Genomic DNA, 72,089 nt, shown 5'->3' on the forward strand with positions numbered 1-72,089 from the left:
GGGAGGGGGTGATGAGGGCACTGACTCCACGTGAGTGCCTGGTAGGAGAGAGGAGGAGGAGGCACATCTCCAATGGGGCAGGATGCCCTCCGGGGGCCGGCTTAGGGGCAGCACACCGACTGAATCACACCGCAGAGCTCCGCCTGTGCAGGGCGCTGCCTCTGCGTGTTATTCTAAAAGGTCTTTGGTGTGGGCCTTTTTTAAAATGAGTGCATCAGATCGCACCGCTGCAGCTCATTGGCAAGCTTACTTCAAAGACCCAGAACAAAGAACAAAGGGGGCCTCTCCTTGCTCCTCATCAGCTGGGATCTCCAACCCCACTAGACCTTCAGTCCTCTCTGAAACCTGCACTGAGAGGAATGAAGGTGTAGAATTAGGTGTGTCGCAGCCAAGTACTTGCGGGCACTCTGCTAGCAGTACACAAACGCCCGATTGTCCGATTGTAGCAGACAAATTTCCCTGCCCCAGCTGCTGGACCGTCAAAAGAAGTTCACTCCCAGCCATCCACATGCTCAGCCGTTGAATGCTAGCTTGGCTATATTGCTAGCACTTCAACTGCTCCCTTTTCAGTTGGTAGACTCGGCCCCCTTCCGTGAGTTTGTGCAATGTGCGGTTCCTCAGTGGCAGGTCCCCAAACGCCACTTTTTCTCACGGAAGGCGATTCTGGCTCTCTACCGGCATGTGGAAGGCAATGTCCTTGCCTCGCTGGACGGGGAGGTCAGCAGTAAGGTGCATATTACCGCTGACTCATGGTCCAGCAGGCATGGACAGGGACGTTACCTGTCTTTCACGGCCCATTGGATCACTCTTCTGTCAGCTGGGAAGGATGCAGGACAAGGTGCAGTAGTGTTGGAGGTTGTTCCGCCACCACACCTCCAAAATGCTACTACAGGTTGTGGCACACCACTCTCCTCCACCCCCTCCTCTTCTTCTTCCTCCATGGCCTCGGAGTGCTCTGTCCTCGGAATGAGCGGTGCTCCATAGGCGTTCAAGGGGCTAGGCAAGTACGCAATGATGCCATGCCATGCTTGTGCTGGTTTGTTTGGGGGACAGGAGCCATACTGGGGCAGATATTTTGTCAGCTCTGCAGGGGCAGGCTGAGAGGTGGTTGATGCCACGTCAGCTTAAGCCAGGATTGGTGGTTTGCGACAATGGCACCAACCTCCTCTCCGCCCTCCGACAGGGACAACTGACCCATGTGCCCTGTGTGGCTCACGTCGTTAACCTGGTGGTGCAGCGGTTCTTGGGCAGTAGGGATGAGCTTCGTGTTCGAGTCGAACGCACGTTCGACTCGAACATTGGCTGTTCGTCCGTTCGGCGAAATCCGAACACTTGGTCCGTTCGCGTCAAAATTCGTGTGCCGCTCACGGCCCACAATGCACTGCGATGGCGCAGTGCATTGCTGGCTCATGATTGGCCAAGCATGCACTGTGACCCCGCATGCTTGGCCAATCGCAGCGCCAGCAGCGAGAAGAGCCATGATTGGCCACAGGCAGGATGCCTGTGGCCAATCATAGCTCTGGCTGTGTAGTGCACGCCCCACACTATATAAGGCCGCCATTGAGGCGGCCTCGTGTAGTGTGTTGGCATCTGAAGCAGTGGGTGTTCTGTGTACCTTCAACACAGTTACACACCGATCGTTTTTGGCTGATTTCCTATCTTGCTCTTGTGTAGTGGTTATTGTATGTGCCCTGACCGCAGTATACACCACTATATTCACCTCACCTATATAGCTAGTGATCTATCTTTAATAATAGAGCTTGCAGTCAGTAGTGTTAGGAGATAGTGCGTGCTGTCTGTGTGCTCTGTACCAGTACATACCGCTATAATCCACCTACATAGCTGTTCTCTATTTGAGCCCAATTGCCATCTGCAGGAGTTATTGGAAGTTGTGTGTGCCTCCAGCACAGCACAGTATACATCTGTATATACCCCTTTATCTCTGCTGTTTTCTGGTTATTGTCTGCGTGCCCTGACCGCAGTATACACCGCGATATTCACCTCACCTATATAGCTAGTGATCTATCTTTAATAATAGAGCTTGCAGTCAGTAGTGTTAGGAGATAGTGCGTGCTGTCTGCGTGCTCTGTACCCAGTACATACCGCTATAATCCACCTACATAGCTGTTCTCTATTTGAGCCCAATTGCCATCTGCAGGAGTTATTGGAAGTTGTGTGTGCCTCCAGCACAGCACAGTATACATCTGTATATACCCCTTTATCTCTGGTGTTCTATAAAAAAGGCATCTGCAGGAGTTAGTGGGTGTTGTGTGCCTCCAGCACAATATAAACTACCCAACTGCTGTTTTACCCAACTCCCTTCAGGCCATTACCATGTCTGGAAGGCCAGCAAGGAGAGGCAGACAGGCGCGAGCCGATAAAAGAGGGCAAGCAGGCTCTGTGTCTAGAGACAACAGTGCTGGTCGTGGATGCGGTGCATTGTCATCAGCACGTGGCCATGGGATGCTTGTCCTTCTTTTCGGCAGCTGGACATGTTGAACCGCAACATGCCAACGACTTGGTAGAGTGGATGACCAAGCCCTCTTCATCCTCCTCATCCTCTCTCACCCAGTCTCAGGGTAGTAGCAAAGCAGCTGCCAACGCATCGTCTTCCCTCCTCTCAATGTCATCATCAGTGACTCCTTCCCTAGACCCACCACGTCCTCCTGAGGAGTCTCCTGAACTCTTTGAGCACAGTGTTGGGTACATGCTCCAGGAGGATGCCCAGTGTTTGGTGGGCTCTGATGATGACACTCAGCTAGAGAAGGGCAGTAGCGTGAGCGCAGAGAGAGGGGATGCTCAAGAAGGACAGCAATCTGGCAGTCATGTTCCACAAGCTGCAGCATACTGCCAGGTTTGCTACAGCGATGAAGAGGGAGGGGATGATGAGGGCACTGACTCCACGTGGGTGCCTGGAAGGAGGGAGGAGGAGGAGGCACATGTCCAACGAGGCAGGATGCCCTCCGGGGGCCAGCTTAGGGGCAGCACACCGACTGAATCACACCGCAGAGCTCCGCCTGTGCAGAGCGCTGCCTCTGCGCGTTATTCTAAAAGTTCTTTGGTGTGGGCCTTTTTTGAGACGAGTGCATCAGATCGCACCGCTGCTATTTGCAACATATGTCTCAAGCGTATCTCACGTGGCCAAAACATCAGCCGCTTGGGCACCACATGCTTGACCAGACATATGTTGACCTACCATGCAGCTCGTTGGCAAGCGTACCTCAAAGACCCACACCAAAGAACAAAGCGGACCTCTCCTTGCTCCTCATCAGCTGGCATCTCCAACCCCACTAGACCTTCAGTCCTCTCTGAAACCTGCTCTGAGAGGAATGAAGGTGTAGAATTAGGTGTGTCACAGCCAAGTGCTTCCGGGAACTCTGCTAGTGGTACACCCACGTCCGATTATAGCAGGCAAATGTCCCTGCCCCAGCTGCTGGACCGGCGGAAGAAGTTTACTCCCAGCCATCCACATGCCCAGCGGTTGAATGCTAGCTTGGCTAAATTGCTAGCACTTCAACTGCTGCCTTTTCAGTTGGTAGACTCGGCCCCCTTCCGTGAGTTTGTACAATGTGCGGTTCCTCAGTGGCAGGTCCCCAAACGCCACTTTTTCTCACGGAAGGCGATTCCGGCTCTCTACCGGCATGTGGAAGGCAATGTCCTTGCCTCGCTGGACAGGGCAGTCAGCGGTAAGGTGCATATTACTGCTGACTCATGGTCCAGCAGGCATGGACAGGGACGTTACCTGTCTTTCACGGCCCATTGGGTCACTCTTCTGGCTGCTGGGAAGGATGCAGGACAAGGTGCAGTAGTGTTGGAGGTTGTTCCGCCACCACGCCTCCAAAATGCTACTATTGGTTGTGACACACCTCTCTCCACCACCCCCTCCTCTTCTTCTTCCTCCATGGCCTCTTCCAGTGCTCTGTCCTCAGAACCAGCGGTGCTCCGTAGGCGTTCCAGGGGCTACAGAAGTACGCAGGCAAAACGATGCCATGCAGTGCTTGCGCTGGTTTGTTTGGGGGAAAGGAGCCACACTGGGGCGGATGTTTTGTCAGCTCTGCAGGGGCAGGCCGAGAGGTGGTTGACGCCACGCCAGCTTAAGCCAGGAATGGTGGTTTGTGACAATGGCACCAACCTCCTCTCCGCCCTCCGACAGGGACAACTGACCCATGTGCCCTGTGTAGCTCACGTCCTTAACCTGGTGGTGCAGCGGTTCTTGGGCAGGTACCCCGGCTTACAGGATGTCCTGAAGCAGGCCAGGAAAGTCTGTGTGCATTTCCGCCGATCATTTAATGCCTGTGCTCGGCTGGCTGAGCTCCAAAAGGAGTTGAACCTGCCCAAGAACCGCCTTATATGTGACATGCCCACCAGATGGAACTCAACATTGGCCATGCTGCAGCGGCTCCACACGCAGCAGAGGGCCATCAATGAGTACCTGTGCGACTACGGCACCAGGACAGGGTCAGGGGAGCTTGGTTTTTTCTCACCACGCCAGTGGGGCATGATCAGGGATGCATGCACTGTCCTGTCACCGTTTGAGGAGGCCACAAGGATGGTGAGCAGTGACAGTGCATGCATCAGTGACACTGTACCTCTTGTCCACCTCTTGGAGCATACGCTGCGTGGAATAATGGACAGGGCACTTGAGGCAGAACAGAGGCAGGAAGAGGAGGACTTCCTTGCCTCTCAAGGCCCCCTTTATCCAGACAGTGTTCCTGCTGTGCCACCCATCACACAGGAAGAGGATGAGGAGGAGGAAGAGGAGGAGGAGGATGATTGTGTCAGCATGGAGGTGGAGGCTGGCACTCAGCATCAGCATCAGCATCAGCAGCAGCAGTCTTGTAGGGATGATTTACAGTCCCAAGAAACACGTGGACTTGTACGTGGCTGGGAGGAGGTAGCTGCGGATCATGTTGTCCTTAGTGACCCAGAGGACTCCGGACCGAATGCCTCAGCTAACCTACGCTGCATGGCCTCCCTGATCCTGCAAAGCCTGCGGAAGGATCCTCGTATTCTTCGGATCAAGGAGAGGGACCATTACTGGCTGGCCACTCTCCTTGATCCACGGTACAAGGGTAAGGTTGCCGACCTTATCTTGCCATCGCAGAGGGAGCAGAGGATGAGACATCTCCGGGAGGCCTTGCAGAAAGGTCTGTGCAACGCGTTCCCAGAGACTGGGAGGTTACAAACTCCTGGTCCTGGACAACGTGTTGCTGAGGCATCGGTCAGAAGGAGCGGTGGAGAAGGTGGCCTTCTGACTGATGCTTTCAGAAAATTTTTTAGTCCGCAGCCCCAAGGTATGATTGGTTCCAGCACCCATCGCCAGCGTCTGATTTACATGGTGCAGGAATACCTAGGGGCAAGGTCAGACTTGGACACCTTTCCCACCGAAAATCCTCTGGCTTACTGGGTCTTGAGGATGGATCACTGGCCAGAGCTTGCACAGTATGCAATTGAGCTACTGGACTGTTCTGCATCCAGCGTTCTTTCGGAACGCACCTTCAGTGCTGCTGGTGGCTTTGTTACCGATCACAGGGTGCGCCTGTCCACCGAATCAGTTGATCGACTGACCTTCATCAAGATGAATCAGTCTTGGATCACCCACAGCTACCAAGCACCTGAAGCTGATGTAACCAAATATTTTTTTTGGAAATACCACATCCCTTCAAGACTGCCTATGCTGATGCTGAGTGACTGTCCTGTTATGTTGATTGTCTATCCTCTTCCTCCTCCGCTGATATGTTGGAAGAACATTTTTGGTTCTGGGTGATGCCAGCAGCCCAATTTTTCTGCCCCTGTTTAACAGGGGCGTTTAATTACAATTTTTGATGCAATGATTTGCAGCAGGGCTAATTCCTGCAATAAAACTAGAGTATATGGCAGAGGTTGCAGTGTGGTGGCACCAGCACCAGTGCCTAAGGCCCAATTTTTCTGCCCCTGCTTAACAGAGGCGTTTAATTACAATTTTTGATGCAATGCTTTGCAGCAGGGCTAATTCCAGCAAAAAAACTAGAGTATATGGAAGAGGTTGCAGTGTGGTGGCATCAGCAGCAGTGCCTAAGGCCAAATTTTTCTGCCCCTGTTTAACAGGGACATGTAATTACAATTCTTGATATAATATTTCACAGGAGGGCCCCTTCCTGTGCCCACCCAGAGTAACGGTGAGGACTTATAGTGTTGTGGCACCAGCACCACAACCACCAAAGGTCAATTTTTCTACCACTGTTCAACAATGGCATGTAATTACAATTCTTGATATAATCGTTCACAGCAGGGCGCTCCAGCGCCCACCAAGAGTCACTTTCAGGGCTTACAATGTTGTGGCAAAACCAACACCTTGTTCCGCCATTTCTGCAGAGCATTTAGGGCAGGCCCCTACTTTCAAACATCCAACTTACAAACATCTCCTACTTGCAAACGCAAGGAGACAGCAGCAAGTGAGATGAAAAAAGATGGACGACAAAACAAATTATACAGGGGTGATAACCCTTCCCTATGTTTTCCAAAAAGCTTAAAAATAGTTTTTTTGACTGGAGCTACACTTTAAAAATGTACCAGTTGAAAATTACAAACAGATTCAACTTAACACAACAAACCTACACAGTCCCTGTCTTGTTTGCACCGCCTGTATACTGCTGTTCTGAGTATATAGGGCCTGGGGGCCACACGCATTTCCTTTTTTTAATATGGGTACAGGGTTCCCCTTAATATGCGTACAAGACCAAATAGGCTGGTAATGGGCAGGGAGGGCTACCCATGCCATTTTTCTGAATGATTTTCAACCATATTGCAGGAACCAGATATAACATTAAAACCGCAAGCAGTTTTAAATGGTGTTATTTCCGTTTAATGTCATTTTGTGCAGGGACTGTTCTAAACACGGGAAACACGTGGCACTTCACAGGCATACTACAGACACCCCCCCAGGCACCATATTTAAAGGAATATTTCACTTTTTTTTCCACTTTAATTGTCAGTAAAATCAGTGCTCCCGCCAAAACGGCCATTTTAAAAAACATTTTAGGCATTGATACATGTCCCCTGGGGCAGGAGCCAGGTCCCCAAACCCTTTTTAGGACAGTATCTTGCATATTAGCCGTTAAAATTAGCACTTTCCATTTCGAACGTTCGAGTCCCATAGACTTCAATGGGGTTCTAACGTTCGTAAGGAACGTGGGGTCCGTTCGAAAGTTCTGTTACGAACCGAACCGGGGGGTGTTCGGCTCATCCCTATTGGGCAGGTACCCGGGCTTACAGGATGTCCTGAAGCAGGCCAGGAAAGTCTGTGTGCATTTCCGCTGATCATTTAATGCCAATGCTCGGCTGGCTGAGCTCCAAAAGGAGTTGAACCTGCCTAAGAACCGCCTTATATGTGACATGCCCACCAGGTGGAACTCAACGTTGGCCATAATGCAGTGGCTGCACACGCAGCAGAGGGCCATCCATGAGTACCTGTGTGACTATGGCACCTGAACAGGGTCAGGGGAGCTCAGTTTTTTCTCATCACGCCAGTGGGGCATGATCAGGGATGCATGCAGTATCCTGTCACCGTTTGAGGATGCCATGAGGATGGTGAGCAGTGACAGTGCATGTACCTCTTGTCCACCTGTTGGAGCATACGCTGCGTGGAATAATGGACAGGGCACTTGAGGCAGAACAGAGGCAGGAAGAGGAGGACTTCCTTGCCTCTCAAGGCCCCCTTTATCCAGACAGTGTTTCTGCTGTCCCACCCATCACACAGGAAGAGGACGAGGAGGAGGAGGATTGTGTCAGCATGGAGGTGGAGCCTGGCACTCAGCAGCAGCAGTCTTGTAGGGATGATTTACAGTTCCAAGAAACCCGTGGACTTGTACGTGGCTGGGAGGAGGTAGCTGCGGATCATGTTGTCCTTAGTGACCCAGAGGACTCTGGACCGAATGCTTCAGCTAACCTATTCTGCATGGCCTCCCTGATCCTGCAAAGCCTGCGGAAGGATCCTTGTATTCTTCGGATCAAGGAGAGGGACCATTACTGGCTGGCCACTCTCCTTGATCCAGGGTACAAGTGTAAGGTTGCTGACCTTATCTTGCCATCGCAGAGGGAGCAGAGGATGAGACATCTCCGGGAGGCCTTGCAGAAAGGTCTGTGCAACGCATTCCCAGAGACTGGGAGGTTACAAACTCCTGGTCCTGGACAACGTGTTACTGAGGCTTCGGTCAGAAGGAGCGGTGGAGAAGGTGGCGGTCTGATCGATGTGTTCAGACAATTTTTTAGTCCGCAGCCCCAAGGTATGATCAGTTCCAGCAACCATCGCAAGCGTCTGATTTACATGGTGCAGGAATACCTAGGGACAAGGTCAGACTTGGACACCTTTCCCACTGAAAATCCTCTGGCTTACTGGGTCTTGAGGATGGATCACTGCCAGAGCTTGCACATTATGCAATTGAGCTACTGGCCTGTCCTGCATCCAGCATTCTTTCGGAACGCACCTTCAGTGCTGCTGGTGGCTTTGTAACCGATCACAGGGTGCGCCTGTCCACCGACATAAAGATGAATCAGTTTTGGATCACCACCAACTACCAAGCACCTGAAGCTGATCTAACCGAATATTTTTTTTAAATAGCACATCCCTTCAAGACTGCCTATGCTGAGTAACTGTCCTGTTATGTTGACTGTCTATCCTCTTCCTCCTCTGCTGATTTCTTGGAAGAACATTTTTGGTTCTGGGTGATGCCACCAGCCCCTGTTTAACAGGGGCTTGTAATTACAATTTTTGACGCAATGCTTTGCAGCAGGGCTCATTGCTGAACTACAAATAGAGTATATGGGAGAGGTTGCAGTGTCGTGGCACCAGCACCTGTGCCTAAGGCCCAATTTTTCAGCCCCTGTTTAACAGGGGCGTGTAATTACAATTTTTGATGCAATGCTTTGCAGCTGGGCTCATTCCTGCACTACAAATAGAGTATATGGGAGAGGTTGCAGTGTCGTGGCACCAGCACCAGTGCCTAAGGCCCAATTTTTCAGCCCCTGTTTAACAGGGGCGTGTAATTACAATTTTTGATGCAATGCTTTGCAGCAGGGCTCATTCCTGCACTACAAATAGAGTATATGGGAGAGGTTGCAGTGTCGTGGCACCAGCACCAGTGCCTAAGGCCCAATTTTTCAGCCCCTGTTTAACAGGGGCGTGTAATTACAATTTTTGATGCAATGCTTTGCAGCAGGGCTCATTCCTGCACTACAAATAGAGTATATGGGAGAGGTTGCAGTGTCGTGGCACCAGAACCAGTGCCTATGGCCCAATTTTTCTACCACTGTTCAACAATGGCATGTAATTACAATTCTTGATATAATATTTCACAGCAGGGCTCGTTCCTATGCCCACCAAGAGTAACTGTGAGGACTTATAGTGTTGTGGCACCAGCACCACCACCACAACCACCAAAGGCCCAATTTTTCTACCACTGTTCAACAATGGCATGTAATTACAATTCTTGATATAATCGTTCACAGCAGGGCGCTCCAGCGCCCACCAAGAGTCACTTTGAGGTCTTACAGTGTTGTGGCAACACCAAAACCTTGTTCCGCCATTTCAGCAGAGCATATAGGGCAGGCCCCTACTTTCAAACATCCAACTTACAAACGTCTCCTACTTGCAAACGGAAAGAGACAACAAGAAGTGAGATGAAAAAAAGACAGATGGCAAAACAAATTATACAGGGGTGATAACCCTTCCCTATGTTTTCCAAAAAGCTTAAAAATAGATTTTTTGATTGGAGCTACACTTTAAAAATGTACCAGTTCAAATTTACAAACAGATTCTACTTAACACAACAAACCTACACAGTCCCTGTCTTGTTTGCACCGCCTGTATACTCCTGTTCTGAGTATATAGGGCCTGGGGGCCCCACGCCTTTCCTTTTTTTAATATGGGTATGGGGTTCCCCTTAATATCCGTACAAGACCAAAAGGGGCTGGTAATGGACAAGGGGGCTACATATGCCATTTTTCTCAATGATTTTCATCCATATTGCCAAAACCAGGTATTACATTAAAACCGCAAGCAGTTTTAAATGACTTTTTTTTCCGTTAAATGTCATTTTGTGCAGGGACTGTTCTAAACACAGGAAACACGTGGCACTTCACAGGCATACTATAGACACCCCCCAGGCATGATATTTAAAGGAATATTTAACTTTTTTTTTCAATTTAATCGTCATTAAAATCAGTGCTCCCGAAAAAACGTCAGTTTTTAAAAACATTTTAGGCATCGACCCATGTCCCCTGGGGCAGGAGCCAGGTCCCCAAACCCTTTTTAGGACAATATCTTGCATATTAGCCTTTAAAATTAGCACTTTTTATTTCGAAAGTTCGAGTTCCATGGACTTCAATGGGGTACTAACGTTCGCACAAATTTTTGGTCCGTTCGAAAGTTCTGGTGCGAACCGAACCGGGGGGTGTTCGGCTCATCCCTATTCCTAGATAAGAATGTAAAAAAATATCCTAATACTTACAGGAGTTCATTGTATAAAGTGTCATGAAGGTATAAAATACACGCTCCTTCTATGTTTTATACAAAGTGTCTGGTATACCTGTAACTGATAAGGGTACTTAGCTTAAAAATGGACCAACCCGCAATTGTCTCTCATGTTTAAAAAAAAATTCACCAGAAATGACATGTTCTAAAAAACATCATATAAAAACGGAAAAGGTCATCAAGTGATGGCTCACCCACAGAGAAGCCTACATTCTTGTGGATATCCAGCAACCCAGGTACAACTTCATGCCCCTGCATACACCCTTGCAGAACTTATGTTCGTCCCTATTGTCCATCTACTTTAACATTTTCCCATTTATTGCCTGTAGGTAATGTTTTATGTTTCCCATGTAGATAATGATTTCCCATTTGTTGCCTGCATATTGTATCAAATGGCCAGTTGTCATCTATGTATTACAACTGCCTGTTTGTTGCCCCCATACTGCAACATTTGAGTATTGTCCAAATATTGCATATGATTGCCAGTTTGTTGTGCATATATTGTCAGGATTGGTGGTGTCTGGTCACTTAAAACCTACACAAAACCTTTCCCACACTTCCTTCCACATTTTGAAGATGTAAAGAAGAGGAGGGTACATTTTTTCAAGATGTTTTTGGGAAAGTTCAATCTTATGCTTATCCTGAGACAAAGTCTTAGAACTAATCCTAAGATTCACAGACATCAACCTAGTATTAGATCCAGCAAAGTATCTCCTACAACATCAGAGCTTTCCAAAACATTGTCACAACAGAAAGCTACCTATAAACCTGCTTAATGGGACTACATTGCCTCATTGTCACTGTGGCTGGCTAAAATTGATGAAATGAAATAAATGCAGGACCTTGCCCTCTTCCTCCAGTACAGATAAGATCAATTTAGGAAAACATGGCACTGCAGATACATATCCCTAGCCAGACCAGAATATGGATCTCTCACGACAAAACAAAAGCACTTCACCTGACTGCTCTGTGCAACCCACTGCCTATTGGGGTATGTGAATGGGTGGTTCTTTCCTACGCCCCCTTCCCTAACAACTACCCACCCTACAGCTCCCCCTCTCCCCTTTTTTTTCTGTCTTTCTTTTCATCTTTCTTTTTGTATACCCCTAGGCAGCCTACACTGACATAAGATTACAATCTTTCAAACCGCCCCATTTTAGTTAAGACTCGTACAGTTATATAGATCATCCTGATTTAGTTTATTGATTTTTAAATATTTTCATTATAAAATTTACCATTTTCTAACATGACATAACTTAGTAACTTTAGCATCTCCTTGTTACTGCTTACTCAGATCTACTTTAAAGTGTATCACTGAATGATGCTTGTTTTCCCTGACCTTTTGGAATGTAATTATTTAAATGGAAAAACATCAGAGTTTAAAAAGAAAAAAAATAATTGGTGTCCCCAACTAGATACTAGCTTAGGACGGCGACATGTTGACTGGTGTAACTGTGGCACAGGGGCAGCAAGCGTGCAGCAACATTCATTTAATACTTGCCCATATTGGACCGTGCTTTGTGAAGGATCTATTACCAAAGCACTGGGCCTAGTTTTAGTAAACTTGGGCTCTTCAGGACCACCGTTGCTCCAAAAAAAGGAGTATGCTGGCATTTGTGGTGTGCTTGTGTGCCATGTCCACCCCAATTGGGTAAAATTAGATAGCTGCTCCATCTGTAATGTATTAATGTAAGAGATCATTTAGCCAGAAGAAGGTCCATAACCAGTTCACCATGTGTGCATGTTGTTGGACATCTCTTCTGTAGAATTAATTATCGGAGTTGAATTTTAAGCAGCTGTGAAACAGGAATCTTTTATTTTTCTTAATGTGTTCTGTGAATTTTTTCTTTTCTTCAGGAAAAAGTCATATCATCTTCACATGGCCAACCTGTAAAGCAGATATTTAGTGAGTTACTCTTTAGAAGACCCTGTGTGAGTATTCAATAGTATCAAGTATCAAGTTTTGTTAGTTGGGATTTCCATATATCATTCATTCAGAATGCTTGCTTTTTATTTTTTCTTCCCTTTTTTCTTTTCTTTTTCATTTTCTCTCCTCTTTCAAACTGTAAAAAAAAAGTGATATAAACATCTCTGAAAAAAAAAAAACAGTTCTCAAATTCCTAACAAACACTACAATCCTAAAGTGTATATGATTTTTGACATAAAAACACCCCGCAGGGACCATTACGTCTATATAATATAAATTAATTCTAATACTAGTGTGTAGAGTAAAGGCCAAGACCTAAGCATGTCTTTTAACAATAAAACTATTGTTTTAAACAGTTCTCGTTACTTGTCTTGAAAAATTAGTTGGACACATCCCAACATCTTAATACCAGGAAGAGTTATAGTATCTTGGTCCTTAACATCTATCATCAATACTAAGGTAGTGGGAATAACAAAATACAAAAAAGAGAGAAGGAGGAAAAAAAGTAAGAAAAAAAGAAAGAAAATAAAAAAGTCCATGCACAGAATCTATACTTTCCTGACACAAGCATGGCAGCATATACACATGGGCAGGCTCTGCCCCCATGCCCATTGTATAATTCCAGGGCCGTGTATTTATTATAAAATAAGTCGCCTCCCACCAGGCAGCATTCTCTTTTTTCCCCCTCAATGCTCAGCCATGTGCTACTGTTTCAAGCAAGATTTTTACTTTTTCCCTCACCTTGCCGGATGTATCTGGCTAAGCTGCACAGGTTCAAGCCTCTCCTGTGTCGATGCTTCCCGCTGTACAGGCTGTAAAACTCATATATGAGGGAGGCCTCCCTCCAGATTCCAAGTATTGGAGTTGCAGGTGGCTGGTATCTAAGGTATTGCTCCTTCATCATGACATCATGGATGAACATTCATTGGACTTCCTGTGGCCATGAGGTGTGATGTGGTAAGGCACCACATGACACACAAGTCTACAGTGTTCAGTTAGATGGGTTTAGAAGTTCTCTGCAGGTATATGCTGTTACCTTGCACCACTAAAAGCAGATATCACACATGTGAAACTTACTGGATTTCCTATTGTTTCAGTCTGTCTTCTTAAAATATCAATTATGTCTGCAGTAGTACTATGCTTAGACTGACAGAGGTGTTCTGTGTTGAGCTAAAGCATTTCCTATTTAAATCAGCAAGGCCTGGCTCTGCAGGCTTGTCTTACTGTGTATTAATGTCTTAATGCTTGGTTTGGGGGAAAAAGGGAGAAAGACCCCCTACCTTTAGGACTTTTACGGCACGTACACAATTCCAAATTCCAAATTTAAAATAGAGCAATATTTATTACACAAAATATATATGCATATTGAACAAAAAAAGGACATATATATTAATCAAGGCAAAATTAAAATACATGCAATAGTATCCGTAATAATGGTTACAGTCGTGAATAGAGAGTCACCCATATTACGAAAGGTAGGCCACGATGCTCAAAGAGCCTACGCGTTTCAGAGCAGTGTTGGTCTCCTTCATCAGGGGTGTACAGAGCACAAAGGGCACATTTCTAATGGGGGGCACAAATAACAAGATATTAGTAAGGTAGACACAGCTATAGGGGAAATCGGGATACATGTAAATACTGTTTCAAATTACTTACATGGATAATTACAGAGAAAGGTGCATGTACTGAAGGTAATTAAAATAAACATAAGACAAGCAAATGTCATGCTAGGAATTCCAGTGCTCCAGCGTATATAGTGTGTAGCTAGGGGAACCCAATGAGAGGACCCCAGTCCCCTGTCCGTTGGTATGGGATAGTCTGTAGGGTGCACTGAGGTATAAATGGCAAAGGACCCTGAAGAGAAGAAAAGGAGAAATGAAGAGATGAGAAAAAAAAAAACCCAGAGCATCAGTGGTAAAGCAGAGAGCTCGAAGAGAAAAAAACCCCAAAGAAAACCAAGGAGCCACTGTGGTAAGACAGGGCTCATAGAGCATACAAAGGTAATGAAAGGGTGGGAAACAAGAATAGAGCTGAAGAGTACCTGAAGATCCAGACACATACAGAGCAGCAGGACCTTTTGCCCAGCAACACCCAGCGATAACCGCGGAATGCTGACAGGCGGACGGCCAAGCTATATAAAGACCAAGCCCTCCAATCAGCTGGTACAAGGGAATTGACACAGCTGGTGGAGGGAAAGGAGAGGCTGGATCCCATGCCGGAACGCCACCTGAGCGGTGAGAGCGGAGTCCCGCCATAACGTGCATGCGCAAGCGCCAACATCAGGGCTGGGCTCCGCCCCCTCCACCCACCAACACGCCAAGCTTCCCCAGCCGGACAGCGCATGTCCGCTGGGGTTACAGGATGGAGGGTGGCTGCTGTACAAGCCGAGGGCCACATATCCTCCTAAGCCACCATCGGCAAAACACCCGGTGGCTTTGCTTGCCAGGTGATCCCTGTTCGGAGCACCCAGCCAGAAGGGGGAAGAATATAAAAGTACACATACCCTGTTCAGGATGTCTATAATTGGATTACCGTGCTACACCATATAATAGTATATGGGAGCAACATTAATCAAAGAAACAGGATTTTTTTATTAAAAATAAATTGATATGAATCACAATGAATTCTAAGGGAAACTTAGGTAAATTATTAATAATTCAATTTCCGTGAACTAGAAAAATCGCAAAAAAAAAAAGAGGAATTATTTCATTAATTACCATTCATTAATAATCTAATACAGTACAATTATCTTTCCCTGTGTCCTGTGGAAAACCCTTCAAGGAATGGTTTAAACCAAATGCACTCGTTGAGTTCCCCTAGCTACACACTATATATGCTGGAGCACTGGAATTCCTAGCATGACATTTGCTTGTCTTACGTTTAATTTAATTACCTTCAGTACATGCACCTTTCTCTGTAATAATCCATGTAAGTAATTTGAAACAGTATTTACATGTATCCCGATTTCCCCTATAGCTGTGTCTACCTTACTAATATCTTGTTATTTGTGCCCCCCATTAGAAATGTGCCCTTTGTGCTCTGTACACCCCTGATGAAGGAGACCAACACTGCTCCGAAACGCGTAGGCTCTTGGAGCATCGTGGCCTACCTTTCGTTATATGGGTGACTCTCTATTCACGACTGTAACCATTATTACGGATACTATTGCATGTATTTTAATTGTGCCTTAATTATTATATATGTCCTTTTTTTGTTCAATATGCATATATATTTTGTGTAATAAATATTGCTCTATTTTAAATTTGGAATTGTGTACATGCTGTAAAAGTCCTAAAGGTAAGGGGGTCTTTCTCCCTTTTTCTCTGTTTATACAGGATGTGGCATAACACTACTGCACACCAATGCTGAATTATTAATTAATTTTAATGCTTGCTTTGTGGTATTCAAGTGGTTGTAAACCCTGGTAAAAAAAAAAAAAACCCTGCAAGACAAAGGTATAATGAGCTAGTATGCATAGCATACTAGCTCATTATGAATTACTTACCTTAGATTGAGTGGTCCCGCAGCCATCCCCGTCTCCCCTCCGGCTGGCGACATCTCTCCCGAGGGTTACTTCTGGGTATCGCGACTCTGGCCTTGTGATTGGCTGGAGCCGTGATGACGTCACATACGTGCCGTTGCTTCAGTTTGCCCCAGTGCACATGTGCCGATGAGATCGGCACATGCAGGAGACAGGGGATATCTCCTAAACCGTGCAGGTTTAGGAGATATCCAGGGTAGCTACAGGTAAGCCTTATTATAGGCTTACCTGTAGCATAAAGTTGTTGTAAAGGGTTTACAACCACATTAACCTTTGCAGTACAGTTGTCTAAGGTAGGTTAACATGCTAGTGCTAATTGTCTGGTGTCTATTAACCCCTATCTTCTTGCCTGTGATTATGTTGACACTTCAGTATTAATGACTGCTATGTGTTTATTAACTGCTAAGCATTTTCAGGTGAGTCTGTGGCATGAGTGAAGTTCAGTGACCTGCTTAGTGGCATTGCAAAGTCCTTACCTGTTTGTTATCAATCTGTAATTGCTTCTGCCTTAAATGGCTCAGACCTCACTCACACATGCAGGGGGGTCCGTTTGCTGCTAGTCGTCCGGGACTCATTGGGCACTGCGACACGTCGTCTCCATTCATCTGGAGATTACTTCCTCAATAAGGCTGTTAACACTGAAGCAGTATTTCGTATACCTAATAGGTCTAGATGAAGAATCTTAGATATCAAAGCATCAAGCTATAAACTACCTTGTTGCTACCATTACCAGGCAGACCAGCTCTAGTCTCTCTTTCAGCAGTATATTTAGGGGTCTACATCTTTGCACCTGGGTTAGAACATCATGCTCCAGCATGCCCAAACTGGAATGTCTAAATTATCACAAGCATTGGAATTAGACTTGATGTTGAAAAATACATGGAAGTGGCTCTTCTTCAAAGGTCAAAGGATGGGCTCTCTAGGCCTAGTGACATCAGAGGGGAACGCTTACTGTCTATTAAGACAGTTGCACTGTTGCTGGTCAAGGTAGTTCAAAGGGCTTAGATGGATAGGACAAAACCATCACTTGAGTGCAGAGATCGCTTTACCAGATGGATTGTGCATCCAATGACAGAACTCAACAGTATCTCCAGAATTAAGATGGAAACTGTGACCTGGTCTTCATTCAACACAATACACTTTGATCGTTTGGTATTGGATAGACCTAATCCTCGATTTAAACACTTCAGCATTATCAACGCTTGTTTCTTTTGGTGCTTGCTACATGCCACACATATATGCTGTCATGCTTGTGTCAGGAAAATTGAAAATGTATATAATTACCTGATGGTAATTTTCCTTTCCTGAAACTAAAGCATGACAGCATATAGGTCCCTCCCTAAAGCCTTCGCATTGATGATAAGTGATGAAAATGCTGCTTGGTGGGAGGCGACTGCTTTTATAATATGCACGGTCCTGGAATTGGGCGTGGGGGCAGAGCCTGCCCACACGTATATGTTGTCGTGCTTTAGTGTCAGGAAAGGAAAATTAACGTCAGGTAAGTATATACATTTTTTGTCAATGGGGTTGATGTACTAAAACTGGAGCGTGCAAAATCTTGTGCAGCATGGTAGCCAATAAGCTTTTAACTTCAGCTTGTTCAATTAAGCTTTGACAAAACAATTGGAAGCCGATTGGTTTTCTATGCAGAGCTGCACCAGATTTTGCACTCTCCAGTTTTAGTAAATCAACCCCAATATTAAGAGCAATAGGGATCTGAAAGTGCCCCTAGAAGCCAACCATCAGTTCAGAGCAGCCAGGGCAATGAAAGCTGGTTGCCGTACATTACTGCACTGTGCACAATGCTCTGAAGCTGGTCTTACACTATACAATCTGATTGGACAATTGCTGTAAAATCCCATTTAGATTTACATAAAACTATGTAAATAAATGTAAACAATACATTTAGTTTGTGTCAAATCAGGCAGGTCCTTGCACTACATACAGTAGTTAGTGGTAGATCTAAAGGTGATTTCACAATTAGATTGTACAGGGTATGGTTAGCCTTAGCCCACGTACACACGGTCAGAGATTTTGCCAACCAAATCCGTCGGATTTTGCCCGTCGGATTTAGTCCGACGGATTGTGTCCGAAACTGTTGCATACACACGGTCGGGCCAAGTTGGTGAAAAATCCGATCTTTCAGAACGTGATGACGTAATTTCGTTACGATGGGACTACGTTCAGGCTAGTAGCCAATAGCTTTGATGTAGGAATTTGATCTGAGCATGCGTGGCACTTGGTCCGATGAAAATGCTCTACACATGATCAGATTAGGTCCGTCTGGCTCAGTTGGTCGGGAAATATTTCCAACATGTTTGAAAATTGGGTCGGACGGAGATTTGGACGGAATCAGTCCGATGCATACCACACACAGTCTGATTATCTGACGACACGGTCCGATAAGACTCATTCCGACAGATTCTCTGACCGTGTGTACAAGGGCTAAGTCTTAATGAATAAACCCAGCTATGTTTAGTAAAATAATGTTAAGATTTTATTTAAGTTTGTTTATCTACTATTAGGTGTTAAAAACTATTTTATAAGTACTTACTTTATTCTGGTTTCCTCTTGTTCAGTAAACACAGAAGGGGCAGAGACAATGATAAAATAGTCAGAATGGGGAGGTAGATGTACAATTGTATCCAACAGGTTAGACCTGTAATAACACAAAAAGATTCTCTGAAGGATGAGACTTGTTATATACTTAACCAAGAACACTGATATATACTTGCTTGCAAAGGGAAAAAAAAAAAAAAACAAACAAAAAATACCAAACATGTCATACTTACCCACCCTGTGCTAATATTTTGCACAAAGCAGATCCAAATCTCCTATTTTTAGGTCACCCGCTGATGCTCTGGGCCCCACCCCTTGGCTAAGTGCGATAAGACACAGAGGGTGTGGCCCAGCCCTGCTCCCGATCCCTTTTCATTGGCTGTGATTGACATTGGGAGGCAATGACTCCTGCTGCTGCATGTCAGCCAATGAGGAGGGAGAGACCTGGGAGAGCTGCTGCTCTTGTGCACATTGCTGGATCCAGATTGGGCTTAGGTAAGTATTAGTGGGCTGAGGCTGGATCTGCACACTGAAGGTTTTTTTTACCTTTATGCGTGCAGTGTATAACGCATGAAGGAAAAAAACCTTCAGCCTTCAGACATCATAGCCTAGAAGAAGTCCTGTTAGCGACAAAGCCAGTCGAGTAAATAAGCTGTTTCCTGTGTACAGTATTTGGATGTTTTTTTATGGTAGCTGCCTATGTTATATGCAATGCTGGTTTTCATCTGAACAAATGTAAGTGAAATACTTTTTTATTAAATTAGTCTTTTGGGATTTTACCCTTTCTAGCGTCTCCATTTGCATGGTTAAATTTGGTCGTGGGTTGAATGGAGCCTGGTCTGATTATCCAGTGAAAGTTCTTAGTTTGTTCTGAGGACACATCTCCAGCTGATGACCCCTGCAAAGATTACTACATCAAGCCTGTTTGACCCTCTGTGATAAAGGGTCCAGGCTCTCTGATAAGAGTCTATATTGCTTGAGGTGGTGGTATATTCACGAAGTGGAGGGTCTTCTGGATTCATCTACAATTTCATGGATTTGTGTTATTTGAGGTTTTTTTTTTTACAATTGGACTATTTTTTATTAACGCTTTATAAGTAAAATTTATGTTTTGTGCAACACTGTTTTTAGTTATAAAAACCTGACAGGTGTTGAAATCCTTCTCCACTCTAAGCAAAAGTAAAAAAAGTTTTGCCTTTAGTCAATCGCTTGCCGACCAGCCGCAGTAGGACTCAATCCTTGCCGTTGACCTACGATTGCCTTGTACACAGACAGAACAGAGAACTAAGGCATTTCCCCATTCTGCATAGTGACATGTCAGAAATCTACCAGTGATCGGGAACAGTGATTTCTGCCATGTCACTGGTAGCCCATCCCTCCTACAGTTAGAACAAGCTGAGGGAACACAGTTAACCCCTTGATCACCCCTAGTGTTAACCCATTCCCCACCAGTGAAATTTTTACATTGATCAGTGCATTTTTTTAGCACTGATTAATGTAATAATGTCACTGGTCCCCAAAAAGTGTAATTTGGGCTCAGATTTGTCCGCTGCAATGTCGCGGCCCCACTAAAAATCGCAGATCTGTGACATTAGCAGTAAAACCAATAAAAAAATAAAAGTCCCTAAATCTATCCCCTATTTTGCAGACACCATACCTTTTGCGCAAACTAATCAATATACGCCTTTTGCGATTTTTTTATTACCAAAAATATGTAGAAGAATATATATTATGTATTTTTTGGATATGTATTATAGAAAAAAGTAAAAAAAGTTTTTTTTCAAAATTGTCGCTCTTTGTTTCTAGCACAAAAAATAAAAACTGCAGAGGTGATCAAATGCAACCAAAAGAAAGCTCAATTTGTGGGGAAAAAAGGACATGAATTTTGTTTGGGTACAATGTCCCACGACTGCACAATTGTCTGTTAAAGCAACGCAAAAAACGGCTTGGTCATTAAGGGGGCAAATCCTTCCGGGGCTGAAGTAGTTAAAGCAGACCTTCACTCCCCTGAGTTACCAAGATTTAAGGGAGACAAACATTAAATAAATGAATGAAAAAAATGAATAATTTACTGGTAGTATGTATGGCCACCATTGACTGTCGTTGAATGTACTGTATGCAGCTGTACAGACATCACTGGGCCTCATTTTTCATTCTTAAACTATAATGGTTTGGGTCAGTTTAGCTGATATCTGATTAAAGTGTTTAAGCATTTCAAAGATTAAAACATTTTTACTACTTATATAAAATATTTATTTTACAGATAAAAGTTTAGAAATAGAGTGCCACTATGTCAGCAAAAGTTTCCTTTCAGACAACACTGAAGAAATTACACTTTGTTACAATGTAAAGTAGTGAGTGTACAGCTTGTATAAATAACTCAACACACAGTCATTAATGTCTAAACATAACTGGCAACAAAAGTGAGTACACCCTGAAGGGAAAATGTCAAAATTGGGCCCAAAATGTCAATATTTTCTGTGGCCACTATTATTTTCCAGGACTTCTTTAACCTTCTTGGGCATGGAGGTCACCAGAGCTTCACAGGTTGTCACTGGAACCCTCTTCCCCTCCTCCATGACGACATCATGGAGCTGGTGGATGTTAGAGACCTTGCGCTCCTCCACCTTCTGCTTGAGGATGCCCCACAGATGGCTAATAGGATTTAGGTCTGGAGACATGCTTGGCCAGTCAATTACCTTTACCCTCAGCTTCTTTAGCATGGCTTTGGTTGTCTTGGAGGTGTGTTTGGGGTCATCATCATGTTGGACTACTGTCCTGCCGCAGTGTCTCCGAAGGGAGGGGATCTGCTTCAGTATGTCACAGTACATGTTGGCATTCATGGTTCCCTCAATGGACTGTAGCTCCCCAGTGCAGGCAGCACTCATGCAGCCCCAGACTACGATACTCCCACCACCATGTTTGACTGTAGGCAAGATGCACTTGTCTTTGTACTCCTCACCTGGTTGCCATCATATCTTGGTCTCATCAGACCACAGGACATGGTTCCAGTAATCCATGTCCTCAGTCTGCTTGTCTTCAGCAAACTGTGGGCTTTCTTGTGCATCATCTTTAGAAGAGGCTTCCTTCTGGGACGACAGCCATGCAGACCAATTTGATGCAGTGTGCGGCGTATGGTCTGATTACTGACAGGCTAACCCCCCCACCCCTTCAACCTCTGCAGCAATGCTGGCAGCACTCATACGTCTATTTCCAAAAGACAACCTCTGGATATGACGCTGAGCACATGCATTCAACTTCTTTGGTCGACCATGGTGACTGAGGCCTGTTCTAAGTGGAACCTGTCCTGTTAAACCATTGTATGGTTTTGGCCACCGTGTTGCAACTCAGTTTCAGGGTCTATCAGGCTATCTTTTTGTAGAACAACAATTCTTTTTTTTTAGATTCTTAAGAGAGTTCTTTGTCATGAGGTGCCATGTTGAACTTCCAGTGACCAGTATGAGAGAGTGAGAGCGATAACACCAAATTTAACACACCTGCTCCTCATTCACACCTGAGACCTTGTAACACTAACGTGTCACATGACACCGGGGAGGGAAAATGGCTGATTGGGCCCAATTTGGACATTTTCACTTTGGGGTGCACTCACTTTTGATGCCAGCGGTTTAGACATTAATGGCTGTGTGTTGAGTTATTTTGAGGGGACAGCAAATTGACACTGTTATACAAGCTGTACACTCACTACTTTACATTGTAGCAAAGTGTAATTTCTTAAGTGTTGTCACATGAAAAGATATAATAAAATATTTACAAACATGTGAGGGTGTACTCACTTTTGTGAGATACTGTATATAGATGTATATAAAATGCAAGTTTTAGCTTTCAAAAAGTGTTTCCCAGTGCTAAACCTTTCATCCAAATTCTAAATGGCTGCATTTGTCAATTTTAAAAGTCAACATAAACGAATAGTAGTGGTAAAAAAACCCTTGTGGATTTAATTAACCTTTTTTTTGTTGGTAAATTCTCCTTTAAGGGGGTGTGACAGCGGGTGTCTTCTATGCCTACATACATTTGCTAGTAGGTATACCTCATCCCTTTCATGTTGGGAGACATGCTAATTTACCTCCAGTACTTTTGACGTTCACACTATAATCCGGACAGAATTTATGTAGAGAAACATTTTTTTGGTCAGCCTGGTTGTGTATTATACACAGGACCTCCATGTCCCAGGACTCCGGCTGCAGTGACATCTGGATTGTGTCTCCAAAATTATTATATAGCCGATAATCAGAGCCTCCATGTCTGTATTTCCAGGTATAGGATGATGATGATTTGTTTGTTGGGACCGAACAACGAAGAGTCACATTGCACCAATCGTTGCTGTTCTTCCTCTCTTTAGCTACTATGGACGGGGTAGGAACAGGTTCTGTAGAAAAGAACACACATTTATCTTAAATGCTTTTTATATCTTATTAAAGAAAATCTGTGATGGAAGAAACATGTGAGAGCCTTTCACAAATGCTTGCTGCCTGGCTGTGTGTCACTTACATATCTTGAGTCACCTACCTTGTAAGAATACAAAGATAAGATTTCGTAAAGGCACTCTCACTTCACTGGTCTTCTAATAAAAACTTAATTTTGCCAAGGCCAAGCGTTTTAAAGAGGGACTACAGGTATGGATAATTTTTACATAGTTTCATACTCTGAATTTCACCCATGCCAAGTGGCCGACCTCTTGTGTTTACAATGAAGCAGGGCAGCTTCTTGGCACAGAACCCAGAAGATGGTGGAGATCACTAGAATAGTGGTGTCCACTACAGCGATTTCCAGCTTCTGGAGGCTTCCCAAAGGTATGGTATATACTGTATATAGATATATTTCTTCAAGCTGTATCACCATTAAGATGTAATAATCTCCCTACCTGGAATTGTTTGTAGGGTTGAAAGTGTTGTAAAGTCACATTGTGACTTTACTGGTATCCCCTCTGGATAATGCAGGAATTAACTATAGTGTGTGTGTTGCCTTTTCTCACACCGCTTGATCCCCCTCTGAACTTCTTCCTCAGTATATGCATAGTAGCAGGAGGGGCTGAGATTTCCCTATGACATTAGCAGCAGAGAAAAGTCACGTGACCACACGCCAGCGGTATGGGAAAAGGTATTTAGCCTTTTCATAAAAAAATAAAAACACACACACACTATAGTTAATGCCTGCATAATCCAGAAGTATTTTTGCTGCATATTGCACCTGAATAGCAGCGGGATGGGCAGGGAGGAGAGCTGCTCTCACGTTGAGAGGCAAAGAGGGAGGGGGAGAGGTTAGAGACCCACATCAGGGAGCGGGATGACAGAGGCACGTAAATTGACCGACGTATGCATAGCAGCAGGAGTGGCTGATATTCCCCTGTGACGTCAGCTGGCCAGCAGAGAGAATTCACGTGACTGCACACCAGTGGTATGGGAAAACATATTTAGCCTTTTCATAAAAAAAACAAACAAACAAAAAAAACCCTAGTTAGACTTACCGGTAACGGTATTTCTACGAGTCTTTCAGGACAGCACCTGGAGAGAGCGCAGCTCCACCCACTTTCCCAGGAAACACTGCAGATCACTTTAAAAGACCGGACACTTCCACCATGGCCTCAGTTGTTCATAGAGTACCTCCGCCATGCTGAAATTAAATAAGCAGAAAACATAGCAATAACACCACATTTATCAAACACAATATAGGGTGGGTCATCGGCGCTGTCCTGAAAGACTCGTAGAAATACCGTTACCGGTAAGTCTAACTAGGGTTTTTCTCCCTTCGTCTTTCAGGACAGCACCTGGAGATGATAAGAGAGTACTTACTCTAGGGAGGGACCACCGCCTGCAGAACCTTTCTGCCAAACGCCTGGTCTGAAGCTGAGAGCAGGTCCAACCTGTAGTGGCGTGTGAAGGTGGTGAAGCTTGTCCACGTAGCCGCTTTACAGATTCGATTCGGAGAGGCTCCTGCTCTTTCCGCCCAGGAAGTTGCTACTGCCCGAGTAGAATGAGCGACAACCCCTGCGGGGGGTTCAACCCCGGATGCACTATAGGTCTCCATAATAGCCATTCGTAGCCACCTAGCTATAGTATTCTTGGACGCACTATAGCCCTTCCGTGGTCCTGAGAACGCTATGAAAAGGGAGTTTGACTTCCTAAACTCACTTGTGATCTCTAGATAGTGTAATAGACACCTTCTAACATCTAGGGTATGGAAAGATTTCTCTGTAGCGTTTGCAGGTGAAGGACAAAAGGTGGGTAGAACTATTTCTTGCGTCCTATGGAAAGCTGTTGAGACCTTTGGAAGGAAGCCCGGGTCAGTTTTAAGAACAACCCGGTCCGGGAATATGCAACAGAAAGGCTCCACTATTGATAAGGCCTGTAGTTCGCTTACTCTTCTAGCAGATGTAATGGCCACTAAAAGGACCAACTTAAGCGACCACAACCTGAGAGTCGCTGTTGCTGGGGGTTCAAAAGGTTCCTTTGTCAATGCCCGTAGAACCAAGGACAGGTCCCACTTAGGGAAGAACTTAAATGGCACAGGCCTAGCTCTGGCCAGAGCTTTAAAAAATCTAATAATAAGCTGTTCCTGAGATAATCGTCTCTCAAGGAAAACCGATAAAGCAGCCACCTGTGTCTTTAGGGTACTGGCTGCCAACCCTAGTTCCATGCCCTCATGGAGAAATTCAAGAACTGAAAAAATCTCCTGGGGAGGAAATTCCTTTGATAGGCACCAGGAGTTAAACCGTTTCCATATTTTAAAATAAATTGCCCTAGTAGTATCTTTTCTACTTCCTAGGAGGGTTGTGACTAACTTATCAGATAACCCTTTTCTCTTCAAAATTTGCTCCTCAGTAACCACCCGGTCAAATTGAGTTGCCCGATGTTCGGATGCTGAAGAGGTCCCTGGGTTAGGAGATCCTTTCGAAGCGGAAGAACCCAGTGGGGTCCCACCGCCATCCTCTGTATGGTAGCAAACCATGACCTTTTGGGCCAGAAGGGGGCCACTAGGATTAGACTCGTGGATTCCCCCTGCAATTTCTTTAGAACCAGAGGGATCAATTGAAAGGGGGGAAAAGCGTAGCACAGGTGGAAATCCCACGGGTGTGCTAGGGCATCGAATCCGCTTGCCTGATCTTGTCTGTTTAAAGAGAAGAAGGCCCTCACCTTGTTGTTGCTTCGTGACGCAAATAGGTCTATCTGAGGTAGGCCCCATCTCACAGTCAGCTCTTGAAAAACTTAGTGGTTCAGACTCCATTCTGATTCCCGAACTTTTTCCCTGTTCAGAAAATCTGCTACCACATTCAGGTCCCCTTTGAGGTGCACTGCTGATATGGACCTCAGGTTGCCCTCTGCCCATGACAGAATCTGGCTGGCCAAGGATAGCAGCACCTTGCTCCTTGTGCCCCCCTGCCTTGTTATATATGATACAGCTGTGGCGTTGTCGGAAAGGATCTGGACATGAGTCCCTGAACCACTCTCTTGAAGGCCCATAGCCCGAGCAGAATGGCCCTGAGTTCCCTCCAGTTGGAGGACCTCCTGGACTCCCTGACTGTCCAGTTCCCCTGGGCCATCTGCCCTTCTAGGTGGGCACCCCACCCCCAGGAGCTTGCATCTGTAGTCAGCCTCAGGTCTACCGGAAAACACCAAAGTAGACCTTTGTCCAGATTTGAGTGATCCCTCCACCACCAGAGCTTTCTCTGGACCTGAGGGGGCATCTTGAATTGTTTCTCCAGGGAGTCCCCGTAGGACCAATTTGTCAGAATTGCCTGTTGGAGCTCCCTTGCATGCAAGCGTGCCCACTGTACCGCGGGAATGGATGATGTGAGGAGGCCAATACAGACATGGCTGCCCTGACAGAGATAGGCAGGTTTGTCTGGGTCCTCTTCACAGCACTCTTGACCTTTTCTATCTTCTCTACTGGTAGAAAAATCCTTTCCTGCCTGGAGTCGATGGTGTACCCCAGGAATTTTAGCGACTGGGATGCAATCATGCTTGATTTTTCCCTGTTTATTAGCCATCCGAGGCCCTCTAAGTGTCTTACTGTTTTCCCCAGGTCCCTCTCCAATAGCTGTTTTGTATTGGCAAAGATTAGAAGGTCGTCCAAGTATGGAACGATTGATATACCTTCTACCCTGAGGGGGGCTAGAGCCTCTGCTACGATCTTGGTAAATATCCTTGGGGATGAGGACAGACCGAACGGGAGAGCTCTGAACTGGAGATGTATCACCGAGTCTCCCGTCCTGAGTGCAAACCTCAGATACTTCTGTGAAGCTATGGCCATGGGCACATGGAGATATGCATCTCTTAAGTCTATGGACGCCATAAAACAGTTTGGCATCAAAAGACTCTTTACCGAGAAGATTGTGTCCGTCCTGAATCTTTTGTATTTGATTGATTTGTTTAAAACCTTCAGATTCAGGATCAGTCTGAATTTGCCCGATGGTTTTTTTTACAAGAAAAATGTGTGAGTAACAGCCCAATCCCCTCTCCTCGGGGGGAACATCCATGATCACTTTTTGCTGCATCAGTTCCCCCAGAATAGAGATCATGGCTACTGACTTCTCTGGGTCCTGAGGAGCCTGGGTTACGTAAAACCGTGCGGGAGGGGAGTGATCGAATTCCAGTCTGTAACCCCTTTCTATTATACTGAGGATAAACAGACTGTCCGTCACTGACTCCCACTGTGGAAGGAAGGCCTGTAACCTCCCTCCCACAGCTGGAAGACTGTCACTGTTTTTTTGGGTTCGGGGTAGGGGGACGGAATAACACTCCCGACTTGCCCCTTCCCCTCTGAGGCTTCCAGGGCCTCCTATATCCTGTCTCTTTGGTCTCAGAGGTTTTTCGAAAAGCACGAAAATTCTTTGTGCTCTGGGGAATCACCTTCTTTTTAGAAGGAAAACCCTTCTTTTTGTCAGCCGTTCTATCCAGAATGGCTTCGAGGTCAGGGCCGAATACCAAGTCTCCCTCGAACGGAAGACCACATAACTTGGCTTTTGAAGCAGTATCTCCTGCCCATGTCTTAACCCATAAGGCCCTACGGGCTGAGATTATAAGGGCTGAGGACCTGGCTGACATTTTAATTGACTCTGCCGAGGCATCCGCCATATACCCTACTGCCTTTAAGAGAACAGGCAAAGTATCTAGCAGGTCCTTTCTAGGTGTTCCTGCCTCAATATGATCTTTTAGCTGTTCTAGCCAGTGCTCTAAATTTCTGGCTACTACAGTTGAAGCCATTGCTGGCTTGAGGTTTGCTAATGTTGAGTCCCAGGCCTTCCTTAGCAGGGAATCAGCTCTTTTGTCCATGGGATCCTTGAGGATACCCATGTCCTCGAACGCAAGATCCGTATTCCTTGAGACCTGGGAAAAGGCTGCGTCGAGCTTAGGTTTCTTGTTCCACACCTGTGAGCTATCCTCCTCAAAGGGGAACCTGCGTTTGAGAGACCTAGAAAAGAAAGGAGGCCTCTCAGGGTCTCTCCATTCCTTCTTGACAGTTTCGGATAGAAACTTATGCACAGGGAAAACTCTGCGTTTCACCTCGCCCAAACCCTGAAACATCTTGTCATGTAATGACAGTTGGGCCTTATCCTCTGTGATATTTAGAGTCGTGTGGATATTTTTCAGTAAGTCATCCACCTCCTCCAAGGATAACTTATACCGGGATGAAGAAGCGGAAGCCTCCTTTGCTTCCTCTGCCTCCTCCTCTGAAACAGAGGACATAGCTTGTTCCTCCTCCTCCTCCTCCGAATCACTGCCCCCCCTGGGTGCAGGTGCTGATGAGTGAGAACGGGGCGCTGAGCTACCGCCCGCAGCTGGGCGTCTGTCTAAATAAGACCGGAAAGATTCAAAAGTGTCTGATAATTCTTTCCTGAAAGAACTTAGTAGCTCTCCCTGCTGAGACGCAGGGGTACTGGAGGCTGCTTCTTCGTTGACTAAGTCGCTTATGCAGGACCTGCATAGCACCTTAGTCCAAGAATCTTTTAGAACATTTCTACATGATGGGCACCTCCTCTTGCTAGGAGGGGACACATGCTTGGTCTTTTCTTTTGCTTTCTGAAATATACCAAGAAAAAAGATGCCAAACCTGAGTTACAAAACACAAAGTAGACACAGGAAGATATGCTGCCAAATAGAACAGATTTTAACTGATTTCACATTCTATTTGCTCTTCAGCCAGTGAATCCCCCCACAGACTCACTAAACAAACATTGAAAGCATTATTCCTACATAACATTTCTAGGAAAACAATGCTGCAGGCTTCCCCAAGTCAGGAAGGGAGAAAAAACAAACAAGCTCTAACAGTAATGACAGAGACCGCTGCCTCTGCTTACCTGAGCCTGGCTGACAATTGTGGCTCCTGCTCCTGCCACCGCCGATTGATCCTCCTCCATCTTCAGTGAGGATCGAATGGCGTCTGGGCGCTTTATCTGTTTGAATTCCGCACCTCCCGGAAGTGATGTCAGCCGAGGAGACCGGCCCCCTCTCCCTGCGTTCCAGCGGCCGGAACCGGAAGCCGCGTCGCGCCGTCGAAAGTTCCGCCCCCGGCCGGAAATGACGCACTCGCCATCCGGACCCGGAAAGGCATGAGCCTGACGAACGGCGCGAGATATGAATCTCGGCCGCGTACCAAACCCAGCCGCCGGTCTAAGGAAGGAGGAACCTCCACAGCCTGACCCCCCTGGGTATGAAGGAGAGCGGGCACCGAAGCGACCCCCGCGCGTGAAGGGAGGAAGCTTGGCCAGGTCTGTACCAACCGCGCAATAGTGGCATGCCTCAAACCCTCCCCACCTGGAGAGAGCGCAGCACCCCTTGGTTCCCTGCAGCGCTTCCACCATGGCCGGAGGAAACACTACAACTGAGGCCATGGTGGAAGTGTCCGGTCTTTTAAAGTGATCTGCAGTGTTTCCTGGGAAAGTGGGTGGAGCTGCGCTCTCTCCAGGTGCTGTCCTGAAAGACGAAGGGAGAAAAAAACACACGCTATAGTTAATGCCTGCATAATTCATAATCCAGAAGTATTTTTGCTACATACTACAGCTGAATAGCAGTGGGAGGGGCAGAGAGGAGAGCCGCTCTTAAGTTGAGAGGCAGGGAGGGAGGGGGAGAGAGGAGAGACTCACAGCGGAGAGCGGGATGACAGAGGCACGTAAACTGACTATGGTATCATGGCTCAGCCGCCATGACACATTGGTCAGCACATACAGGAACAGGCAGGAACAGGCAGGATCAACTGGGTGTATTACAACATAGGAAGGGACAAATTACACAGCACAAGTACTGTGCTATATAGATCATGCCTTAAAGGAACAGTTTTTTTTTCTTAGGGTTACAACCACTTTAAGCCTTTTAACTGCATAGTACATATGGCAGATGCACCATATCTTAGATAGCTAATGACATATGTAATACAGTATGTCATAGCAATGAAATGGTTAAAATGGCTTATGTGCCTGGAAGTGGAAGAGGTCAGACCCTGACCCCTAATGCCAGCACTGAGAGAAGGCATCAAGGTCATATACACAAAATATACACAACATTCTCATAACATTAGTACACAGAGACATAATACCCCCACAGGACTACTGATAAATCTCTAAATATAAAAACAGTACCATCATTTCATTCCATTGGTCATATGCTTGGTGTGAGGAAGATCCTTCACAATATTTCTAAACCAGAACATGCTTTCGAAAAATAGCAATTTGTTTTGACCACCAGAGTGGAAATTGAGAACCAGTGCCTGCAGATAGAGGTCCAAAGCAGGCAAGTCCAGGACATTTTAGTATGTAATATAACCTTCCTAACCTCTGACTCCTTGTATTGCCTGCTGGTCAGCACCTTGTAGCATCAGGTCTATTTGTTTCTCATGCATTGGCCTAGTTGTAGTACCTACCAACATTCATTTTTAATGACTTTAAACTTTTCATTTCTAAATAGCTTTTTAAATATTGTACATTTTTAAATAGTAACTCCACTTTTATTGAGACAAAAACCCATTCCTCACTGGAATGTACATTGCAGTGATTTTAGCAAATTTTGTTGCAGATTCCTTCCTTTTGTTATTCTGAAGAAATAGCTGTTTGTTTCTCTGTACAGAGTGAATCTTTATGGGATTGTTTTTATGATTACGTATCAATCAGCTGCTGCACTTGCAGTGTTCTGATGAGGAAAGTGGCAGGGTGTACATCCATTTAGATGTGATTTCCCTTTGGGAGTATCTCACCAAAAATGACATTTTTGTTGCAGGGGATGCCAAAAATCTGACTTGTATCTTAGTACAGATTTCTGGGAAAATCAGTGAGCCAATAACACAAGCAGGAAATTATATTTTGGGCGTTCTGTACGAATTCTGTGTAGACGCCTAAAAGTAGCTATATTGCACTGGATTTTACAAAAAATGAAAGGGCTACAGATTGAAAAGGAAAGGTACATTTTTAATAACATTTAACCACTTGCCGCCCGCCCTATTACAAATTGACGGCGGCAAAGTGGTTTCATTATCCTAACCGGACGTCATATGACGTGATTAGGATAATGAGCCGCTGCGCGCCCCCGGGGGCGCGCATCGCGGCGATCGTTGTTGCGGGGTGTCAGTCTGACACCCGGCAACTACGATCTCGGTAAAGAGTCTCCGACGGAGACTCTTTACCATGTGATCAGCCGTGTCCAATCACGGCTGATCACAGTGTAAATGGGAAGAGCCGGTGATCGGCTTTCCCTCACTCGCGTCTGTCAGACGCGAGTAGAGGAGAGCCGATCGGCTGCTCCTCTGACAGGGGGGGTCTGTGCTGATCGATTATCAGCACAGCCCCCCCGAGGATGCCCACACTGGACCACCAGGGACACCACTAGACCACCAGGGAAAAGGTAATAAAAATCCATAATCCTCCCTAAACCACCAGGGTGCCAGTCAGCACAATGGGTGCCAATCAGTGCCCATAATGGATGCCAATCAGTGGCCACAATGGGCATCACTTATTGGCATGCATTATTGTTTGGCACTGATTGGCATCCATTACTATAACACCGATGCCGCCTATGAGTGCCCACCTGTGCCGCCTATGAGTGCCCACCTGTGCCGCCTGAGTGCCCACCTGTGCCGCCTGAGTGCCCACCTGTGCCGCCTATGAGTGCCCACCTGTGCCGCCTATCCATGCCCACCTGTGCCGCCTATCTATGCCCACCTGTGCCGCCTATCTATGCCCACCTGTGCCGCCTATCCATGCCCACCTGTGCCGCCTATCCATGCCCATCCGTGCCGCCCATCCGTGCCAGCTATCAGTGCCAATTTGTGCCACCTATCAGTGTCCGTCCGTGTCGCCCGTCCGTGTCGCCCATCCGTGTCGCCCATCCGTGTCGCTCATCAGTGCCGCTTATCAGTGCCACTTCATTGGTGCCCATCAGTGCCACCTTATCAGTGCCCATCAGTGTAGCCCCATCAGTGCCCATCAATGAAGGAGAAAACATACTTATTTACAAAGTTTTGAAACTGAAACAAAAAAAAATTTTTTTTTTTTCAAAATTTTCGGTATTTTTTTATTTGTAGCGCAAAAAATAAAAAACGTAGAGGTGATCAAATACCACCAAAAGAAAGCTCTATTTGTGGGAAAAAAATGATAAAAATTTCATTTGGGTACAGTGTAGCATGACCGCGCAATTGTCATTCAAAGTGCGACAGCGCTGAAAGCTCAAAATTGGTCTGGGCAGGAAGGTGTTTAAGTGCCCTGTATTGAAGTGGTTAAAGCAGAGTTCCAGGCTTTTTATGTTTATTAAAAGTCAGCAGCTACAAAAAGTGTAGTTGCTGACTTTTAATAAACAAACACTTACCTGTTCCATGGTCCAGTGATGCGGCAGAATGGGGTGCCGCTCCTCTCCCCCTCCTCTCCACCATTGCCACTCTGGGCACCTGGCCGTGACAGCTTTCGGCTTCAGGGCCGGGCACGCACGGCGCATGCGCGAGTTGCACTGCACTCCCGGAGTGGACAGGTGATCTCCTGGGACCCGTCACTTGTCCCAGGAGATTGCCTAGAGGGAGGGGGCGCCTTAGGCAAAGGAGGAGTTGCCTTGGCGGTCCCTGGGCGGAAGGAGGAAGTGGGAGAGGAAGTCCCACTTCTAACAAAGCCCCCACTCCCTCCCCAAAAAAATTACATGCCAAATGTGACATGTAAGGGGGCGAGGAGTGCTTAAAGCGGAAGTTCCATTTTTGGGTGGAACTCTGCTTTAATTACAATATGATTTATGAAGAAATTGTATAATTGTATACGCAATTTTTTTTATTTGCTATTTTTTTTTTCTCACAAAAATGGAGTTACCCTTTAACTACTTGCTTACTGGGCACTTATACCCACTTCCTGCCCAGGCCAATTTTCTCACACTTTGAATGACAATTGCGTGGTCATGCTACTCTGTACCCAAATTAAATTTGTATATTTTTTTCAACACAAATAGAGCTTTCTTTTGGTGGTATTTAATCACCACTAGGGTTTTTATTTTTTGCTAAACAAACAAAAAAAATACCGAAAGATTTTCATATTTTGTCATAAAATTTTTAAATTTTCTCCTTCACTGATGGGCACTGATAGGTGGCATGGAGAAGTGGCACTAAAAGGTGGCACTGAGGAGGTGGCACTGATCAGAAGGCACACATGAGGCTGCACTGATGGTTGGCACTGATAGGTGACACTAATGGGCACTGATAGGCAGCACAGATAGATGGCACTGATAGACGGCACTCATAGACGGCACTGGTGGCCATTGATCAGGTGACACTGGTGGGCACTGATTAGCAGTACTGATGGGCACTAATAGGTGGCGCTGGTGGGCACTGATTTGTAGCACTGGTGATCACTAAGGGAACTGATGTTCCTCTAACAGAAGCAGGTTAACGGCTTGTTTCTTTTCTTCACACTGACAGTGTTTACTTTCTGTTTACTTCCGTGATCAGCTGTCATTGCCTGACAGCTGATCATGTGATAAAGGGCCCGCTGTGATTGGCCCCTTACCCTGCTCTGTGATCAGCGGAGTCCCAAGGACTCGGCAATCACAGAGCGTGCCATGTGCATGCCCCCTGGGTGCGAGAACAGAAGGACATCTATTTACACCCTCCCAGAATTTTAAGCCCGTGCTGTAGCAGTCTTCCGGCCAATTTTAAATAACTGATATTCAGACTGTTAAAAAAAAAAAAAATTGAAAAAAAGGTTTTTCTTCACATATCCCAGAAGGTTGCTGGCCAAGATGATTCATGGGATGCCACATCATCAGGGAGCTGGCTGCAAGAACCCAGGAGTGACAGCCAGGGGTGTACCTAGAGCACTTTGCACCCGGGGCAGATCCTATATCTGGCACCCCCTCCAACTTTAAAATGTAAAAACACAAAAATGTGTAATATTTTCAAGAATATTTATTGCACAAATTTGTACACATAAACGTCTTTACGTGTTGAACCACTTCCCGCCTGGCCTATAGCAGAATGGCGGCCGAGCGGTGGTTCAGTTATCCTGACTGGGTGCCATATGTTGTCCAGCAGAGTAACTACTGGCGCGCTCCCATGGGGGCACGCAGCGTGAAGATCGGGGGTGCGGCGTGTCAGTCTGACACACCGCTACACCAATCTTTGTAAATAGCCTCTCACAGAGGCTCTTTGCCATGTGATCAGCGGTGTCCAATCACGGCTAATCACGGTGTAAACAGGAAGAGCCATTTATCACCTTTTCCTCACTCGCGTCTGATAGACACAAGTATAGGAGAGATGATCTGTGGCTCTCCTGACAGGGGTGGTCCACGCTGATTGTTTATCAGCACAGCCCCCCCCATGGATGTCCACACTGAACCACCAGGGATGCCCAGCACACATGGATGACCAGGTATGCCCCCATGACCACCAGGGATATCACATAGTGCCTAAAATATGCCAATCAGTGCCCACAAATGGTGCAAGTCAGTGCCCACTACTAACGCCTGCCAGATGTCTCCTCATCAGTGATGCCCAGCAGTGCCACCCATCAGTGTCCATTAGTACCATCTAGAACACCCGTTCTTGCATATATGCTTATATATGCTTATATGGCTTCAGTCTATAGTTACGTTGCATAATTCCACCCATTGTCCTGAGACTCCTGACATAGTAACTCAGAATAGAAGTATCTACACAACAAAACCACTGCTCTCTGTCCTCTATCCCTGTGTGTTCTGTGACCTTCAGAAACTAACATTACAATTACATTATAACATTCATGTGTTTCATATATTTTTCAGAAACTTTTATCACTTAAAATAGTAATAAACTCAAAATCTCTAACAATGAGATAAACCAAAGTTCAGGAATATTCCTTTATCTCACGGTTACTGTGACATTTTGTGAATGCATCAATGCAGTGCATGTTATCTCAGCCTGCAGAGCTTGGATTCATTGAATGAGTTGAATATAAATTGAATATTGCAGAATATACATCCTCATGCTATATAACTAAGCTCCAATTCAAGCTGAATAAACTCAATTATTAATGTATCTTAAATATAAAGCTTTTAGACAGATTTTTACTCCAAACACATTTTATTAACCCTTTAAGACTGGGTCTATTTTTCAAACTTGTTGTTTATAAGTTAAATCATTTTTTGTTTTTGATAGAAAATTACTTATAACCTTCAAACATTAAATATTTTTTTTCTAACACCCTAGAGAATAAAATGGCGGTCGTCACAATACTTTTTGTCACACTGTATTTGCGCAGCGGTCTTACAGGCACACTTTTTTTGGAAAAAATTAACTTTTTTGAATAAACAAATAAGACAACAGAAAAGTTAGCCCAATTTTATATTTTTTATATTCTGAAAGATGCTGTTACGCTGAGTGAATTGATACCCAACATGCCACGCTTCAAAGTTGCGCCCCCTTGTCGAATGGCGACACACTTTTACCCTTAAAAATCTCCATATGCGACATTTAAAAAATTCTGAGGAGGTCTAGGGCTAGAATTATTGCTCTCTCTCTAATGATCGCGGCGATATCTGACATGTGTGGTTTGATCACCGTTTTCATATATGGGCGCTACTCAAGTACGCGTTCGCTTCTGCACGTGAGCTCGTTGCGACGGGCTGCGTTTAAATTTATTTATTTATTTTTCTTATTTATTTCACCTTTTATTTATCTTTTTCTTATTTATTTCACCTTTTATTTTTCAATTTTACACTGTTAATTTAAAAAATAAATAAAAATTGTGTCACTTTTATTTCTATTACAAGGAATGTTAACATCCCTTGTAATAGAAAAAAAGCATGACAGGACCTCTTAAATATGAGATCTGGGGTCAAATAGACCTTAGATCTCATATTTACACTAAAATTTAATAATAAAAAAAAAAAAATGTAATTTGAACAAAATAATAATAATAATGTTTTATTAACTTCGCTTCTGCCCTGCAATGGTATGGAGAAGGGTGGGGGCCATGTTCCCCTCACTCATCTCCAAAACTAATAGAAGACAGGACCCGATCACTTCTGCAGGCGGCTCTGGTAAGTGGCAGAGGGCACCGGAGAGAGGCAAGGCACTCTCCTGCCACCAATAAAAGTGATCTCACGGCGAATCCACCGCAGAGACCACTTTTACCTAAAAGCAGACCGCCTGCTGACGAAGAGGATACCGGGATTATGGTAGCTAGCTGCTGCCACAACAACGATATCCTTCTTCAAAGTGCCGATGTATAACGAAGGCGGGTGGTCCGTAAGTGGTAAAATAAATTTGATTAAAAAAAAAAAAAAAACTATTTAAATAAAAAGAAAATAAAAAAAATCAGATTTAAATGAATAAAATCAGATTTTTTTTTTCATTTCATTCATTGATCTATAGCTACCCTGTCTGTAGCTGAGGGCTGTGATAGCACTCCTCATAAGTGTAGATGAGGAACACACAGTATAGATAATATAGAACACATTCCCAGGGGTCTGCTGCAGCTGAGGGCTGCGATAACACTCCTACAGTGCAGGAACTTGCCATAGGTGTAGGTGAAGATGAAGATGACAGGTAAGGGCCACAGGGGGCCCCTCATCTGTACCTTCTACAATGTGGCCTATCAGAGATCAGGAACTTGCTTGTCACTCTCCTCCTCCTCCCTGTAGGCCCAGGCCAGTCCCAGGGGTAGGAGCAGCAAGAGGCAGGTTAGGCACAGACAGATACTCCGGGCACCTCTCTCATACATTGGCCCCTGCACTGTTCCTGCCTGCTGGGTGAAGTCCTGCACTAGACATGCTACAGTGGGCGCTTGGGAGGCTGCTGGGCAGATCTGCCCAGGTTCGGGGCATCGCTGGAGTTGGACGGCAGAGGAGGATCAGCTGGTGTATCAGGCTGGAGGCGGAGCGGCGCTGACACACCGGCCTGACACTTCTAAGTGGTGCCGGTGTTCTGTCAAAATAGCCAATTCATCAAGATCTACAATTACATCACTTCCGGTTACTGTAAACCGTCAGTAAAAGTTTTGACACAGCAACGGCAAGCGTGTACACTCCTGTACAAGAAGACGTTTTGACACAACATCGGGTAACAAGGGAAAAGTTGTTGCCACCGCGGAGGTGGCCATTTTGTTGGTTAGTATGCAAGCGGACAACAAATATCTGCTCATAATACCGTGTACCGGATTGTATATGGTTGCCGGTGTTGTGTCAAAAGAAGCAAGTCGTCCGAATCTCCGCGGTTTACAGTAACCGGAAGTGACGTAATTGGAGATCTTGATGAACTGGCTATTTTGAGGGTACACGGGACCCCCCCATTGCTACGCCACTGGTGACAGCCGACCCCCTGATGGCATACAAGAGGAAGATGATGGATGGACTTGCACAAGGTGAGCAGTGTGGGAGTTTAGGACAAACCTGGATCTTCTGGGTTGGTAAGTATATTTATCCAGAATGGAAACAGTACAATATGTAGAGAGCTCAGGATTTATTTATTTTGGGGGGCTGGGGAGCAAACTTCCCATTAAATAAGTAGGTTAAGCAAAAATAAAAAAGTATGCAATGTATGTAGAGGTTTCGCAAGCTGAACTTTTTTTAGACTATTGGTGAGACATACATGTCTAGCATCAACCACATTCCAGACAACCAAAAGCAGAGCATAAAAAAAAGACGGAAGCTAAAAAAAAAAAAAAAAAAAGACGGAAGCTTGTTTCACTTGCAGTAGGTTGAAAGAACAGAATACACTTACACACATGTACACGCTTTGGTCAATATTAAAAATGAATATAATATGTAAAAACAAATATATTTTACATATACTAAGAATGTTGCCCATTGCAATAATTTAGTAAAAATTGCCCATGCTCAATGAAATTTTAGGAAATATAAATTAAAAAACAAATAAAAAAATATAAAAATTAAACTAAAGAAAAATAAATAAAAACATCAATACATACTGTAGATGTTTACCATAAATAATATTAAAAAAATGAATAACATAAAAAAAAAAAACTGCAAATAATTTCCACAAAATGTAAAAAATACAAATAATTTTCAGGAAAAATTGGTTCCTGGAAATTTGTCCATCTTCCTATAGGGTGACGGGTAAATACAGACTAAATGGGGCTAGCTTATATACTTGTGGTCTTACTAAACAGATGTGAGCTTTTAAATACATTGATGATGATGTTAACATCTGTGTTCTCCATAAAGAGATTGGAAACCAGTGATAATATTTCATCCAGTTAAACAAAACAATGCACAGATGATCACTTACCATACACAGTGAGGTTGTAGACTTTATTATAGTTCATGTTGTTGGTAAGAGTTATAGTTCCAGTATACAATCCTCTGTCCTCCAGTCTCAGATGTCCAATCTTCATCACTCTTCCATCATCCAGGATCTCCAGTCTTCCTTTGAACTTTTCATCTATAACATTAAGCTGATTATTTGTGTAAGTCGCCAATGGGTTTGTTTTGAAGTTCCAAAATACTAGCTGTACAGGAACTGATGGACCTCCACTCAGTGACATTGGGATGGATTGGTTTATAAGCCCATTCAGTATGACAGGGACATCCTCTCCTCCTGTATACACAAAAAGGGTAGAAGTGTAAAGGTGACCATTCTAGCCTGGATCTTGGATGGTAGACAACAGGCTCCACTCATTAAAACTAGACAATGTAAAAAGTAATTTCCCTGCCATAACCCATGAGTGTAAGAACCCCTGTCAGGCTTTTATTGCTATCTGTGACCCCTTTGGGATTTCCCCTCACTTCCTGCTCTTGAAACAAAAGTGTAGACGAGATTAAATCTCCTTAATGTGAGTGTAAATTTCTGATGTCACATTAGTAGATTTTCCTTTATCCATCACTTTCTATACTGTTGCCTGAAAATGAGGGGAAAGCTCCCCAAAGGGGACACATGTAGGCAGGTTTGGGGCTGCAGTTTGTCTGCCAACATGAAGGTGGCATTGTGCCATTCAACTAAACCATCCCCTAATATGGGCTCACTGCAGCCTTAATGGTGGGGGAGGGCAGCGTGTAATACTGGATGCAGAAATCCTGTAAGATTTGGGCTGCCATCTTGGCACAGAAGTGCTTAAATAACAGACTTGTAGTAGCCTGGATACATCTGATTTGCCCAGTGTAGCTCATTCGTCGCTAACCACGGGTACCCATTGGGTGGGTGGATACTTTCTTGTTTTTTAAGCTGAACCCCAGGCTAAGACACAAATTAATGTGGCTTTTATTCATAAACACATGATGTATAATTTTTTTTAAATGCAAGAAATGTTGGTACCTGAATTGGACTTGGTTTCAGGTTTTTAGAATTCATGGTACAGTAGAGCTCAAATTGGGAGAGGGAGAAACAGCACAAAGTTCCCATCTCTACAGGGTGTATGAGCTGGCGGGAGTAACCACTACATTAGGCAGGAGGAGTAGATATTTAACCCCTTCACGCCGATCAAAGGCAAGTATGCAGTCTTAGCTTGAAGGGGTTGTATCGGAGTGATACATGCAGCTGCACACATCACCCCGGAAGCATTTTTTTTAGAGCAAATTGTCGGCTTTCTTAGGCTAACAATCGATGCGGATAAAAGCCTCCCACCTTCCGCGGCTTGCCTGGGCTCTCCAATTCCACCGGGAGGCGCAAGCAACCAGCTGGCTTTGATTGGGGCTCGGATCTAGTAACCTGGAAACCATTACATGACATCACTTCCGGGTTACAGATGACTTAAAGGCACCACATTTAAAAAAGATTACAGCATTCAAAACTGCCTAACTTGGCTTTTTGAATGATTTTAAGTGTAAAGGAGGGATTTGGGGTCTTATAGACCCCCGATCTCTCCATAAAGAGTACCTGTCACTGCCTATTACTGTCACAAGGGATGTTTACATTCCTTGTGATAGCAATAAAAATCATCAGAATTTTTTTTTTTAACCGCTTGCCGACCAGCGCAGGACGATGTACGTCGGCACAATGGCACGGCTGCGCAAATGGGTGTACCTGTATGTCCCCTTTAAATCGCAGGCTTGTGGGCCTGCGCACGCCTGCCACGTGCCACGTGAGCGTACCCCCAGGTCCAGCAGTTTCGATGTCTGCTGGTGGCCCGCGATCGTGACACAGAAAGGCAGAATGGGGAGATGCCTAGGTAAACAAGGCATTTCCCTGTTCTGCCCAGCAACATGACAGGGATCTACTGCTCCTAGTGATTGGAAGCAGTGAATTCTGTCATGTTCTAGTGAGCCCATCCCCCCCACAGTTAGAACACACCGAGGGAACACAGTTACCACTTGATCGCCTCCTAGTGTTTAACCCCTTCCCTGCCAGTGTCATTTACACAATATTCAGTGCATTCTTATATCATTGATTGCTGTATAAATGTCTCTGATCCCAAAATAGTGTCAAAAGTATCCAATGTGTCCGACACAATGTCGCAGTCATGATAACAATTACAGTTACTACTTAAAAAAAAAATAATAATAAAAATGCCATAAATCTATCCCCTATTTTGTAGGCGCTTATTGCGATTTTTTTTTTTTACCAAAAATATGTAGAAGAATACATATCTGCCTAAACTGAGGAAGAAATTATTTTTTATATATATTTTTGGGGGATATTTATTATAACAAAAAGTAAAAAATATTGCTTTTTTTTTCAAAATTGTCGCTCTATTTTTGTTTATAGTGCAAAAAATAAAAACCGCAGGGGTGATCAAATACCACCAAAAGAAAGCGTTATTTGTGCGGAGAAAAGGACATTGATTTTGTTTGGAAGCAACGTTGCATGAATGCACAATTGTCAGTTAAATCGACGCAGTGCCGTATTGCAAAAAGTGCTCTGGTCAGGGAGAGGGTAAATCCTTCTGAGGCTGAAGTGGTTAAAGAGACAGTGTAAAAATAAAAAATAAATTAAATAAATAAGAAAAAAATAAAATAACATTTAAATCATCATACGTAAGTCCTGCCCAAAAAATGTAAACAGTGTTCAAACCACACATATGAGGTATTGCCACGATCGTTAGAGCGAGAGCAATAATTGTAGCACAGGACCTCCTCTGTAACTCTAAACTAGTAACCTGTAGAATTTTTTCTATGGAGATTTTTAAGTACCATAGTTTGCTGCCATTCCACGAGCATGCGCAATTTCAAAGCATTAAATGTTAGGTATCTATTTACCTGGCATAACATCTTTCACATTATAAAAAACATTGGGCTAACTTTTTTTTTATTCATGAAAGTGTCTTTTTTTTCCAAAATAATTGCGTTTGAAAGAGCGCTGTGCAAATTCCGTGAGACATAAAATATTTCAACGACCACCATTTAGGATCTCTGCTAAAAAATATATATATATATATATATATATATATATATATATATATATATATATAATTTGTGGGGGTTTTAAGTAATTTTATAGCAAAAAATAATGCAACAAATGTCAGAAAAAAGGGTTAGGCATGAAGAGATTAAACTAGCTGGATAAGTCAAATGCCTGCAGCGACTGAGAAGCAGTGAAAACTGAGGCATTTGCAGACAGGGCCGGTGCTACCACTAGGCAGATTAGGCAACCGCCTAGGGCGCCCGACCGCTGGCTATTTTACTCCCGCACTGTCTGTCCTCCATAGAGCCATGTGAATCAGCGCCACCAACCCCGCCCCCCCTCCTCCCCGCTCTCCGCTCTACAGTACAGTGTTACCACACAGTAATCCCTCCTCTATGCTCTTCTATCATACGAGCGACCAGCAAGTGTCACATGTCTGTCCAGCAAGGCGGTGTCCAGGGCGCTCTCTGAACGCTGTGTATCACAGTGTCACTGTCAGGCAGCAGCAGCCCCCCTTCCCCCCCTCCCTCTCCCCGCTCTCCTTCTGACACTGTCAGACAGTCTGTGACATGTCATGTGACTGTCCCACCGTAGAGCACACAGCAACACTGTCCATTTCCTGTGTGTGTCCAGGCCAGCAGCACAGCCCCCCCTTGGCTCTCCCCCCCCCCACACTCTCCTGGCCATCACTACTGGAGCGGAGTACATGGATGGAGGATGCATGATGGGAATTGGATATAGTATAGTGTGGCAGTGGCTCTCTGGGCTTGGGGACAGATGTAGCCTGGGCTGGCTGGAACTGGAAGAGGCATCAGGCACTGCACCGACACAGAACAGAAGCAGCAGACAGGCAGTACAGCAAAGTTGGTGCAACTGGAAGCGAGGAACAGGTGTTACTAGTGTGCTAAGTAACTGTTGAGTTAATGAGATTGTATATATGATGACAATGAAATGTAGTTTTAAAATGTGTGTGTATATGTATTATATTGACTGATCTGCTCTGCCAAATGTCGCCCCCCCCCCAGGCTGCATTTGATGGTCACTGGCGAGGCTGTATTTGGTGGGCACTGGCTGTATTTGATGGGCGCTGGTGAGGCTGTATTTAATGGGTGCTGGCAAGGCTGTATTTGATGGGCGGTGGGGAGGCTGTATTTAATGGTCGCTGGCAAGGCTGTATTTGATGGTCTCTGGTGAGGCTGTATTTCATGGTCGCTGGCAAGGCTGCATTTGATGGTCACTGGCGAGGCTGTATTTGGTGGGCACTGGCTGTATTTGATGGGCGCTGGTGAGTAGTGATGGACGAACTTCCGACGGGACGTTTCGCGAACGCGAAATGCGAACGGACCCAAACGTTCGCGAAACCGACCGTTCGCCGCGGGCCCCATTGACTTCAATGGGAGGCGAACTTTGCAAACCTTCATGTCGAATTTGCGGCCACGTGGTAATTATTAGGGGGTAAAACGTAGTCCCACCATCTGGACAATGACATAATACATGTATGAGGTGAATTTGGGATCGATAACTACAAGCATTTTTATTTTATTTGGGAAATTGTTCTAACAATTCAGGACTATGGAGCTAATGAAGGCAATGGAGGAGAGGGAAGGTCAGGGACCAGGGTAGGCAAAGAAGAGGGTGCAGGAGATGATCACCAGCAGCGTGACATACCGGAATGACACATGCACCGTGATAGAGGCATCTGACAGCAGCACCGTAATACAGAGCACTGACAGCAGCACCGTGACATACAGCGCTGACAGCAGCACCGTGACATACAGCGCTGACAGCAGCACCGTGACATACAGCGCTGACAGCAGCACCGTGACATACAGCGCTGACAGCAGCACCGTGACATACAGCGCTGACAGCAGCACCGTGACATACAGCGCTGACAGCAGCACCGTGACATACAGCGCTGACAGCAGCACCGTGACATACAGCGCTGACAGCAGCACCGTGACATACAGCGCTGACAGCAGCACCGTGACATACAGCGCTGACAGCAGCACCGTGACATACAGCGCTGACAGCAGCACCGTGACATACAGCACTGACAGCAGCACCGTAAGCAGCCCCAGGAGGAAGTCAGCACAGCACAGGGATGGTGTGATCCCCTCATAATAAGAACCCCCAGGAGGAAGTCAGCACAGCACAGGGATAGTGTGATCCCTTCATAATAAGAACCCCCAGGAGGAAGTCAGCACAGCACAGGGATATCATAAGCAGCCCCAGTAGAAATATGACACCGCTCAACCTCTTCAAAGAGGAGGGTAGGGGCATATAGTACGGTGTGCTTTTTTGGGTCAAGGAAGTGAGCCAAATGAATTAAGAAGGTCTGTGTGCTTGATTAAAAAAATAGTTTATAGACATATACATGGTCTACTGGTCACATGTGTTGAATTCCTCCGAGATCCATGCCTCATTCATTTTTAGAAATGTGAGGTAGTTAACACTGTGGTGAGCTAGGCGAGTACGCTTATCGGTCACAATCCCCCCTGCTGCGCTGAACGTCCTTTCGGACAGGACACTGGATGAGGGGCAAGCCAACAGTTCGATTGCAAATTGGGCAAGCTCTGGCCAGAGGTCAAGCCTGCCCACCCAGTAGTCTAGGGGTTCATCACTCCTCAGAGCGTCCACATCGGCCGTTAACCCAATGTAGTCGGACACCTGACGGTCTAGGCGTTCCCTGATGCTGGATCCGGATGACACCTGTCGATGGGTCGGCTGAAAGAATGACCTCATATCCGAAGTCACCAACACATCTTCAAACCGGCCTCTTCTTGCAGGCGCTGTTGGATTGGTACCCGCAAATCCTTCTCTGGGAGTGGGAATTGCTCCTCTGCCAGCGCACGCAAAAGCAGAATGCAGCATTTCTCGAAGCAAGGCCTGGAAGTGCTGCATTCTGACAGCCCTCTGCGACGGCGGTAACATTTCCGCCATTTTGTGTTTGTACCGGGGGTCTAAGTACGTTGCCACCCAGTACTGGTCCTTGACCCTCATGCTTTTTATACGGGGGTCCCTATTAAAACACTGGAGCATGAAGGCCCCCATTTGCACTAAAGTGGAAGCGGTGTGGTGGCCTGGCTCCTGCTCATCATCCAGGATAATGTCGTCCTCTTCATTCTCCTCTCCCCATCCTCGCACAACAGGGATCCCAGAAAGGTTTAAAGCATGCTCTTCTTGCTCCTGCTCATCCGCCCCGGCACCATCCTCCTCTGACTCCTCATCAGACTCCTGTTGTTGACTTGTCTCAGATAGAGTAGCCCCCCCTGGGAATTCATCCAGCATTGCGACTTCCTCATCTTCCCGCTCCTGCTCCTCCACAGCCTGATCAATGACACGACGCAATGCACGCTCCAGAAAGAAGGCATAAGGTACCATGTCACTGATGGCGCCATGGCTGCGACTGACCAGTTTGGTGATCTCCTCAAATGGCCGCAGAAGTCTGCATGTGTCGCGCATGAGCAGCCACTGGCGCGGTGAAAAAAAACCCAGCTCCCCAGAACCGTTTCTTTCGCAGAGTTCATACAGGTAGACGTTAACTGCACGTTTCTGCTGGAGCAGCCTATCAAGCATATAGAAGGTTGAGTTCCATCGCGTCGGGCAATCGCAAATAAGACGTCTGACCGGCAGATGGTGTCGCCGCTGAATGTCAGCAAGGCGAGCCATGGCCGTGTAAGATCTTCTGAAATGGGCCGAGATTTTCCTTGCCTGCCGCAAGATGTCCTGGACCCCAGGGTATTTGACAAGGAATCGCTGCACGACCAAGTTTAAGACGTGTGCCATGCACGGCACGTGCGTGATTTTGCCCTGTTTCAATGCGCTAAGCAGATTGGCACCGTTGTCACACACCACTTTACCAACTGTCAAATTGAGCGGTGTTAGCCACTCATCTGCCTGTGAACGCAAAGCTGAAAGGAGTGCCGGGCCAGTGTGGCTCTTTGCTTCCAGGCACAACAGACGCAGCACGGCATGGCAACGTCTCACCTGGCATGTGGAATAGGTTCTGGGGAGCTTGGGCGGTGCAGTGGAAGAGACGCTAGCAGCGGAAAAGGAGGAGGCAGCTGAGGAGGAGAGGGAGGAGGATGGAGTAGGAGGAGGAGAAGAAGAGTCAGGCCTGCATGCAATCCGTGGCGGTAAAACCAAATCTACACGGGTGCCACGGGTTACATGCTTGACGGCCGTCAGAAGGTTCACCCAGTGGGCAGTAAAACTGATATACCTTCCCTGCCCGTGTTTGCTAGACCACGTGTCTGTGGTCAGATGTATCTTGGCACCGACACTGTGTGCCAGAGATACATTCACTTGCCGCTGAACATGGCCATATAGCTCTGGGATGCCCTTCTCTGAGAAATACTTCCTTCCTGGGACCTTCCATTGTGGTGTTCCAATGGCCACAAATTTGCGAAAGGCCTCCGAGTCCACCAGTTTATATGGCAGTAGTTGGCGGGCTATGAGTTCTGACAAGCCAGCCGCCAACCGTTGGGCAAGAGGGTTATCCGGCATCATCATTTTTTTACGCTCAAACATTAGGCCCACGGAAGCCTGCCTTTTTGCAGAAAAATGTGAGCTTGGCGTGATGGAAGGTGGAGTGGAGGACAATTGTGAGGAGAGAGGAGAAGGAGAAGTAGAAGACGAGGCTGGACGGTGAGAGCCTGCAGTGTGGCTTTGTGTGTTCCGTTGCTCCCACTGGGCTCGGTGATGGCTGCTCATGTGCCTTCTTAAGGCGGTCGTCCCTAGGTGAGTATTGGGCTTACCGCGACTAACGCGTTGACTGCAAAGATTGCAGATGGCAACGCTATTGTCAGCAGCGGACACGTTAAAAAAAGCCCACACTGCGGAGCCATGTGCCGGTGTCCTGGGAGCGCCAGATGTGACCGTACATGGTCGATGACTCGCTCCTGATACATTTGCAGTCTGCTTTGTCCCTGCTGTGCAATGTAAGTCATTGCTGCTTCTCCTCCCTATCTGCTGGTCCATATCTCCCTCTGAACTCCCCTCCTCTTCCTCTCTTGTGGGCACCCACGTGACATCACTAGACACGTCATCATCAACGTCACCTTCCCCACCGCTATAAGTAGAGATCTCGGAGTAGGCAGCAACACCGGGGACCAACCTCCTCCTTGGGCTGATCTGGGTACTGGCGTCAGACTGCTGAGTAGCGCTTGTTGCTACCTCCTCTTCCTGATCCAATACCAAGAGTGGCTGCGCATCAGAAATGTCCTCTTGATATGGATCGGAAAATAATTCCAGTGACTCAAGCGGAAGGTATGTGGTGGTGGTGGTGGTGGTCGTGTTGTTGGTGGTAGTGTCTTTGGGGGTGCACATAGCAGAGAGTGAAGAAGAGGGTGCAGATCGAGAGGATGAGGAGGGTGCAGAAGAGTAAGGCTGAGCGAGCCACTCAACCAAGTCTGGTGCATCCTTTAAAGTAATTGAACGCACCTTCTGCAACTTCCCACTTTGGCTCAAGCCTGTTGCTCCTGCCCTACCCCTACCACCCCTGCGGAAGGGCCTGCCTCTTCCTCTGCATGTCATTTTTTAAATGACCCTGTGACAAAACTCTTAGTCCCTATACCGCTGAAGGACTGCTGCAGTATAGGTGAGCGGTCAGCAGTGGTGCACGTCAACCCTATCTATTGTGGACCTATAGCGGTCCTTACAGAACAGCAGACTGTACCGCACTCAAGCCTATGTACCGTAGCACCCTATACCAAGTTACCAGTCCTTATAAGAACTTTTGTGGACCAAGCAGGTTGTGTGTTAGTGTTTAGCAGACTGTACGTCAGTCCCTATACCGCTGAAGGACTGCTGCAGTATAGGTGAGCGGTCAGCAGTGGTGCACGTCAACCCTATCTATTGTGGACCGATAGCGGTCCTTACAGAACAGCAGACTGTACCGCACTCAAGCCTATGTACCGTAGCACCCTATACCAAGTTACCAGTCCTTATAAGAACTTTTGTGGAACAAGCAGGTTGTGTGTTAGTGATTAGCAGACTGTACGTCAGTCCCTATACCGCTGAAGGACTGCTGCAGTATAGGTGAGCGGTCAGCAGTGGTGCACGTCAACCCTATCTATTGTGGACCGATAGCGGTCCTTACAGAACAGCAGACTGTACCGCACTCAAGCCTATGTACCGTAGCACCCTATACCAAGTTACCAGTCCTTATAAGAACTTTTGTGGACCAAGCAGGTTGTGTGTTAGTGTTTAGCAGACTGTACGTCAGTCCCTATACCGCTGAAGGACTGCTGCAGTATAGGGCAGCGGTCAGCAGTGGTGCACGTCAACCCTATCTATTGTGGACCGATAGCGGTCCTTACAGAACAGCAGACTGTACCGCACTCAAGCCTATGTACCGTAGCACCCTATACCAAGTTACCAGTCCTTATAAGAACTTTTGTGGAACAAGCAGGTTGTGTGTTAGTGATTAGCAGACTGTACGTCAGTCCCTATACCGCTGAAGGACTGCTGCAGTATAGGTGAGCGGTCAGCAGTGGTGCACGTCAACCCTATCTATTGTGGACCGATAGCGGTCCTTACAGAACAGCAGACTGTACCGCACTCAAGCCTATGTACCGTAGCACCCTATACCAAGTTACCAGTCCTTATAAGAACTTTTGTGGACCAAGCAGGTTGTGTATTAGTGTTTAGCAGACTGTACGTCAGTCCCTATACCGCTGAAGGACTGCTGCAGTATAGGGCAGCGGTCAGCAGTGGTGCACGTCAACCCTATCTATTGTGGACCGATAGCGGTCCTTACAGAACAGCAGACTGTACCGCACTCAAGCCTATGTACCGTAGCACCCTATACCAAGTTACCAGTCCTTATAAGAACTTTTGTGGACCAAGCAGGTTGTGTATTAGTGTTTAGCAGACTGTACGTCAGTCCCTATACCGCTGAAGGACTGCTGCAGTATAGGGCAGCGGTCAGCAGTGGTGCACGTCAACCCTATCTATTGTGGACCGATAGCGGTCCTTACAGAACAGCAGACTGTACCGCACTCAAGCCTATGTACCGTAGCACCCTATACCAAGTTACCAGTCCTTATAAGAACTTTTGTGGAACAAGCAGGTTGTGTGTTAGTGATTAGCAGACTGTACGTCAGTCCCTATACCGCTGAAGGACTGCTGCAGTATAGGGCAGCGGTCAGCAGTGGTGCACGTCAACCCTATCTATTGTGGACCGATAGCGGTCCTTACAGAACAGCAGACTGTACCGCACTCAAGCCTATGTACCGTAGCACCCTATACCAAGTTACCAGTCCTTATAAGAACTTTTGTGGACCAAGCAGGTTGTGTATTAGTGTTTAGCAGACTGTACGTCAGTCCCTATACCGCTGAAGGACTGCTGCAGTATAGGGCAGCGGTCAGCAGTGGTGCACGTCAACCCTATCTATTGTGGACCGATAGCGGTCCTTACAGAACAGCAGACTGTACCGCACTCAAGCCTATGTACCGTAGCACCCTATACCAAGTTACCAGTCCTTATAAGAACTTTTGTGGAACAAGCAGGTTGTGTGTTAGTGATTAGCAGACTGTACGTCAGTCCCTATACCGCTGAAGGACTGCTGCAGTATAGGGCAGCGGTCAGCAGTGGTGCACGTCAACCCTATCTATTGTGGACCGATAGCGGTCCTTACAGAACAGCAGACTGTACCGCACTCAAGCCTATGTACCGTAGCACCCTATACCAAGTTACCAGTCCTTATAAGAACTTTTGTGGAACAAGCAGGTTGTGTGTTAGTGATTAGCAGACTGTACGTCAGTCCCTATACCGCTGAAGGACTGCTGCAGTATAGGTGAGCGGTCAGCAGTGGTGCACGTCAACCCTATCTATTGTGGACCGATAGCGGTCCTTACAGAACAGCAGACTGTACCGCACTCAAGCCTATGTACCGTAGCACCCTATACCAAGTTACCAGTCCTTATAAGAACTTTTGTGGACCAAGCAGGTTGTGTATTAGTGTTTAGCAGACTGTACGTCAGTCCCTATACCGCTGAAGGACTGCTGCAGTATAGGGCAGCGGTCAGCAGTGGTGCACGTCAACCCTATCTATTGTGGACCGATAGCGGTCCTTACAGAACAGCAGACTGTACCGCACTCAAGCCTATGTACCGTAGCACCCTATACCAAGTTACCAGTCCTTATAAGAACTTTTGTGGACCAAGCAGGTTGTGTATTAGTGTTTAGCAGACTGTACGTCAGTCCCTATACCGCTGAAGGACTGCTGCAGTATAGGGCAGCGGTCAGCAGTGGTGCACGTCAACCCTATCTATTGTGGACCGATAGCGGTCCTTACAGAACAGCAGACTGTACCGCACTCAAGCCTATGTACCGTAGCACCCTATACCAAGTTACCAGTCCTTATAAGAACTTTTGTGGAACAAGCAGGTTGTGTGTTAGTGATTAGCAGACTGTACGTCAGTCCCTATACCGCTGAAGGACTGCTGCAGTATAGGGCAGCGGTCAGCAGTGGTGCACGTCAACCCTATCTATTGTGGACCGATAGCGGTCCTTACAGAACAGCAGACTGTACCGCACTCAAGCCTATGTACCGTAGCACCCTATACCAAGTTACCAGTCCTTATAAGAACTTTTGTGGACCAAGCAGGTTGTGTATTAGTGTTTAGCAGACTGTACGTCAGTCCCTATACCGCTGAAGGACTGCTGCAGTATAGGGCAGCGGTCAGCAGTGGTGCACGTCAACCCTATCTATTGTGGACCGATAGCGGTCCTTACAGAACAGCAGACTGTACCGCACTCAAGCCTATGTACCGTAGCACCCTATACCAAGTTACCAGTCCTTATAAGAACTTTTGTGGACCAAGCAGGTTGTGTATTAGTGTTTAGCAGACTGTACGTCAGTCCCTATACCGCTGAAGGACTGCTGCAGTATAGGGCAGCGGTCAGCAGTGGTGCACGTCAACCCTATCTATTGTGGACCGATAGCGGTCCTTACAGAACAGCAGACTGTACCGCACTCAAGCCTATGTACCGTAGCACCCTATACCAAGTTACCAGTCCTTATAAGAACTTTTGTGGAACAAGCAGGTTGTGTGTTAGTGATTAGCAGACTGTACGTCAGTCCCTATACCGCTGAAGGACTGCTGCAGTATAGGGCAGCGGTCAGCAGTGGTGCACGTCAACCCTATCTATTGTGGACCGATAGCGGTCCTTACAGAACAGCAGACTGTACCGCACTCAAGCCTATGTACCGTAGCACCCTATACCAAGTTACCAGTCCTTATAAGAACTTTTGTGGAACAAGCAGGTTGTGTGTTAGTGATTAGCAGACTGTACGTCAGTCCCTATACCGCTGAAGGACTGCTGCAGTATAGGTGAGCGGTCAGCAGTGGTGCACGTCAACCCTATCTATTGTGGACCGATAGCGGTCCTTACAGAACAGCAGACTGTACCGCACTCAAGCCTATGTACCGTAGCACCCTATACCAAGTTACCAGTCCTTATAAGAACTTTTGTGGACCAAGCAGGTTGTGTATTAGTGTTTAGCAGACTGTACGTCAGTCCCTATACCGCTGAAGGACTGCTGCAGTATAGGGCAGCGGTCAGCAGTGGTGCACGTCAACCCTATCTATTGTGGACCGATAGCGGTCCTTACAGAACAGCAGACTGTACCGCACTCAAGCCTATGTACCGTAGCACCCTATACCAAGTTACCAGTCCTTATAAGAACTTTTGTGGACCAAGCAGGTTGTGTATTAGTGTTTAGCAGACTGTACGTCAGTCCCTATACCGCTGAAGGACTGCTGCAGTATAGGGCAGCGGTCAGCAGTGGTGCACGTCAACCCTATCTATTGTGGACCGATAGCGGTCCTTACAGAACAGCAGACTGTACCGCACTCAAGCCTATGTACCGTAGCACCCTATACCAAGTTACCAGTCCTTATAAGAACTTTTGTGGAACAAGCAGGTTGTGTGTTAGTGATTAGCAGACTGTACGTCAGTCCCTATACCGCTGAAGGACTGCTGCAGTATAGGGCAGCGGTCAGCAGTGGTGCACGTCAACCCTATCTATTGTGGACCGATAGCGGTCCTTACAGAACAGCAGACTGTACCGCACTCAAGCCTATGTACCGTAGCACCCTATACCAAGTTACCAGTCCTTATAAGAACTTTTGTGGACCAAGCAGGTTGTGTATTAGTGTTTAGCAGACTGTACGTCAGTCCCTATACCGCTGAAGGACTGCTGCAGTATAGGGCAGCGGTCAGCAGTGGTGCACGTCAACCCTATCTATTGTGGACCGATAGCGGTCCTTACAGAACAGCAGACTGTACCGCACTCAAGCCTATGTACCGTAGCACCCTATACCAAGTTACCAGTCCTTATAAGAACTTTTGTGGACCAAGCAGGTTGTGTATTAGTGTTTAGCAGACTGTACGTCAGTCCCTATACCGCTGAAGGACTGCTGCAGTATAGGGCAGCGGTCAGCAGTGGTGCACGTCAACCCTATCTATTGTGGACCGATAGCGGTCCTTACAGAACAGCAGACTGTACCGCACTCAAGCCTATGTACCGTAGCACCCTATACCAAGTTACCAGTCCTTATAAGAACTTTTGTGGAACAAGCAGGTTGTGTGTTAGTGATTAGCAGACTGTACGTCAGTCCCTATACCGCTGAAGGACTGCTGCAGTATAGGGCAGCGGTCAGCAGTGGTGCACGTCAACCCTATCTATTGTGGACCGATAGCGGTCCTTACAGAACAGCAGACTGTACCGCACTCAAGCCTATGTACCGTAGCACCCTATACCAAGTTACCAGTCCTTATAAGAACTTTTGTGGAACAAGCAGGTTGTGTGTTAGTGATTAGCAGACTGTACGTCAGTCCCTATACCGCTGAAGGACTGCTGCAGTATAGGTGAGCGGTCAGCAGTGGTGCACGTCAACCCTATCTATTGTGGACCGATAGCGGTCCTTACAGAACAGCAGACTGTACCGCACTCAAGCCTATGTACCGTAGCACCCTATACCAAGTTACCAGTCCTTATAAGAACTTTTGTGGACCAAGCAGGTTGTGTATTAGTGTTTAGCAGACTGTACGTCAGTCCCTATACCGCTGAAGGACTGCTGCAGTATAGGGCAGCGGTCAGCAGTGGTGCACGTCAACCCTATCTATTGTGGACCGATAGCGGTCCTTACAGAACAGCAGACTGTACCGCACTCAAGCCTATGTACCGTAGCACCCTATACCAAGTTACCAGTCCTTATAAGAACTTTTGTGGACCAAGCAGGTTGTGTATTAGTGTTTAGCAGACTGTACGTCAGTCCCTATACCGCTGAAGGACTGCTGCAGTATAGGGCAGCGGTCAGCAGTGGTGCACGTCAACCCTATCTATTGTGGACCGATAGCGGTCCTTACAGAACAGCAGACTGTACCGCACTCAAGCCTATGTACCGTAGCACCCTATACCAAGTTACCAGTCCTTATAAGAACTTTTGTGGAACAAGCAGGTTGTGTGTTAGTGATTAGCAGACTGTACGTCAGTCCCTATACCGCTGAAGGACTGCTGCAGTATAGGGCAGCGGTCAGCAGTGGTGCACGTCAACCCTATCTATTGTGGACCGATAGCGGTCCTTACAGAACAGCAGACTGTACCGCACTCAAGCCTATGTACCGTAGCACCCTATACCAAGTTACCAGTCCTTATAAGAACTTTTGTGGAACAAGTGAGTTGTGAATGTTTAGCAGACTGCAGCAGAAGGGCAGCAGTCAAGTATAATATCCTTTCTATATTTGGAAGAAAGAATATTATACATGTACAAGCCTATTACTGTACCACTGATACCAGTCCTGAAAAGAACCTTTGTGGAACTAATAATAACAGCAAGTCTTTAAAATTACCCTCACTGCCTGACAACACTGCTTCCTTCCTGTCCCTATACAAATTGGCAAAAAAAGAGAACGATTAGTGGTTACTGGAACAGCTCTTTTGTGGACCTTGATAGTAACAGCTAATGATGATGATGATGATGATGATGATGAAAGACTAATCTGGCTGTCCCTGTAGCATACACCGTCCTTTCCCTTTCTCTAAACTAACAAAAGACACTCAGGCTGCTGCAAGAATCAGCAGCACAGCAAACCTATCAACACCTAACACCTATACCAGTCCTGAAAAGAACTTTTGTGTACCAAATAGCTAGTGGTTTATCTCTCCCTACTCCACACAGGAACCTGTCCCTATCTTAACAGAAGAAAGAATGTAAAATGGCCACCGGATCGGGTGTATTTATAGGTTAGGGGGAATGTACAAGTGTCCATGTGCTGTCATGTCTCAATTGGCTGTCCTGTATCACATGATAAACGTGTCACCAAAGGTTAAAGTTCTTGTATACATTAAACACGTAAGTCCGCCGCGGCGAACGACGGAAAAAGGCGTTCGAACGTGCGGACCGCGAATGTCGGAAATTCGCCGCGAAACGACCGCCGGGCGAACCGTTCGGCCATCACTACTGGTGAGGCTGTATTTAATGGGTGTTGGCAAGGCTGTATTTGATGGGCGGTGGGGAGGCTGTATTTAATGGTCGCTGGCAAGGCTGTATTTGATGGTCTCTGGTGAGGCTGTATTTCATGGTCGCTGGCAAGGCTGCATTTGATGGTCGCTGGTGAGGTTGCATTTGATGGACGCTGGTGAGGCTGCATTTGATGGTCGCTGGTGAGGTTGCATTTGATGGTCGCTGGTGAGGTTGCATTTGATGGTCGCTGGTGAGGCTGCATTTGATGGTCGCTGGCGAGGCTGCATTAGATGAGTGCTGGCGAGGCTGTATTTGATGTTCGCTGGCGAGGCTGTATTTAATGGTCGCTAGTGTGGCTGCATTTGATGGGCACTGGGGAGTCTGTATTTGATGGGCGCTGGCGAGGCTGTATTTGATGGTCGCTGGTGAGGCTGTATTTAATGGTCACTAGCAAGGCTGTATTTAATGGTCGCTGGTGAGGCTGCATTTGATGGTCACTGGCGAGGCTCTATTGGATGGTCGCTGGCGAGGCTGTTTTTGATGGTCGCTGGTGAGGCTGTATTTGATGGTCGCTGGTGAGGCTGTATTTGATGGGCGCTGGCGAGGTTGCATTTGATGGGCGCTGGCGAGGCTGTATTTAATGGTCACTAGCAAGGCTGTATTTAATGGTCTCTGGTGAGGCTGCATTTGATGGTCACTGGCGAGGCTCTATTGGATGGTCGCTGGCGAGGCTGTATTTGATGGTCGCTGGCGAGGCTCTATTGGATGGTCGCTGGCGAGGCTGTATTTGATGGTCGCTGGTGAGGCTGTATTTGATGGGCGCTGGCGAGGCTGCATTTGATGGGCGCTGGCGAGGCTGTATTTGGTTGCTGGTGAGGCTTTATTTGATGGTCGCTGGGGAGGCTTTATTTAATGGGCGCTGGCGAGGCTGTATTTGATGGTCGCTGGTGAGGCTGTATTTAATGGGCTCTAGCGAGGCTGTATTTGATGGGTGCTGGTGAGGCTGTATTAAATGGGTGCTGACGAGGTTGTATTTGATGGTCACTGGCGAGGTTGCATTTGATGGTCACTGGCAAGGTTGCATTTGATGGGGCGCTGGCGAGGTTGCATTTGATGGGGCGCTGGCGAGGCTGTATTTAATGGTCGCTGGTGAGGCTGTATTTAATGGTCACTGGCAAGGCTGTATTTAATGGGCACTGGCGAGGCTGCATTTGATGGGCGCTGGCGAGGCTGCATTTGATGGGCGCTGGCGAGGCTGCATTTGATGGGCACTGACGAGGCTGTATTTGATGGGTGCTGGTGAATTTGTATTTGATGGGCGCTGGTGAGGCTGTGGGGGGGGGGGGGGGGCGGCAAAATGAGGTTTCGCCTAGGGTGTCAAAAATCCTTGCACCAGCCCTGTTTGCAGATACAAGCTGATAGAAAGGTAAGTATGGAGGGGTTTCTTTTACTAGATGGGCTCCTGAATGTGAGTTGGTGTTTAAAGGGTATCTTTTGGGATACACCAAGGTCACCTTCTCACCTACAGCCTGGTGACTGGACAATGAAAAAGAAGCAAGATACCAATACATTTTTTACTTTGTTTTCTCCTCCTGTCTACCTGTCCATCAAAGTCCCTGATGAAGTAACATGATTTAAAGTGTAGGGATGAGCTACAGGTGACGTCACAACGCTACCGGTGGTGCCGACCTCAGAAGTGAGAGCAGGACTGTTTTTAAGGCAGGGCAAAAGGGGCAGCTGCGCTGGGCCCCATCATTGTGGTGGGGCCCAAAGCAACTGCCTCAAACTTGCCAATTATCCCAGTTTAAATTCCTTTATCCCTTGAAGTTTTAGTCCTGTGCTGTGGCCCAATATCTCATTGTAAACTACTTCTGCTGCTGCTGCCCAGCTCTGCCCTATTACCATGTACAGATGGCTCATCTGCAGACCCTGTGTTTACATGTAAATAACCTGCATTGATATGTAAATAGTGGTGGCATTAATATGTAAATAGTCATGGATCACTGCATTGATATTAAAATAGAGGTGGCATGTATATGTATATCATGTCCCCCTGAGGTCACATCCACCATCACTTCTGCTGAATTCTGCCCACTGAGGAGGTAAAGGGGCATACTTGAAAGTCCTGCCTACAATTGTGGTCATTACACCTAACATCATGTTCTGCAAAAGTAAGCAAATTGGAGGTGGAACCCTTTTTCAAAATAACATGGTGCCACAGCACCCTGAATTTTGGTGCACTGGAATACGCAGGCAGGCAGTGAGGAGATGATGTGCTGTAACCTTTAGCAACCAATCAGTGAGTAGCAATGCTGTGCACTAACCTCTAGCAACCAATCAATGAGCGGTAATGATGTGCAGTAACCTCTAAAAATCAATTAGTGAGTGGTATACATGTTCAGTAACCTATAGCATTCAATCAGTGTGCAGTTTTGATGTACAGTAATCTCTAGCAACCAATCAACAAGCAGAAATCATGTGCTGTAACCTCTAGAAAATAACAGTGAGCCATAATGTGTGCTGTAACCTCTAACAGCCAGTCAGTGAGCAGTAATGATACACTGTAACCTCTGGCAACCAATCGCAATCGCTGCCTGATCTGATTCAGTAAACTGATTTTGAGTCTAGCTGCTATTTATTGTATGTCTCAAAGCACGTGGAGAGTGAAATTGCATGGAAGAGGGGGCCCAAGAAAATGTTTGCCCAGGGTCCAGTCAATATTAAAGACGGCCCTGGGTGAGAGGAGAGGACAGTAGAATGATGAGTGATCCCAGTTTCATAACAGCAAGTAGCAGAAGTGTTATGTTTCCTTTGAATTTGGATAGATATAATATCATGTAAATGCTTTTAATCTTGTGTCCTAATAAATGCTTTTTTAAACAGAAAGTGAGTATCTATGATGTCTATGTAGCGCCGGCTCCTGAAGAGCATGCGCTATGCTTTTTGAAAGTTAAGGTTACACCTGAACTGCAGTTTGGTTCAGGTACAATTGTTCTAAATTGCATCAGTCTGACTGGACTATAGGATGTTCAGCCTGCCCACAGGGGGCACTGTCTCTTCTGGCAGGCATGGAACCACAGTCTAGTTGGGTGCTTTAAGTTTACTCTCTTTCGGAGCCCGCCCAGTGAGTGTCACTCTTGCTGTGCTCTCTGGGAGAGGGTTTCCGGGGTTCCGGTCCAGAAGGATGTTCTGACTCCATGGTCCTGGTCCTCCTGACCAGCCCCCAGGAAGGCTATGGCCTGGGGTGCGGATCCACCCTATTTGTTGTCCCGGGGCTGGCTAGCCTGAGGCAAGGAAACTAAATCAGGATTCTGAGGTGGTCCGGTGTCATTTCCAATGGGGCAGCACTGTGATACCGCCGGCAAGACGTGCTCCAGCGGCATTTTGCGACGTATTTAACTCCTTTTTGGCCACTAGCGGGCGAATATCGCTGCTAAAATGATGGTAAAATAGCGCCGCTCTACCGCCGATGCCCCCCCGCGGCTCCATGTGAAAGCCGTCTTATGCTACATGAATACTGGTAAACTGTGAGCTCCTTGTGTTTGCTAAATGCTGGTATGTGCATGCTGCTAATTAATCTCGGATAGCCCTATTTATCAGCCCTGTGTGCAACCTATCTACACAATTATTGTGCAAGTCCCAACCATAGACATGCAAGGTTTGTAGTGTGATACTTTGGAAGATTTATGACTAGTATTACACACTGGACTTATTTAGGAAAGCAGCACCAATTCCTTCCTAGCAGGCCTTGTATGAAAGTGTATGTGTGGGCATTCTGTGACAACATTGTCTTTTTTTGTTTGTGTTTTAAAATGGGTGCACTGGGGGGGGGGGGGGGGGGTGTCTCCACTATTATGGTAATATTATACCTATGGTGGATCTAATCATTGGTATTTCTACCCTCAATAAAGTATTTACTCATTTTTGATAGACCGTTGTTGATCCTCCATACTGCTATCTTTTTGCGGGCATTCCTTTGTCCTTTCAATTCTTTTTACTTATCTATGTACTGTGGGTTTGAGTACTGGAGGAGCTCTGTGTACTGGGAGAGCTTTATCTACCAGGGGCACTATATACGGGGGGAACTCTGTACAGGGGGTGGGGAGGTTGAAGGGGCTCTGTGTACTGGGGGAAGAGGGAGGTGGGGGAAACTCTGTGTACTGAGGGGTGGAGGGGATGCTCTGTACTAAAGGGGAGGTGAACTTTGTTGTGAGGAAGGGGGGTCAGGGTTGAGTGAAGAGATCTATACAGTGTACTTACCTGTAAGAAGTAGAGAAGTAAATATTGAAAGGACCAAGAAGCATTCAGGTAGATGTTTCACCATTGTCTGTAGAATGGAGTGTGATACTGAAGAACAGAAAGCAAGAGAAATTACTGCAAAATTTTGAGTCGTGCATGAAAACCACAGTTTCTGCACAGATGAAATTATTTTAGAAGAAGTGTGAAACCACAACTACTGATGTCTTAGGAGGAGTGGACTGCACATATCATAAACAGATATTTTAATCAACAAAACTCATTTGAGAAGATGCAGTCTTTAATTCTTCAGATTTCAACATTTTCTTATAGGCTGAAAATGTCAACTGTAATCTAAGTTTGTCTGGTGATGGGCTTTTAAGTCCCTTTCACATGTGCGGATCTGTTTTCAGAAATCCACTTGCTCAGCAGGGATCGATACATTGATCCCAGTTGAGCCAGCAGATGACAAGTCCGTCTCTAGTGTGCAGAGACGGACCTGTCAGATCTCCGCTCTGGATCGGATGAAAACGGACTGCCTGTCCGTTTTCATTCAATCCACCAGACAGATTGAAAATAGGACATCCATCCATCTGGATTTAGTGGAGCGGATCAGATTGGATGTCAGCTCTGACATCCGTCGCTCCATAGAGATGTATGGAGCATCCGTTCAGGTCCGCCTGAAAAAACTGGCAGGCGGAACTTAATGGTCAGCACGTGTGAAATGGCCCTAACAGTATTAATGTAAGTAAATAAAGAAAGAGAAACAAAACAAATGGTCATTTAACACCAGTTATGTATTAATTAAAAATAATATTAAATTCATTTTTTTAAATAATTTTACTACTGCAAACCAATAGTAACAGGCCCCATTATACAGGGGGCTGGTCGATAATAGGGGAACGTATCGCTGTTCACTATTTAAATCAAATGCTGGGCCATCCTTGACAAAGCTGTGGTGATTTACATGCAGTAGACAAAAGAGGTCAGAACCTGGCTGTAAAGTTCAACAGGTATGTCTGGATTAAAAAAAACGCACTGAACAAATGTGCAAAAGTGGTTGAGAAACTGGTATAAGAGGTAGGTTTTTGGGTTCATGGAGAAATGGGCTGACTTTGCAGTCTTCTACCGGCTCTACAGCAAAAATGGACCTAAATGTGAAGGGTGCAGGTCTGATGGCCAGAAGGTCGTAGGAACTCTTGAAACTATGAGGAGGGGGTGGGATCAGTGAGAGGTATACCATGCAGTTGTAGCGATGGCCCCGCGGGTTTGCTACATGTTACAGCATCCACACATTTCACCCTGCTGCTAGACATCCATTAGACACACTTCTCAGTCAATGAACAGTCTTTTGCTTGTTTTTTTTGTTTTATTAGGGGATTAAAGTTGGTTGGGGAAAAGGGACATGGGATGCCCATAGGATAAATTGTACTTTGTAGAATAAAAGTAACTACGTCACACTTCTCAGAAGAACAAGATGGCTGACCCTAAACTTGACAGACTTTTACCTCAGAACACTCACTGTCTACTACTTCACTGTCCAATTTTAGTAATCCCGTCACACCATCAGAACATGACTAGGCCTCACTCTGAATAAGTCCCAGTGTCTTTACTTTATGGCCCTTTGTAGGCCGGGGCCTGCAGTACCCGTCTGTGGTAGCCACTGATTTACTTGAGAAGAATAAATGTACTTGATGGACTATTGATCCCAGCAAGTCCGACTTGCAAATCCTGCCCGCCCTCATGGCTGCATCGATTTGACACAAACTCCCTCTCTGGCTTTACATCCATCTTACCTGGCATGCCTCTTCCAGAGTTTTCCACTGTGGTTTCCACTCACGACATCTGCCCTGGATCCTTCCTGAATGATTTTACGACAGATGTTCAGGCCAACTGTCTCCTCCAGCTCCTGTTCCAGGACACCTCTCCATGTCTGGTAATAATAGGTTATCCTCGCGCTACAATGGTAAATTCAAGGAGACTGGTATGGTTGCAGCAAAATCACCGGCAGAGGTGCAAACCCTCCCCTCAAGTGATAGTAAGTAAATAATAAATGGTGTTGCGCTCCACACAAAATTAATTAAATCTAATAATTAATAAATAATCGCATAAAATCTTAAAGACGCACTCATGCGATTAAAATTACTTTAAATTATAACTACAAACTTTTGTGCTAAAATTTATACCAAGTGATTGATAGGGTGTTCAGAATATAACTTATTCCTAGTGTTGTTCATAAAAAGGAGATCTAAATGATCTATACAATCGTAATAAAGTGCAAGTGAAATAATATACAGTGGTGTGAAAAAGTGTTTGCCCCCTTCCTCATTTCCTGTTCCTTTGCATGTTTGTCACACTTAAGTGTTTCGGAACATCAAACCAATTTAAACAATAGTCAAGGACAACACAATTAAACACAAAATGCAATTTGTAAATGAAGGTGTTTATTATTAAAGGTGAAAAAAAATCCAAACCATCATGGCCCTGTGTGAAAAAGTGATTGCCCCCCTTGTTAAAACATACTATAACTGTGGTTGTCCACACCTGAGTTCAATTTCTATAGCCACACCCAGGCCTGATTATTGCCACACCTGTTCACAATCAAGGCATCACTTAAATAGGAGCTGCTTGACACAGTAAGGTCCACCAGAAGATCCTTAAAAGCTACACATCATGCCGAGACCCAAAGAAATTCAGGAACAATTGAGAAAGAAAGTAATTGAGATCTATCAGTCTGGAAAGGGTTATAAAGCCATTTCCAAAGCTTTGGGAATCCAGCGAACCACAGTGAGAGCCATTATCCACAAATGGCGAAGACATGGAACAGTGGTGAACCTTCCCAGGAGTGGCCGGCCGCCCAAAATTACCTCAAGAGCGCAGCGACGACTCATCCAAGAGGTCACAAAAGACCCCACAACAACGTCCAAGGAACTGCAGGCCTCACTTGCCTCAGTTAAGGTCAGCGTTCATGCCTCCACCATCAGGAAAAGACTGGGCAAAAATGGCCTGCATGGCAGAGTTCCAAGGAGAAAACCACTGCTGAGCAAAAAGAACATCAAAGCTCGTCTCAATTTCTCCACAACACATCTTGATGATCCCCAAGACTTTTGGGACAACATTCTGTGGACCGATGAGACAAAAGTGGAACTCTTTGGAAGGTGTGTGTCCAAGTATATCTGGCGTAGAAGGAACACTGCATTTCATAAAAAGAACATTATACCAACAGTAAAATATGGTGGTGGTAGTGTGATGGTCTGGGGCTGTTTTGCTGCTTCAGGACCTGGAAGACTTGCCGTGATAAAAGGAACTATGAATTCTGCTGTCTACCAAGAGATCCTGAAGGAGAATGTCCGACCATCTGTTCGTGTACTCAAGCTGAAACGAACTTGGGTTCTGCAGCAGGACAATGATCCTAAACACACCAGCAAGTCCACCACCGAATGGCTGAAGAAAAACAAAATGAAGACTTTGGAGTGGCCTAGCCAAAGTCCTGACCTGAATCCTATTGAGATGTTGTGGTATGACCTTAAAAAGGCCGTTCATGCTCGAAAACCCTCTAATGTAACTGAATTAGGACAATTCTGCAAAGATGAGTGGGCCAAAATTCCTCCAGGACGGTGTAAAAGCCTCATTGCACGTTATCGCAAACGCTTGGTTGCAGTTGTTGCTGCTAAGGGTGGCCCAACCAGTTATTAGGTTTAGGGGGCAATCACTTTTTCACACAGGGCCATGATGGTTTGGATTTTTTTTCACCTTTAATAATAAACACCTTCATTTACAAATTGCATTTTGTGTTTACTTGTGTTGTCCTTGACTATTGTTTAAATTGGTTTGATGTTCCGAAACACTTAAGTGTGACAAACATGCAAAGGAACAGGAAATGAGGAAGGGGGCAAACACTTTTTCATACCACTGTAGATAAAAACGCAAATCCTGATAATAACACTTCAAAAGAATCGTGACATCAAACAAAAATGTGACAGTCCATGAAAGTACATCCAAGTGCCAACGTGCGTACAGAAAACTTGTGTAAGAGAAGAATAAATACACAATAAAAGAATATAAAAAAATGTATATATAAAAAATATATATCAAAAAGTAAAAAGACAATAAATCCAAAAGATGGGGGGTTCCTAAAAAGTGTCTCTTAATTCGCATAAAAGACTAATAATTCAGTTCAGGCAAAAAATAAAGTGAATCCACGCTGTGCTATGTGCTACAGGAAGCATTGGAGGGGGGGTCATAAAGTGAGAACACTCAGCCAACTAGAATCAAAATGGATTTTCACTTTAGATACTTTCGCACCCCAAGGGCTCAACATAGAGTTTGATCTTAACTGTTTTATCAGTAACTTTTAGATATTTTTATTATGGATTGGAATTTTACATATCTGAAGTGCCACGACATATATCGGTCTGTTTGTTTCGGTTTACTGTACTTAGGATGATACACTGAAATGGAAATATGGGAACTTTGGACTTCATTTCCGGTATCCATCCCTCAAATCGCATATATATGCAATTTTCTTGATACCTTGATGATCGCTAAATAAACTGTCGGGGGCATTTTATCTCCACATTAGAAAATACCATGCTACACTGTTTTAGATATAATACGTTTTTACCCATAAATTAAAGAGAGTACCAATATTTTAATATTTTATTAACTACCTCCTGTCTTAAGCCATTTTTTATGAATTTTTTCGAATTTTTTATTATAACATCCTTTATCTTAAACTATTAGTTTACGAATGTTTTGTCGGTCCCGTCGTTTTAATAGTAAGTCAATGTGTTTAATCCTCTATCAACACCAAGAATGCTACTTGGAGTCATAGAGGTGGAGAAATCCCGTGTCGTTGCCCGAATAAATGCAACTACCGGGTGTCTGAATTGAACTTTAGTCCATGTAAGCGGACATATATCTGTCTAAATGATGAATAAATTGGCTTAGAACCTATAAGAAAAAACGACCGGGAAGCGTATAGAACCGGTCGGTACTATAGCCTATTAGAAAATGGCCGTGTAACTAGAGTCGTGACCGCGAATAGTAATAGATAGGACTGACTACAAGAAAATGGCCGCGAATTAGAGATCCTATTTAAACGTTCGTCCACCTCCTATGCATTAGTCCCTGATGAAGTCACGTGATCTATGATGATACGCGTAGGATTGGCCTAGGAGGACACCGGAAGTGACGTCCGGGGTACGAACGAGGAAGCCGTTCGTTGTTTTTAGCTGTAAACGTTTGAATTTTATTATATGAATGTGAGTACCCAGGACTTGGTCCTTTTTATAATAAAGTATTTGTGTGACGTACTTCACTATTGGAGCCCCTTCTTCTCTTTCTTGGGTCTGACTTGTGATCCTTTGCGGAGTATCTGGAGGAAAAGTTTTGGGGGGCGCCCACATTGTATTTAGGATATACACCGCAAATCATTGGAGTGTTCCTACACCTACTGAGGACATACATCCTAATTGAGGATACACCTGCTATATTGGAGCATATTGCTGTCTAACTGACAGCAGTGAGGTAAGGTACCCACTGCACTCAGTGTGTGAGCACCCACGTTTGAGGAGCTGCAAGATCACTGGTGGAACTATCCTGGGGTTGTTCACAGGATTAACCCTTCACATAGCACAGCGTGGATTCACTTTATTTTTTGCATGAACTGAATTATTAGTCTTTTATGCGAATTAAGAGACACTTTTTAGGAACCCCCCCTTCTTTTGGATTTATTGTCTTTTTACTTTTTGATATATATTTTTTATATATACATTTTTTTATATTCTTTTATTGTGTATTTATTCTTCTCTTACACAAGTTTTCTGTACGCACGTTGGCACTTGGATGTACTTTCATGGACTGTCACATTTTTGTTTGATGTCACGATTCTTTTGAAGTGTTATTATCAGGATTTGCGTTTTTATCTATATTATTTCACTTGCACTTTATTACGATTGTATAGATCATTTAGATCTCCTTTTTATGAACAACACTAGGAATAAGTTATATTCTGAACACCCTTTCAATCACTTGGTATAAATTTTAGCACAAAAGTTTGTAGTTATAATTTAAAGTAATTTTAATCGCATGAGTGCGTCTTTAAGATTTTATGCGATTATTTATTAATTATTAGATTTAATAAATTTTGTGTGGAGCGCAACACCATTTATTATTTACTTACCTCTCCATGACTGTGTAAGGAGAGGCTCCCTCACTCCCCATCTGAGGTACACTCCCCCAGAAAGGGGGTTCCCTCAGACATTGAATGTCTAATGCTGCGTACACACGATCGGAATTCTCATCGGAAAAAGCTCTGATGGTTTTCCCAACGGAATTCTGACGAAATTCCGCTCAGGCTGTCTTGCCTACACACGGTCACACCAAATTCCGATCGTTTATAACGCGGTGACATACAACACATACGACGCGACTAGAAAAAGGAAGTTCAATAGCCAGTAGCCAATAGCTTCTGTCTTGTAGTTGAATCTTAGCATGCGTGATTTTTGGCGTGTCGGAATTGCATACACACGATCGGAATTACCGATAGAAAGTTTTTCCGTCCGGAAAATTGAAAACATGCTATCAATTTTTGGCTGGTGGGAATTCGGATAGCTAAATTCCGATGGAGCATACACACGGTCGCATTTTATGATGAAAAGCTCTCATCTGTCTTTTTCTGTCGGGAATTCCGATCGTGTGTATGCGGCATAACACTCCATCATCCAGTTCACCCAGCCGACAACTCCTCCCCTAGCAGTCTGACCCTGGGCATATGTAGGAGGTGTACCCCCTACCAATCCTAGTTGGGAATTGGTCAGAGCTCCTCACATGTGCCCCATGTCACCCTAGCTCTCTGCCCTGCCCCTTTTCCAGAACATTCTCCCTGGAAAAAGAGGAGGTACCAAAGAGTTGAAGTATATGTCAGTCCCCTGCTGCTACACTAAACCACTCCCCTGCCCCCAGATAAAAACAAACAGGCCTAGCTCACAGCATAGGCCTGCTTAAATTTACCTGCGCTGGCAGCTTACACCAAACAACCTTATACTTAAGGTAGACGGTGCTACTGTCAGAAACCATGAAACAGACTGAGACAGAAGTACAAACAAATCACACTTGTTTATTAATAAAAATGTAAATAGAAAAAAGCGTAGTCAAGCATAGCCAGAGTCCAGTAGCCAGATCGGGTAGTCAGCCAGTCCAAAGTTCATTAACCAGATAGGGTAAACAGCCAGGCCTGAAGTCAGGGATCCAAGGAGAGCAACCGCAAGCAGGATAAGAAGCCAGGAGGGATGTCAGCAAGCCAGTCTTGAAACAAACAGCAGGAGATGGTTCCTTGTGATGTGACCAACGCGAAGGCAAAGGAAAGAGTGAGCTGGAAGGCTTTAAATAGGCAGGTCTGACGAGCATCATCGGGAACAGCTGGTAACTGTGGAAAGAGAAGAGAGCTGGCAATTAGCCGACAGCTGAGCGGCCAGTCCAGAGGAGGAAAGGCTAAGCCAGCCCTGACAGCTACACTGTGAACAAGGGTCAAGGTGTGCAGATATGTGCAAAGTTGGGGGGGAAAGGAAGTCTCAAACCAGATGATACAACTAAAGTATCCAAGATCAATGTTGTAGGATTTTTAAATCGAATGCCCTGTACACACGGTCGGACATTCCGACAACAAAATCCATCTGATTTTTTCAGACGGATTTTGGCCCAAACTTGTCTTGGATACACACGGTCGCACAAAGTTGTCGGAAAATCTGATCGTTCAGAACGAGGTGATGTAAAAAGTCATATGTGCTTTTAGACATTAAGTGCTCATGCACACGGACGTTTTAAAAAACTGGCTGCAAAGCTAGCTCTGACGCCTGGAAAAATCGGCGTTAAAAACACGATTTTTACCGCGTTTTGCATTGGCGTTTTTGCGCGTTTTTGCGTGTTTTTTTGCGTTAGCGTTAAGTAGCGTTTTTAAAGAAACACATCTCTTGGCTATAGCACTCAGAAAACAAAGAAAATATGTTGCGTGTTTGTGCGCGTTTGTGCGCGTTTTTGCGCGTTTTCCCGCGATTCGCGTTTTTACAGCTCTAGCTCCACGCCAGGGAACGCACTGGTCCTGGGTTTTTTTTACAGCTTAAAAACGCCTATGCCATTTGCAGCTCAAAAACGCCTAGGTGGGCATGAAGCCATAGACTAACATGGACAGGCCTTTTTAAGCTGCAAAAAACGCTCAAAAAAGTGGCTGTAAAAACGTCCGTGTGCATGAGGCCTTAAAGCAAAAAAGAACGGTTTCCTATGGGACTTTGAAAGCCAGAAACTCATTGATAATCTAGTTATTTTGAAAATATAGTTATATTTTTATTAGAAAAAGTTCAAAATGAGAGTGTAACATTAATGAAAAACAAGTTTGGATGCATACATATTACAGGTGTAATATCAAAAGAAACATGTGTATATACAGACAACCACTTGGTCTCTGTCGAGTAGCAGACTACAACATAGGATGCCCGATGCGTCAAGGTTACTAGCAGTAAACCTCTTCTTCAGAGCCTAGTGGTTCAATAATTTATTGTCTACAATTAATACAAAGCAAAAAAGCAGTAATCATCATAAACACATATAGGTAGATTTTACAGTAAACATATTGTAATATTTTAGTATAAAATCTGACCATGTATTTCTTGGGAGTCACCAATATTGCATCCAGTTTAAAAATAGGGAGAAAGTCTGCTGCCATATGTCAACCAGATTGAAGAAAGGCAATAATGGAGGAGGGCACGGCAGGCCCTTTACATCCACCCAGCCCCACAGATGCCACAGCTGGGGCAGAGAACACCTCAAACTTCTAGGGTCTAGACAAGAGAGAAAGGAGAAAGAGAGTGGGAGAGAGCCAATTTGTTGCAAAGTATGTGCAGGTATTATAGTAGAACTACCCTGTTTCCCCGAAAATAAGACCTAGCGTGATTGTCGGTGATGACTGCAATATAAGCCCTACCCCCAAATAAGCCCTACCCTGAAAATAAGACCTACAAGGACTTTAACTAGGGCTTATTTGGGGGGTAGGGCTTATATTGCAGGCATCACCGACAATCACGCCAGGTCTTATTTTCGGGGAAACCGGGTATATACATTAATATAGAAAAAGACTGATCATCTGATTAGTGCACACACCTTAAAGCGGTTGTATAGTCAAAATTGTAACTTTTACCTACAGATAAGCCTATATGCTGACTGCAGCGGCACAGGCGCACAGGGGATTCACAGCTGAAAGCCCGACAGAGGACGGACCTTGCCGGAAAGAAGTCTCCTGTGCGCATGCGGATTGTTATCATTTAATTTACAGAACATGCCCACAACTTTGAAGATGTTTTTTTAATTGTGAAGCAAACAACAAATAGGACAAAATAACAGAAAAAGTCAATGTGAATAACTATTCACCCCCCCTAAAGTCAATACTTTGTAGAGCCATCTTTTGCGGCTATCACAGCTCCAAGTCGCTTTGGATAAGTCTCTATGAGCTTGCCACATCTTACCACTGGGATTTTTGCCTATTCCTCCTTGCAAAACTGCTCCAGCTCCTTCAAGTTGGATGGTTTGCGCTTGTTAACAGCAATCTTTAAGTCTGACCACAGATTTTCTATTGGATTGAGGTCTGGGCTTTGACTAGGCCATTCCAACACATTTACATTTTTCCCCTTAAACCACTCAAGTGTTGCTTTAACAGTGTGTTTGGGGTCATTGACCTGCTGGAAGGTGAACTTTCGTACTAGCCTCAAATCACACACAGAGTGGTACAGGTTTTGCTCAAGAATATCCCTGTATTTAGCACCATCCATATTTCCTTTAACTCTGACCAGTTTCCCAGCCCCGTCTGCTAAAAAAACATCCCCACAGCATGATGCTGCCACCACCATGTTTCACTGATGGCTTTCTTTGGGTTTCTTTGAGCATGCACGAGTGTCCCCATAGCAAGCAGCTTGGAGAAGAGAAGGGGCCGGGAGCACCAGGACCCAAAAAGAGGAGGATCGGGGGTGCTCTGTGCAAAACCATTGCACAGAGCAGGTAAGTATAACATAATTGTTATTTAAAAAAAAAAATACCTTTTAACATCACTTTAATTTTAAAAGAGCTAAATCTACTAAATTCCACTTTAAAACCTTAAAACTTAAGGACATATTTAACAACGGCATTCGTCTGTGAATTCTTCCATTGGGCAACAAATATTAATGAACAAAAGTTAAATCTGGTGGCTTAAGGCATATCACTGAGAAAAAACTGTCCTAAAAAAAAATATATGGTACAAAATAGAAATCATGCTTTAAGGAATATATGTAGCTGCTTGCACATCAACCAATATAAGTTGACAAACAAAATGTGTATATAAAGTGTAGCACTAAATAATCAAAACATGATTACTTTAAGTAAAAAAGTGGTGTATATCAGGCCAAAATAATGAAATTCAACAGTTCCAAATAGATTAATTATTTCACATCAACCTTTCTCTTGACCAGTGTAAATGAATCCACTGTATATAAACCACACCGCTCAGCACCTCCACCGTGCGCTAAATAAACACGCTTACCCGATTGTTTTGACGTTTCATAGAAGTCAGAACACACTTGCATATATGTGGGATTCCACCCAGCACAATGCATCCATCTTCCTGTACAGGTCTCCTGTTATTCCAAATATAATAATAATAATAATAATAATAAATTTTATTTATAATGCACTTTCCATCAAAAGACCTCAAAGTGCTACATAATTACAATAAAAACAAACAAACCGCTTAATTTACAAAACATTTGCTAAAAAGAAAAGTCTTCAACCCCTTTTTAAAATTTTCAGTAGACTGAGAAACCCTCAGACTATCAGGCAAAGCATTCCACAGACGTGGGGCAGCAGCACAAAAAGCCCTATCTCCCATGGTTTTCAACCTAGTTTTTGGAACCTCTAAACAATTCAAATTAGTTGAGCGAAGGGAACGCGGTAGATTTTGCAATCTAAGAAGTTCCTTAAGATAAGGTGGAGCTTGTCCATGTATGCATTGATGCACAAGAAGAGAAACCTTATACTCAATCCTTGTAGAGACCGGCAGCCAATGAAGAGATTTTAAAATTGGAGTGATATGCTCATGCTTCCGCACTCTCATTAGGATCCTCGCTGCAGAGTTTTGAACGTATTGCAACCTCTGCATGCTCTTTCTCGGAATCCCAATGAGAAGTGCGTTGCAATAATCCAGCCTGGAGGAGACAAAGGCATGAATCAATCTTTCAGCATCGGAAAAAGAAAGGATAGGACGAAGTTTAGAGATATTACGAAGGTGGTAGAAAGAAGTCTTGCATACTTGATTTATATGAGCTTCAAAAGTGAGTTGGGAATCCATTTTTACACCAAGATTAGTGACAACAGACGAAACTGGAATTTTAGAGCCTGAAAAGGCAATACTTGTTATCAGCGATGATTTAATCTGGTGAGATGTTCCAATCATAATAAACTCAGTTTTGGAGCTATTTAGTTGCAAGAAATGTTGTTCCAGCCACTCCTTTATCTCCTCCAGACAGGCGGTAAGGACTGATAAGCCCCGTACACACGAGAGGACTTATGTCCGACAGACTTCCAAAGGAGTTCCGCCGGAGTTCCGCCGGAGTTCTGACAGACTTTTCGGCCGAACGGACTTGGCCACACACGATCACACTAAACTCCGACGGATTCGAACGTGATGACGTACGACCCGACTCGAATAAGGAAGTTCATAGCCAGTAGCCAATAGCTGCCCTAGCGTCGGTTTTAGTCCGTCAGAGTAGCATACACACGAGCGGATTTTTCGAAGGGGACCGGGTCCGGCGGAGTTCCGTCGGGAAAATTTGAAGCATGCTTCATTTCTAAAGTCCGTCAGACTTTTGCGAAGCTAAAGTCCGTTGCAGCCCACACACGATCGGATAGTCTGACGGACTCGGTCTGACGGACTTTGGATGTTGAAAAGTCCGCTCGTGTGTACGGGGCTATAGGGGTGACTGCACTGAAGGAGTTTCAGCTGCAGCTTTTACATAAAGCTGTGTATCATCAGCATAACAATGGAAAGAAATGTTATAACGATTTATAATATGGCCCAAGGGAGTAAGATATAGAATAAATAAAATCGGGCCAAGCACTGACCCTTGGGGAACTCCGCAGGTAACCATATGTGGTTTAGATTTAAAATGACCCAATGTAGTTTGTTCAATCCTATCTGTAAGATATGACTCGAACCAACTGAAGGCTAAATTTTTTAGTCCAACATTATCACGAAGACTATCTAAAAGAATGCCATGATCGACAGTGTCGAACGCAGCTGACAAATCCAACATAATAAGTAAAGACGGAGAACCGGCATCAGATGACATAAGAAGATCATTTGTAACCCGAACAAGAGCGGTCTCCGTACTATGAGCAAAACGAAAGCCTGATTGAAATTTTTCAAAAAGGCTGTTATGCTTGAGATGATCCTGAAGATGACTTGCAACTGCTTTCTCAAGTACCTTAGATAAAAAGGGAAGATTAGAAATAGGCCTATAATTAGAAAGGACTTCCGGATCAAAAGTGGATTTTTTAAGCAGTGGTCTAATAACAGCACTTTTTAAAATGGAAGGAACATGGCCAGTTCGAAAAGAGTAATTAACAACAGCAGTAATCAATGGACTTAAAACTAAAACATAAGTTTTTACCAGTGGAGTTGGAAAAGGATCCAAGGAACAGGTTGTGGGCTTCATTCGCTTAACAATACCCTGTACCTCTTCCAATATCAGATCTCTGTATCCATGTAAAGAGAACCAGGGAAGCCACATAGTGTAAAACTGTAAACTACCAATTTTATTAAAATGTTTGAAATACTCATAATAATAAAAGGCAACAATAGCGCATGTATGGTAACAAAGCTGGTTTCAGTATTCAGGTGGGTCACTTCTAGGTATCGGGATGTATAATGATGTCACGGACATAGGTACCGACCTACGCGCTTCATCATATGTGACGTCTTCCAGGGCATGGAGGCCACATCTGGTCATCATGCTATATATACAGGAAAGTAACAGGAGGAAACCGAAAATGAGACATGAACCACCGTGAATCCAAGTCTTGAACTCAACTATATGGGAAAAAGGAAGCAAGGCAATAACCAAAACTGATCCAAGCCTCAATAAACAGCCGATGCTGAAACCAAGCCTCTATGTAAAAAATATTTTTTTATACATACTGAATTTTTTGTTTTTCATTAGGACATCTACATCCCAGTAAACTTTTGATTATTGATGCTTCTGTGTTGTTATGTTTTAGATTAAATATTATTTATGGCTTTCATGGCTTGATTGTTTTACCTTGCTTCTCTTTACATGGATACAGTGGAGATTTGATATTTGGAATAATAGGAGACCTGTAAAGGAGGATGGATGTATCGTGCTGCCTTGGTGGAATCCCATATATATACAAACATCTTTTAACTTCTATAAAACGGAGTGAGCGTGTTTATTTTGCATGCGATGGAGGTGCACAATGGTGTGGTTTCTATATGGTTGATTCATTTACACTGGTCAAGAGGAAGGGTTAGTGTTAGCATTACAAGTTGAAGGGCCTTATGATTGCAGTGGCGGCTGGTGCTCAAAATGTTTGGGCGGGAGCAAAAACATTTAGAAAAAAAATCATCAATTGCAGCCACTGTGACAAATGCTGCCACTGTGCCATCAAACGTTGCCAGTGTGCCCATAAAATGGTGCCAGTGTGCCCTTGAATGCTCCCAGTGTAACCCCCCACCCACTCACCATCAGCCCGGCACTTACCCTGTTTTGGTGGGGCAGCGGGTGACGGCAACGAGCAGGGTCCTCCATGACTCTCCTGTAATCTTCATCTCCCATCCTCTCCTCCTGATAGGCGTCCAATAGCATCGCCTGTCGTTTTAGCTAATCAAGTGACAGGTAACAGACCCAAGCACCTGATTGGCGGATAGGTGGTTTAGTGTTAGGAAAGTGAATAGTCATTCGCTTTTCTAACACAGCTGAGTGACCTTGAAGCACCCAGCATGGCGCTTGCAGGTCACCTTTTTTAATGCCTATTAGAGCCTATGGCTGCAA

The 72,089-nt window shown here is 45.3% G+C and overlaps 2 protein-coding genes across 3 annotated transcripts; both read right to left on the reverse strand.

Moving 5' to 3' along the window:
- Positions 1 to 11,685: 11,685 nt before the first annotated feature.
- On the reverse strand, positions 11,686 to 58,150 carry LOC143942897 (SLAM family member 5-like). Of its 2 annotated transcripts, none has more exons than XM_077464308.1 (5): positions 58,024 to 58,150; positions 38,239 to 38,547; positions 22,622 to 22,924; positions 18,533 to 18,637; positions 11,686 to 12,398 (listed from the first exon to the last, which is right to left on the reverse strand). In XM_077464308.1, the coding sequence occupies exons 1-4, from the start codon at positions 58,085 to 58,087 to the stop codon at positions 18,534 to 18,536; spliced, it is 780 nt and encodes a 259-aa protein (XP_077320434.1). In that variant the 5' UTR covers positions 58,088 to 58,150; the 3' UTR covers positions 11,686 to 12,398; position 18,533. The 2 variants fall into 2 exon arrangements, with proteins under 2 accessions (XP_077320434.1, XP_077320433.1); XM_077464307.1 differs by having other exon boundaries at positions 11,686 to 12,573.
- Positions 24,013 to 26,350, reverse strand: LOC143942896 (uncharacterized). Its single transcript, XM_077464306.1, has 2 exons — positions 24,348 to 26,350; positions 24,013 to 24,168 (listed from the first exon to the last, which is right to left on the reverse strand). The coding sequence occupies exon 1, from the start codon at positions 25,879 to 25,881 to the stop codon at positions 24,349 to 24,351; it is 1,533 nt and encodes a 510-aa protein (XP_077320432.1). The 5' UTR covers positions 25,882 to 26,350; the 3' UTR covers positions 24,013 to 24,168; position 24,348.
- Positions 58,151 to 72,089: the final 13,939 nt, after the last annotated feature.

The sequence above is a fragment of the Lithobates pipiens genome, unplaced genomic scaffold (genome assembly GCF_037356315.1).
Source record: "Lithobates pipiens isolate NorthernLeopardFrog02 unplaced genomic scaffold, aLitPip1_a1.2 Scaffold_30, whole genome shotgun sequence".
NCBI lineage: Eukaryota > Metazoa > Chordata > Amphibia > Anura > Ranidae > Lithobates > Lithobates pipiens.

What these genes read in the sequence shown, in the direction of transcription:
- LOC143942896 (XM_077464306.1), bottom strand. Translation starts at nt 25,881, where the DNA reads ATGGGCAGAGGGCAACCTGAGGTCCATATCAGCAGTGCACCTCAAAGG.
- LOC143942897 (XM_077464308.1), bottom strand. Translation starts at nt 58,087, where the DNA reads ATGGTGAAACATCTACCTGAATGCTTCTTGGTCCTTTCAATATTTACT. An exon ending in TACTTCTCTACTTCTTACAG is followed by an intron (nt 38,548 to 58,023) that starts GTAAGTACACTG and finishes TTGTGTATACAG; the next exon opens with GAGGAGAGGATGTCCCTGTC. An exon ending in CTACAACCTCACTGTGTATG is followed by an intron (nt 22,925 to 38,238) that starts GTAAGTGATCAT and finishes TCTTTTCTACAG; the next exon opens with AACCTGTTCCTACCCCGTCC.